General features: G+C 40.4%; 1 protein-coding gene and 2 non-coding genes across 5 annotated transcripts; 2 read left to right on the forward strand and 1 right to left on the reverse strand.

Moving 5' to 3' along the window:
* Positions 1-35,383: 35,383 nt before the first annotated feature.
* trnas-aga (transfer RNA serine (anticodon AGA)) lies at positions 35,384-35,465 on the reverse strand. Its single transcript has one exon. It is a non-coding gene; the product is annotated as a tRNA-Ser (tRNA).
* An 803-nt stretch (positions 35,466-36,268) lies between these two features.
* trnag-ucc (transfer RNA glycine (anticodon UCC)) lies at positions 36,269-36,340 on the forward strand. Its single transcript has one exon. It is a non-coding gene; the product is annotated as a tRNA-Gly (tRNA).
* A 3,124-nt stretch (positions 36,341-39,464) lies between these two features.
* Positions 39,465-53,302, forward strand: LOC127531966 (gastrula zinc finger protein XlCGF57.1-like). Of its 3 annotated transcripts, none has more exons than XM_051942680.1 (4): positions 39,465-40,339; positions 41,583-41,684; positions 48,835-50,538; positions 50,818-53,302. In XM_051942680.1, exons 2-4 carry the CDS (start codon positions 41,667-41,669, stop codon positions 51,061-51,063), a joined length of 1,968 nt encoding a protein of 655 aa, XP_051798640.1. In that variant the 5' UTR covers positions 39,465-40,339; positions 41,583-41,666; the 3' UTR covers positions 51,064-53,302. The 3 variants fall into 3 exon arrangements, with proteins under 3 accessions (XP_051798640.1, XP_051798639.1, XP_051798641.1); XM_051942679.1 differs by lacking the exon at positions 39,465-40,339 and adding an exon at positions 40,346-41,251; XM_051942681.1 differs by lacking the exon at positions 39,465-40,339 and adding an exon at positions 40,346-41,125.
* The last annotated feature ends 750 nt before the right edge of the window (positions 53,303-54,052 follow it).

A 54,052-nucleotide genomic window follows, 5' to 3' on the forward strand; every position in this document is an offset into this window, starting at 1 on the left:
GTCTTTCTCGTCCAGTGAGCCTGTGATTTTTCGGCGACTGGCAAAGGCAAGTTCATGTCTGCGATATTTACGCAGTGCCTGCAAATCCATGGGGCGATGGCTCTTCTCTTGCTTCCTCTCATGTCTGGGTGTCTGGAGGTGCAGCTACCTGGGTTGCTGCTCCGAGTTGTTCCAATGGCAGGTTTTGCCTTGAAACATTGTCTTTCTCGTCCAGTGAGCCTGTGATTTTTCGGCGGCTGGCAAGCAATTTCATATCTGCGATGTTTACGCAGTGCCAACAAATCCATGGATGCAATAGCTCTCCTGTGTGACCCATGTGCCGTACGTTTAACACCCTCATCAATCACTGGACTCTGAGATTCTGCGGTAGCGAGCCAACAGCTGGTATCTCTGTTGCGTGCGCAGGACCCACAAATCAGAAGAATTCCTCTTTGGTTCCTTGGCTGTGGTGGCATCTCTTGTGCCTTGGAAATAGAAAGATTTCCAAGGCACAGGTTGTTGTAGCGGTGCATTTTGGTGTAGTGCACACAAACTCCGGTTCTTCTCTGCTGAAGTCCGGTGAGTGTTAAAAATCGCAGCTAATCACGAGAAATCGTGGGTTGAACTGACTCTGTTACTGAGTTATTGAGTTACACTTGTGGACTTTCTGTCACTTGTGGACTTTCTGTCAGTTGTGATGACATCACAGAGATCAAAGACATTCAAAAAATGCACATTCAATGTGCATTTTTTGAATGTGCACATTGAATGTGTATCAATGCACATTCAATGTGCATTTTTTGATGATGATGAACACACACACACACACACACACACACACACACACACAGAGTTGATCTGACAGCAGAGGAAAACATAACCACATTCTCAATGTATTTTAAATGTTAATTATAAAATTGTTTCATTACTTGATGACTTTAACCTGTCTTTAGTGTGTTATTGTGTTTTCTGTGTGTTTTAAAGTGCTTATGGTGTGTGCTAATGTGTTTATAGTGTGTGTTAATGTGTTTTAATGTGTTTATTATTATATTTCATCATTTGTTTGAAGGAGAACGGATGAACAGCGGCCATCTTTGCTTTCTTCTTGTGCTTCTCTTGTTGCATCGGCTGTTGTTCTAGAAGAAGCTCTGCAGCTCCTCAGTTTACAGGAGAATCAGCTATATTTTTGCACAATTTTATTTTTATTTCATATGGAGAATGCTCACATTTATGTGTTAAAACAACAGTGGCTTCAACGTCTAACTAATAGAAATCCTAAGATTAAATGAACATTTAGTTGTTAGGATCAGAACTTTTCAATTCAATTCAGTTTTATTTACATCTCATAGCTTCACAAAGACAGAAAGGACAAAAAGTGAGAAAATATCACAAGTGGAGCGATAAAAGTACGGAAAAAGAAAGTAAAAGTAAAAGAAAGTAAAAGAAAAGAGAAAGTAAAACCCAAGGGAGCTTTGAATCCTTTGGCACGAGGATTGCGTCCATTCATTATGTCAAACAGCCTGTCAATCATCTATAAAGAAATATCGGCATCTAAATCACTATCATTACAGAGTTTCATTAGGTATCAGATAGTTGAAATCAACACTCATCCATTCAAAATATACAGAGAACAGAGTACTTATTTCTAAACTGTATGTACAATGAGTTAATATGCAAGTATTAGTATTTGCTTGACTTCCTTATTTCCATAGGTCTGCTTTGTACTACAGTAAATTTCAGAGCTTTACCACTCAAACATCTGTGAAGGTATGTGTAAGGTTATGTACAACCTTTTGTGTTTATGATGAACATGCAATATCATTGTCATGATTCCTCCCTCTCCTACTCGGCAATCAGCCTAATCACCAGCGGCTGTGACAGAGCGCGGCTGCTCTCCATCAGTAATCAGGGCAGCATAAAAGCCTGACTCACTTCACCACTCACCGCTGGATTATTGCACTCTGTACGCTGCACACTGGACTCTACAAACCGCATGTCGCCACATACACTTCGCTGTTTGGACTCTGTTTCATGCTTCTCACCATATGCTCGCCACTACCTGGACTCCACTTCACTCAGTTAAATTACCTTGCCGGCTCCGCTTTCTCCCCTCCGTCTGCGCTTGGACAATCTGCTCCTCAGCCATCGTTGCGCCCCTCATCTCCGGCTCCCTCTGGTCCGTTCCCCCTGTTTTCCGGATTCTCCAGTCAGTTCCCTTCCTTGGTTAGTTTAGATTTGTGTTTAGTTTTTACCTCGGCCTTCGGGTCCGCCCTTACTTCAATTCAGTTAGTTCTCCATTCTGTTATTTCCCCTTGCTTCCCAGATTAAGAGTTTTCTGTTATACATACATATATATGTATATATATATATATATATATATATATATATATATTGCTTTATTAAATCATCATTAATTCACCCGTCTGTCTGATTGCCTGCTGCATGGGTTCACAACCGCCTAGATCATAACAATCATGGTTTATGACAACATTTGGATGTTGAATTTAGAATCAGTCAGAATTGTCAACAAATTGTTCCTGATGCTCAAATCAAATTTTATTTTTTTGTTTTTTTAAAACATGTACTTGGTTCTATAATCATTAATAGTATTACCTCAATGAATTCTGCCGTTGCCTCACAGTCTTTAAACTGAGAGTACCCAAGATCCCTCATTGTGCGGAGAGCCACTGACACAGAGCGACTCAGTGTCTGCGCAGCCAGGGACAACCTCATCTTGTGTTTCTCAAAGTAGACATGTTTGTCTGTAATTTTATTGGCAGCGTGCAGTCCATCCTTTTTTTGCGCATCATTGAGATGATTAACCCTCAAGCGACCAAGCTATTTTAGCGACTAAAATGACCGACTGGCGTCATTTATGACCCCACTATATTTGACACAGGAAGATGTCTACTTTATTGCCTCTTTTTGTGCTTTCTTACCTATTCCACGCCACTGCATTTTAAGATGGATATTCTAAAATAACCTTCTTTTATTATTCATGGATTTTAATCATTTTTGACTCAGAGCTAAAGTAAAACCATATGAACAATATGATGCATTGTAAGAACGCAATAACATTTATTTAGACACGCTTTGTCTGCCGCCACTTCTTTTAAAACTTTATTCCTTTTGTTTCCTCAATAGTAAATCAAAAGTACATAAAAACAAAATCTACACAAACATCTTGTCTGTATGTGTGCAATGTAACATGCAGAGAGGTATTTAGATTAGGGGCGGCTACGGCTCAGGTGGCAGAGCCCTTCGTCCAATGCAAGACACTTTACCCACCTTACCTCCAGTGCTGCCACTTACACTGGTGTATGAATGTGTATGCTGTGTAATGTTGGTGGTGGTCAGAGGGGTTGTAGGAGTGGATTGGCAGCCAGTCAGTCTGGCCCAGGGCAGCTGTGGCTAAAAATGTAGGTCTACCAGCTATAGTGCACTGCAAAACACTGAAATATAGCGATTAGAGGTAAAAATAAATAAATAAAACTAAGGCCTACAATAGTGAAAAACCTATACACGAAACCATAGATTAATTTACGTGACAGTTTCACGAATCCTTGTGAGACCGGGTTGTATATGAATATTTTAGGTTGATGAAAAGCGGACCGACGTGGCGGATGTGGTAAAAAAAATCATTTCGAAGCCTTGTCTGGATTAAAAAAAGAAAAGTGGAAGATCAAATAAATAATAAAAACTGAGGTTTCACATCAGTATTTCACTTGTGCTGTTTTATTTGTATGGTTGTTTGAATATGTTAGAATATTAACATGACTTATCTTCTATAATTTCTGTTTTTTGGACAATACAAATATAAAGTGTTTTATTTTTGAAGTAGAAAAAAAATGAAAACATGTTAAAAAGAAGGGGTATTCAGACCATCTGTATTTTTTATTTTTCTGAAGATTTATTCTTGATTTTTATTCTTTGATATCTTAAAATCGAGAGGTTAATATTTCTAGAATTGCAACAGGTTGGGAGCTGAAGCCTTGTGGTGACACTATATATTGCTCCATGATAAAAAATGATTAGCTCATTCTTACAGCTATTTAAAAAAATACTGAAAACATTGTATTCGATTAAAATGTAATTAAAAAAATGTTAAATGTCATCAGGGTTTTCAGAATCGCTCTTTGTCTGGTCCCTCACCTAGAGCCAATTTACCAGTGGCTATTGCCCCGGAGAACATAGCTCCCAGGATCACAGGGACACTCAAACCCCTCCACCGCGATAAGGTGGCGATTCTTTAGAGGGGAACACAGAACACACAGGACGCAGGACATGACGCAGGACAGGACACAAGACAGGACACAAGAGAGAACACAAGACAGGACACAAGAGAGAACACAAGACAGGACACAAGACAGGAGAGGAAAGGAAAGGAAAGGAGGAATAGAAAGAATAAAAAGAATAAAAAGAAAGAGTAGTAGGGAAAGGAAAGGTTGTTCAAAGCCAACACCACAGCTTCATCAAAAGATGGATATTGTACATTCATGGCTGCCTCCAGCAGCTTTTCTGCAGAGCCAAACATATTTTGAAGGTCCTTGAACATGGCCTTCGACATTTTGTCCATCTTCTGGGTCATTTGAATTATTTGTTTCGGTGGTGGTGTTGACACTAAAAAAATTTACACAAATTAAAGGGTGATTTTGGAGAATGCCGACGCCAGTGTGCTCATTGCATCAGGAACCTTAGGACTTGATAGCTGGACATTTGTGGTCAGCTGGTGGCCAGTCTGGGGGCCACTACGACTACCTTGGTTGCTGCTGACTCTGGGGGCTCGGGCATGGAACATGCCAGAGCACCTATTGCTCTCCCGCCGGGTTTTGTTTCTTATTATTCCGCTTCTTCCGCCTAAAACTTTGGCTCGCTACTCCTCCCAGGGCTTTGAGAAATCACACACAAATTATATATCAGCTTGTGTGGTTTTATCGGGAATCGATGGCTATGGTTTTTCTAAGACATTCATTCATATTTGCTAGACTTATGAGCAAAAAACTGCATTAATTTTACACATAGACAATGAATGGGAGGACTGAATCACTCAGACGTAAGAGTCACCTGTTTTCACAACACCACTGCTTCGCCATACTTTCACCTACAAGCGTCATTTAACCATCAAAACGCAGTGATTTCTCTTGTCTACGAAGGGATGTATTTTATGTCATGCTGACATTTACAGTTTTTGCTCAGTGAGTCCTCAAAAAAGTGAAAATTCTCAAAATCTGCTCTCTTTAGAGTGGGTCATGTGACGAGGCAGAGTGAAGGACAAGTGAAAAATCCGCCTGAAACTTTCACGATTGAATCGCTCTCACGACCAAACGACAAGTATTAGGAGAATGAAATTTGGTCAGATTGTAGACAATCTACCTGGGATTCAAATGAATCCAAGTTTGAAGACCTAGCTCTTTCTGAAGTGAAATGACAGGTAGCGGTTTACAGCAAAGTCGCACCCTTCTCTCCATAGGCACCAATGTCAACTGAATCATCTGGCTCATGGAGGGACAGTGTGTTTTTAAATCGCTGGCGCTCGGTCATTTCTCACCATATCTGGAAAATAATCACATTTCTGGTTAGCCACAGCCTTCCTCTCGCTCACGGTCACTTTACTTTTCAGCTAGGATTAACGGTTAGCCCGTAAGGACCGGCAGAACGCGACGTTGCGCTCCCGTTCAGAAACACTGCTGTCAGGAGCATGTCTGCCCCTTAAGAAGGCGGCGTAATAGACAATGAATGGGATTACTGAATCACTCAGACGTATGAGTCACCTGTTTTCACAGCGCCACTGCTTCGCCATACTTTCACCTAGAAACTTCATTTGACCATCAAAACGCAGTGATTTCTCTTGTCTACGCAGGGATGTATTTTATGTCATGCTGACATTTACAGTTTTTGCTCAGTGACTCCTCAAAAAAGTGAAAATTCTCAGAATCTGCTCTCTTCATGTGACGAGGCAGAGTGGAGAGGTGAAAAATCCGCCTCAAACTTTCACGATAGAATCGCTCTCACGACCAAATGACAAGTATTAGGAGAATGACATTTGGTCAGATTGTAAACAATTTTCCTGGGGTTCAATTTAATCCAAGTTTGAAGACCTAGCTCTTTCTGAAGTGAAATGACAGGCAGCAGTTTACAGCAAAATTGCACCCTTCTCTCCATAGGCACCAATGTCAACTGAATCATCTGGCTCATGGAGGGACAGTGTGTTTTTAAATCGCTGGCGCTCGGTCATTTCTCACCATATCTGGAAAATAATCACATTTCTGGTTAGCCACAGCCTTCCTCTCGCTCACGGTCACTTTACTTTTAAGCTAGGATTAACGGTTAGCCCGTAAGGACCGGCAAAACTCGACGTTGTGCTTCCGTTCAGAAACACTGCTGTCAGCAGCATGTCTGCCACTCAAGAAGGCGCCACGAAGAGTTGTCAGCATGTGTCTGTGGTAGCTTGGCGCACTGAGCTCCCGCCTCTGGTGCGGGTGTCTTGGGTTCGAACCCAAGTTGTGATTTTTTCCTGCCGATCTTCCATGTTTTCTCTAAGTGATGTTTTATGACGTGCTTCGTCATAATTTCACCTCCAGACTTTTAGTCTTCAAAAAAAAAAAATCTCTTCTTTTCAGCCATGTATATATTGTGATGCTCGGATTTATGGTTTGCCATACAGAACCCTCCAAAAACCCCTGGCTTGATGGAAAAAAAACAAAAAAAACATCTCAGAACATCTGCTACAGTGCCACAGAGGCGTCACTCAGTTTTAAGGACAGGGGGGCTTAGCCCCCAGGACATGCATAGGATGTCAACAAAAATTTCATTTTACAGCTAACAAAAACCTCTCTCCTTCACACAACCTTTACAGTAACTCCAATCAAAATTTTCACCTGGTGACATCTTCCTGTCTCTGCCTGTCAAAATAAAAGCACAGCACCATTTCTAAATAAAAGCCTGCGACGGACCGGAAAACGCCGAAATACGCCTCTCCCGCGCCCGCTCCGGATGGAGGTCGCGCGAGGGCCCGAGCGCCGCCCGGCCCGAGCCCCTCCCACGATTTCCGTGTGCGGGAATTGTCTAGTTTCTGTTTTTTGGACAATACAAATATAAAGTGTTTTATTTTTGAAGTAGAAAAAAAATGAAAACATGTTAAAAAGAAGGGGTATTCAGACCATCTGTATTTTTTTTATTTTTCTGAAGATTTATTCTTGATTTTTATTCTTTGATATCTTAAAATCGAGAGGTTAATATTTCTAGAATTGCAACAGGTTGGGAGCTGAAGCCTTGTGGTGACACTATATATTGCTCCATGATAAAAAATGATTAGCTCATTCTTACAGCTATTTAAAAAAATACTGAAAACATTGTATTCGATTAAAATGTAATTTAAAAAAAATGTTAAATGTCATCAGGGTTTTCAGAATCGCTCTTTGTCTGGTCCCTCACCTAGAGCCAATTTACCAGTGGCTATTGCCCCGGAGAACATAGCTCCCAGGATCACAGGGACACTCAAACCCCTCCACCGCGATAAGGTGGCGATTCTTTAGAGGGGAACACAGAACACACAGGACGCAGGACATGACGCAGGACAGGACACAAGACAGGACACAAGAGAGAACACAAGACAGGACACAAGAGAGAACACAAGACAGGACACAAGACATGACACAAGACAGGAGAGGAAAGGAAAGGAAAGGAGGAATAGAAAGAATAAAAAGAATAAAAAGAAAGAGTAGTAGGGAAAGGAAAGGTTGTTCAAAGCCAACACCACAGCTTCATCAAAAGATGGATATTGTACATTCATGGCTGCCTCCAGCAGCTTTTCTGCAGAGCCAAACATATTTTGAAGGTCCTTGAACATGGCCTTCGACATTTTGTCCATCTTCTGGGTCATTTGAATTATTTGTTTCGGTGGTGGTGTTGACACTAAAAAAATTTACACAAATTAAAGGGTGATTTTGGAGAATGCCGACGCCAGTGTGCTCATTGCATCAGGAACCTTAGGACTTGATAGCTGGACATTTGTGGTCAGCTGGTGGCCAGTCTGGGGGCCACTACGACTACCTTGGTTGCTGCTGACTCTGTTGTCTCTTGGCTGGAGCAAATTTCCACTGGAACTTCAATGGTTCTGTGGGCGTCTCTGGTGTACATTGTTGAACTTGCCCCTGCGGTTCTGCTGTGGTCTGAACCGTTGCTGGTTGTCCCTTTTTACTTGGCATTTGCAGTGACAGAATTTGCCACTGTGCTGTCTCTGTGCAAAGCCTGCACGAGAAGCGTTTCTGTAAAAGGGTCTGCGATGATAATCAGCTTGGTACGCTGGTCTGTTGTACCAAGTGGGCCTTGGATTGGTCAGCCTTTGGTAGCTGGGATACCTCTGCCAAGCCCATGCACGACCAGTGTTCCACTGCCTGCGTGCAACTCGATTCCTAGTGTTGCGGCTGGCATGGGGTTGTTGTCTTGCAACGCTCACCCCTTGAGGCCCACATCGTTGCACAGCTGCAGGAGGGCGCTGCCTTCTTTGAAACTGGGCGCGCTGTTCATGTCTGTGATTTGCCTTCCTATCAGAGGAATTTCTGTTGGGTGCCGAGTCAGAGTTTCTACCATGGCTGAGATGTGACAGTTGGTCAGCCATTCTTCTGTTAAACGGAACGCGGTATGGTTTTTTACTTTTAGTCGAACCATTGTCGATGGCTCTTCTGTTGGTTCCGCTCATGTCTTGGTCTCCGGAGGTGCAGCTACCTGGGTTGCTGCTCCGAGTTGTTCCAATGGCAGGTTTTGCCTTGGAAACATTGTCTTTCTCGTCCGGTGAGCCTGTGATTTTTCGGCGGCTGGCAAGCAGTTCATGTCTGCGATATTTACGCAGTGCCTGCAAATCCATGGAGGCGATGGCTCTTCTCTTGCTTCCTCTCATGTCTGGGTGTCTGGAGGTGCAGCTACCTGGGTTGCTGCTCCGAGTTGTTCCAATGGCAGGTTTTGCCTTGGAAACATTGTCTTTCTCGTCCAGTGAGCCTGTGATTTTTCGGCGGCTGGCAAGCAATTCATATCTGCGATGTTTACGCAGTGCCTGCAAATCCATGGAGGCGATGGCTCTTCTCTTGCTTCCTCTCATGTCTGGGTGTCTGGAGGTGCAGCTACCTGGGTTGCTGCTCCGAGTTGTTCCAATGGCAGGTTTTGCCTTGGAAACATTGTCTTTCTCGTCCAGTGAGCCTGTGATTTTTCGGCGGCTGGCAAGCAGTTCATGTCTGCGATGTTTACGCAGTGCCTGCAAATCCATGGAGGCGATGGCTCTTCTCTTGCTTCCTCTCATGTCTGGGTGTCTGGAGGTGCAGCTACCTGGGTTGCTGCTCCGAGTTGTTCCAATGGCAGGTTTTGCCTTGGAAACATTGTCTTTCTCGTCCAGTGAGCCTGTGATTTTTCGGCGGCTGGCAAGCAGTTCATGTCTGCGATGTTTACGCAGTGCCTGCAAATCCATGGAGGCGATGGCTCTTCTCTTGCTTCCTCTCATGTCTGGGTGTCTGGAGGTGCAGCTACCTGGGTTGCTGCTCCGAGTTGTTCCAATGGCAGGTTTTGCCTTGGAAACATTGTCTTTCTCGTCCAGTGAGCCTGTGATTTTTCGGCGGCTGGCAAGCAATTCATATCTGCGATGTTTACGCAGTGCCAACAAATCCATGGATGCAATAGCTCTCCTGTGTGACCCATGTGCCGTACGTTTAACACCCTCATCAATCACTGACTCTGAGATTCTGCGGTAGCGAGCCAACAGCTGGTATCTCTGTTGCGTGCGCAGGACCCACAAATCAGAAGAATTCCTCTTTGGTTCCTTGGCTGTGGTGGCATCTCTTGGTGCCTTGGAAATAGAAAGATTTCCAAGGCACAGGTTGTTGTAGCGGTGCATTTTGTGTAGTGCACACAAACTCCGGTTCTTCTCTGCTAAAGTCCGGTGAGTGTTAAAAATCGCAGCTAATCACGAGAAATCGTGGGTTGAACTGACTCTGTTACTGAGTTATTGAGTTACACTTGTGGACTTTCTGTCACTTGTGGACTTTCTGTCAGTTGTGATGACATCACAGAGATCAAAGACATTCAAAAAATGCACATTCAATGTGCATTTTTTGAATGTGCACATTGAATGTGTATCAATGCACATTCAATGTGCATTTTTTGATGATGATGAACACACACACACACACACACACACACACACAGAGTTGATCTGACAGCAGAGGAAAACATAACCACATTCTCAATGTATTTTAAATGTTAATTATAAAATTGTTTCATTACTTGATGACTTTAACCTGTCTTTAGTGTGTTATTGTGTTTTCTGTGTGTTTTAAAGTGCTTATGGTGTGTGCTAATGTGTTTATAGTGTGTGTTAATGTGTTTTAATGTGTTTATTATTATATTTCATCATTTGTTTGAAGAAGAACGGATGAACAGCGGCCATCTTTGCTTTCTTCTTGTGCTTCTCTTGTTGCATCGGCTGTTGTTCTAGAAGAAGCTCTGCAGCTCCTCAGTTTACAGGAGAATCAGCTATATTTTTGCACAATTTTATTTTTATTTCATATGGAGAATGCTCACATTTATGTGTTAAAAACAACAGTGGCTTCAACGTCTAACTAATAGAAATCCTAAGATTAAATGAACATTTAGTTGTTAGGATCAGAACTTTTCAATTCAATTCAGTTTTATTTACATCTCATAGCTTCACAAAGACAGAAAGGACAAAAAGTGAGAAAATATCACAAGTGGAGCGATAAAAGTACGGAAAAAGAAAGTAAAAGTAAAAGAAAGTAAAAGAAAAGAGAAAGTAAAACCCAAGGGAGCTTTGAATCCTTTGGCACGAGGATTGCGTCCATTCATTATGTCAAACAGCCTGTCAATCATCTATAAAGAAATATCGGCATCTAAATCACTATCATTACAGAGTTTCATTAGGTATCAGATAGTTGAAATCAACACTCATCCATTCAAAATATACAGAGAACAGAGTACTTATTTCTAAACTGTATGTACAATGAGTTAATATGCAAGTATTAGTATTTGCTTGACTTCCTTATTTCCATAGGTCTGCTTTGTACTACAGTAAATTTCAGAGCTTTACCACTCAAACATCTGTGAAGGTATGTGTAAGGTTATGTACAACCTTTTGTGTTTATGATGAACATGCAATATCATTGTCATGATTCCTCCCTCTCCTACTCGGCAATCAGCCTAATCACCAGCGGCTGTGACAGAGCGCGGCTGCTCTCCATCAGTAATCAGGGCAGCATAAAAGCCTGACTCACTTCACCACTCACCGCTGGATTATTGCACTCTGTACGCTGCACACTGGACTCTACAAACCGCATGTCGCCACATACACTTCGCTGTTTGGACTCTGTTTCATGCTTCTCACCATATGCTCGCCACTACCTGGACTCCACTTCACTCAGTTAAATTACCTTGCCGGCTCCGCTTTCTCCCCTCCGTCTGCGCTTGGACAATCTGCTCCTCAGCCATCGTTGCGCCCCTCATCTCCGGCTCCCTCTGGTCCGTTCCCCCTGTTTTCCGGATTCTCCAGTCAGTTCCCTTCCTTGGTTAGTTTAGATTTGTGTTTAGTTTTTACCTCGGCCTTCGGGTCCGCCCTTACTTCAATTCAGTTAGTTCTCCATTCTGTTATTTCCCCTTGCTTCCCAGATTAAGAGTTTTCTGTTATACATACATATATATGTATGTGGCGCTGCTCTGTGGCGACTCGGGCTTTCACGCTGAGGTTTTAAATTTTTCTTAATCTTTTAATCTTTTAATTTTCTATACTACTTTTACTTCTTTTTTCCTTTTGATGTTCCCTGAATGATCTGTGTGATTGTGATAAGGACAATTGGTCGCTTCGTTGGCCCTTTTCGATTCGGATCATAACATCCGCCGCTCCAGGCAGCTATGTGGTTCGGATCAACCTCTCTCCTGTGGCAGTTGCTGCTGCTGTTTTGGGCCGTCAGTGAAGCCTTGTGCAAGGGGCTGCTTCACTCATCGCCTCTCCCAGCGGGTGATAGGTTGTGTATTGCCTACTCGAGGGAACTGCTGCTTTCGCTGCAGGGGAAAGGCGACGCGCTACCTAGCGGTTTGCCCCCCGAGTTAATATGGAGGACACCGGCTCCCTCTTCGGGCACCGCTGCCACGAGGAAGAGGCGAAGGAGAGGAAGACGTGGCGGGGTGCGACAGAGACTTCGGAGAAGAGGTAACAAACCACCGCTTCCCTCTATCATTTTGAGCAATGCCCGCTCACTACCTAGTAAAATTGATGAACTGCGCTCCAATTGCCGCTATTGTCATGAGCACAGGGAGTCGTGTCTCATGGTTTTTACTGAATCCTGGCTCCGGCAGGACATTCCGGACAGTTTAATTGGAATTGAGGGTTTTTCGTGTGTACGCGCCGACAGGACTATGGTCTCCGGGAAGACTAAAGGAGGGGGAATCTGTGTGTACATCAAGGAGGCGTGGTGCAAACAGTACACTGTCAGAGAACAATCATGTGACCCGGACCTCGAACTTTTGTGTCTGTCTATGCGCCCGTTCTATCTTCCCCGTGAGTTCGGGAATGTCATTATTATGGCCGCATATGTTCCCCCAAGTGGAAATGCGCACAGAGCTTCCAGCCATTTGATTAGATGTGTTCATGATCAACTGCATCGTACTCCGGGGGCAGCTGTGTTTATACTTGGGGACTTAAACCACTGCCGTTTGGAGGGGTCCCTTCCTGGGTTCTACCAGTACATAAAATGCAGCACTAGGAACGGGAACACGCTGGACAAATGCTTTGGGAACATAAAGGATGCATTTAAGGCCAGAGCACTCCCTTCCCTGGCCAACTCTGACCACGTCACGGTTCATCTTATGCCCACTTACAAGACTGCGCTGAAATCATCCAAACCGGTTCATAAAACTGTGTTACAGTGGTCTGACGATAGTGTAGAAATACTCAGAGGGTGCTTTGCTTGTACCGACTGGAGCATCTTTCACAATTTGGAAATCAACGAAGCCACAGAGACTATCACAGACTATATAAACTTTTGTGTGGACTCTATTGTCCCTAAAAAGAACATTGTTCACTTTCCTAATAATAAGGGGTACATCACTAGAGAGGTGAAGGCTAGTATCAATAAAAAACGACTAGCCTTTAAGGAAAAGGATAGAGTTGCTTCAGCCTTGGCTCAGAAAGAGCTGAATGTAGTCCTTAGCAAAGCAAGGAGAAGGGAGAAGGAGCGCTTGGAAGGAAGCTTTGATTCTAGGGATAATAAAAAACTTTGGGACTCTATGAAAAAGATTACCGGCATCCACACTAAGAAACAGCATATTACAACAACAAATGATGTGGAATGTGCTAATAATTTGAATAATTTTTTTCTAAGGTTCGAGCAGCAAAATAATCAAAAAGTAGTTTTAATCAAATAATATGTTCTGGGACGGACTGTGATTTTCCAGAAATCGACCAAAAAAGTGTTCAGTCCGTCTTTAGCAAAGTGTCTTTGAAAACAGCAGCTGGCCCGGATGGCCTATCAGCCTTTGTGTTAAGAAACTGTTCAGAGGAATTATCTGAGGCATGGTTTCCAATTTTTCAGAGCTCAGCCTTGTGTTGTGTTGTCCCACAGTTCTGGAAAATGTCTACTATTATTCCCATTGCAAAAACTGCTGTCCCGGCGTCTTACAAAGATTATAGACCGGTGGCTTTAACGAGCTTGGTCATGAAATGTTTTGAGAAAATAATGGTTGTTAGGCTTAAGGCAGAGGTGTTCACGTCCTTAGATCCATTACAGTTCGCTTACAGGCAGGGATTAAGTACAACTGATGCAATTGTTAGTTTAACACATCTTGTAAGTAAGCACTTGGAGAATACTCATGGCTATGCACGCGTCTTGTTTGCAGACTTCACCTCTGCTTTTGATACGGTCTGTCCATACTTACTTGTGCAAAAGTTGAAAGATCTAAACATAAGTCCATCCTTGATAAAGTGGTTCTTTTCTTTTCTAACTGAGAGGTCACAGCAAGTCAGATTCAACGGCTCCCGGTCTGCTGTTAGGTCCAGCAGCACAGGGGTGCCCCAAGGAGCTGTAAGCTCTCCCATTCTTTTTACACTATATACAAATGATTGCAGGAGTATCCACCCGAACAACAAGATTATGAAGTTCTCCGATGATACAATAATATTAAGCTTACTTACAGTGGACATGTGTCCATCTGCATATTTCAAGGAGGTGGCTTCTTTCCACTCCTGGTGTGAGGATAATCACCTCATTCTAAACTCAGTAAAAACAAAAGAGCTCATTTTTGACCCAAAACGCTTGCTAGATCATGACTCGGTTGTCATTGGTGACAGTGTGATTGAACAAGTGGAGTCTGTGAAGTATCTCGGGGTGCACATCGACCACCTCTTAAAATGGAATGTGCATGTAGTTGAACTTTGTAAAAAACTGTCTCAAAGACTTCACTTTCTTAGAAGGCTCCGGTTGTTTGGCGTGAGCCCTAAAATAATGTCTTGCTTCTACAATGCTGTACTGCAGAGCTTAGTCAGATACTGTATTGTTGCCTGGTTCGGCTCCCTTACTGTTCAGTGTAAAAACAAAATTGAGAGGCTTGTAAAAAGTGCAATGAAAACCATAGGCCTAAGGGATTATCCTTCCCTTCAATCTATCTTTGAATCTTCAGTTCTGGCACAGGCAAAAAGCATCATCAGTCAGCCTTTCCATTTGTTGCATAAAGAATATGAACTCTTGCCTTCAGGGAGGCGCTATCGAGCTGTTAGGCACAAAAGCAACAAATTTAAGTTTTCATTTATTCCAACTTCTGTCGCCTTGCTCAACAATAACAGGTGAGGAGCATTTTTTTGGTTGCTCGGGGGTGATGGGTGAGTCACCGTGTTAGAGCAGATATTTATTTGATTCATGTTCTTATGTGTGGCTTGCAATTATCTTGTTAACTACCCCTGCACATGCACTTTGAATGGGCAGCGCAACATAACCTATTATCCAATACTGGCACTTCGAAGGGACATATACAATATAAGTCTCAAACTCTTGTGCAAGCACTTTAATTTGGGAGGTGCAATAATCAGTCTGTCGGGCACTGTTCTGTATTTATAAACTGTTCTTAGAATCTGCACTTGTACTTTAGGGACGGTGCAATACTCTGGACATTTGTTTCTGTTGTAATAAGGTAGACGAGCTGCTGTTGTCCTTTGCGAATGTATGTGTTTTTCTCTTCTTTTCATCAGATGTGAGCCCAAGACAAATTTCCCCAAGGGGACAATAAAGTTGATCCTTATCCTTATCCTTATCCTTATATATATATATATATATATATATATATATATATATTGCTTTATTAAATCATCATTAATTCACCCGTCTGTCTGATTGCCTGCTGCATGGGTTCACAACCGCCTAGATCATAACAATCATGGTTTATGACAACATTTTGATGTTGAATTTAGAATCAGTCAGAATTGTCAACAAATTGTTCCTGATGCTCAAATCAAATTTTATTTATTTGTTTTTTTAAAACATGTACTTGGTTCTATAATCATTAATAGTATTACCTCAATGAATTCTGCCGTTGCCTCACAGTCTTTAAACTGAGAGTACCCAAGATCCCTCATTGTGCGGAGAGCCACTGACACAGAGCGACTCAGTGTCTGCGCAGCCAGGGACAACCTCATCTTGTGTTTCTCAAAGTAGACATGTTTGTCTGTAATTTTATTGGCAGCGTGCAGTCCATCCTTTTTTTGCGCATCATTGAGATGATTAACCCTCAAGCGACCAAGCTATTTTAGCGACTAAAATGACCGACTGGCGTCATTTATGACCCCACTATATTTGACACAGGAAGATGTCTACTTTATTGCCTCTTTTTGTGCTTTCTTACCTATTCCACGCCACTGCATTTTAAGATGGATATTCTAAAATAACCTTCTTTTATTATTCATGGATTTTAATCATTTTTGACTCAGAGCTAAAGTAAAACCATATGAACAATATGATGCATTGTAAGAACGCAATAACATTTATTTAGACGCGCTTTGTCTGCCGCCACTTCTTTTAAAACTTTATTCCTTTTGTTTCCTCAATAGTAAATCAAAAGTACATAAAAACAAAATCTACACAAACATCTTGTCTGTATGTGTGCAATGTAACATGCAGAGAGGTATTTAGATTAGGGGCGGCTACGGCTCAGGTGGCAGAGCCCTTCGTCCAATGCAAGACACTTTACCCACCTTACCTCCAGTGCTGCCACTTACACTGGTGTATGAATGTGTATGCTGTGTAATGTTGGTGGTGGTCAGAGGGGTTGTAGGAGTGGATTGGCAGCCAGTCAGTCTGGCCCAGGGCAGCTGTGGCTAAAAATGTAGGTCTACCAGCTATAGTGCACTGCAAAACACTGAAATATAGCGATTAGAGGTAAAAATAAATAAATAAAACTAAGGCCTACAATAGTGAAAAACCTATACACGAAACCATAGATTAATTTACGTGACAGTTTCACGAATCCTTGTGAGACCGGGTTGTATATGAATATTTTAGGTTGATGAAAAGCGGACCGACGTGGCGGATGTGGTAAAAAAAATCATTTCGAAGCCTTGTCTGGATTAAAAAAAGAAAAGTGGAAGATCAAATAAATAATAAAAACTGAGGTTTCACATCAGTATTTCACTTGTGCTGTTTTATTTGTATGGTTGTTTGAATATGTTAGAATATTAACATGACTTATCTTCTATAATTAGGGGCTCTGGCATGGAACATGCCAGAGCACCTATTGCTCTCCCGTCGGGTTTTGTTTCTTATTATTCCGCTTCTTCCGCCTAAAACTTTGGCTCGCTACTCCTCCCAGGGCTTTGAGAAATCACACACAAATTATATATCAGCTTGTGTGGTTTTATCGGGAATCGATGGCTATGGTTTTTCTAAGACATTCATTCATATTTGCTAGACTTATGAGCAAAAAACTGCATTAATTTTACACATAGACAATGAATGGGAGGACTGAATCACTCAGACGTAAGAGTCACCTGTTTTCACAACGCCACTGCTTCGCCATACTTTCACCTACAAGCGTCATTTAACCATCAAAACGCAGTGATTTCTCTTGTCTACGAAGGGATGTATTTTATGTCATGCTGACATTTACAGTTTTTGCTCAGTGAGTCCTCAAAAAAGTGAAAATTCTCAAAATCTGCTCTCTTTAGAGTGGGTCATGTGACGAGGCAGAGTGAAGGACAAGTGAAAAATCCGCCTGAAACTTTCACGATTGAATCGCTCTCACGACCAAACGACAAGTATTAGGAGAATGAAATTTGGTCAGATTGTAGACAATCTACCTGGGATTCAAATGAATCCAAGTTTGAAGACCTAGCTCTTTCTGAAGTGAAATGACAGGTAGCGGTTTACAGCAAAGTCGCACCCTTCTCTCCATAGGCACCAATGTCAACTGAATCATCTGGCTCATGGAGGGACAGTGTGTTTTTAAATCGCTGGCGCTCGGTCATTTCTCACCATATCTGGAAAATAATCACATTTCTGGTTAGCCACAGCCTTCCTCTCGCTCACGGTCACTTTACTTTTCAGCTAGGATTAACGGTTAGCCCGTAAGGACCGGCAGAACGCGACGTTGCGCTCCCGTTCAGAAACACTGCTGTCAGGAGCATGTCTGCCCCTTAAGAAGGCGGCGTAATAGACAATGAATGGGATTACTGAATCACTCAGACGTAAGAGTCACCTGTTTTCACAGCGCCACTGCTTCGCCATACTTTCACCTAGAAACTTCATTTGACCATCAAAACGCAGTGATTTCTCTTGTCTACGCAGGGATGTATTTTATGTCATGCTGACATTTACAGTTTTTGCTCAGTGACTCCTCAAAAAAGTGAAAATTCTCAGAATCTGCTCTCTTCATGTGACGAGGCAGAGTGGAGAGGTGAAAAATCCGCCTCAAACTTTCACGATAGAATCGCTCTCACGACCAAATGACAAGTATTAGGAGAATGACATTTGGTCAGATTGTAAACAATTTTCCTGGGGTTCAATTTAATCCAAGTTTGAAGACCTAGCTCTTTCTGAAGTGAAATGACAGGCAGCAGTTTACAGCAAAATTGCACCCTTCTCTCCATAGGCACCAATGTCAACTGAATCATCTGGCTCATGGAGGGACAGTGTGTTTTTAAATCGCTGGCGCTCGGTCATTTCTCACCATATCTGGAAAATAATCACATTTCTGGTTAGCCACAGCCTTCCTCTCGCTCACGGTCACTTTACTTTTAAGCTAGGATTAACGGTTAGCCCGTAAGGACCGGCAAAACTCGACGTTGTGCTTCCGTTCAGAAACACTGCTGTCAGCAGCATGTCTGGCACTCAAGAAGGCGCCACGAAGAGTTGTCAGTATGTGTCTGTGATAGCTTGGCGCACTGAGCTCCCGCCTCTGGTGCGGGCGTCTTGGGTTCGAACCCAAGTTGTGATTTTTTCCTGCCGATCTTCCATGTTTTCTCTAAGTGATGTTTTATGACGTGCTTCGTCATAATTTCACCTCCAGACTTTTAGTCTTCAAAAAAAAAAAAAATCTCTTCTTTTCAGCCATGTATATATTGTGATGCTCGGATTTATGGTTTGCCATACAGAACCCTCCAAAAACCCCTGGCTTGATGGAAAAAAAACAAAAAAAACATCTCAGAACATCTGCTACAGTGCCACAGAGGCGTCACTCAGTTTTAAGGACAGGGGGGCTTAGCCCCCAGGACATGCATAGGATGTCAACAAAAATTTCATTTTACAGCTAACAAAAACCTCTCTCCTTCACACAACCTTTACAGTAACTCCAATCAAAATTTTCACCAGGTGACATCTTCCTGTCTCTGCCTGTCAAAATAAAAGCACAGCACCATTTCTAAATAAAAGCCTGCGACGGACCGGAAAACGCCGAAATACGCCTCTCCCGCGCCCGCTCCGGATGGAGGTCGCGCGAGGGCCCGAGCGCCGCCCGGCCCGAGCCCCTCCCACGATTTCCGTGTGCGGGAATTGTCTAGTTTCTGTTTTTTGGACAATACAAATATAAAGTGTTTTATTTTTGAAGTAGAAAAAAAATGAAAACATGTTAAAAAGAAGGGGTATTCAGACCATCTGTATTTTTTTATTTTTCTGAAGATTTATTCTTGATTTTTATTCTTTGATATCTTAAAATCGAGAGGTTAATATTTCTAGAATTGCAACAGGTTGGGAGCTGAAGCCTTGTGGTGACACTATATATTGCTCCATGATAAAAAATGATTAGCTCATTCTTACAGCTATTTAAAAAAATACTGAAAACATTGTATTCGATTAAAATGTAATTTAAAAAAAATGTTAAATGTCATCAGGGTTTTCAGAATCGCTCTTTGTCTGGTCCCTCACCTAGAGCCAATTTACCAGTGGCTATTGCCCCGGAGAACATAGCTCCCAGGATCACAGGGACACTCAAACCCCTCCACCGCGATAAGGTGGCGATTCTTTAGAGGGGAACACAGAACACACAGGACGCAGGACATGACGCAGGACAGGACACAAGACAGGACACAAGAGAGAACACAAGACAGGACACAAGAGAACAAGACTGGACACAAGACATGACACAAGACAGGAGAGGAAAGGAAAGGAAAGGAGGAATAGAAAGAATAAAAAGAATAAAAAGAAAGAGTAGTAGGGAAAGGAAAGGTTGTTCAAAGCCAACACCACAGCTTCATCAAAAGATGGATATTGTACATTCATGGCTGCCTCCAGCAGCTTTTCTGCAGAGCCAAACATATTTTGAAGGTCCTTGAACATGGCCTTCGACATTTTGTCCATCTTCTGGGTCATTTGAATTATTTGTTTCGGTGGTGGTGTTGACACTAAAAAAATTTACACAAATTAAAGGGTGATTTTGGAGAATGCCGACGCCAGTGTGCTCATTGCATCAGGAACCTTAGGACTTGATAGCTGGACATTTGTGGTCAGCTGGTGGCCAGTCTGGGGGCCACTACGACTACCTTGGTTGCTGCTGACTCTGTTGTCTCTTGGCTGGAGCAAATTTCCACTGGAACTTCAATGGTTCTGTGGGCGTCTCTGGTGTACATTGTTGAACTTGCCCCTGCGGTTCTGCTGTGGTCTGAACCGTTGCTGGTTGTCCCTTTTACTTGGCATTTGCAGTGACAGAATTTGCCACTGTGCTGTCTCTGTGCAAAGCCTGCACGAGAAGCGTTTCTGTAAAAGGGTCTGCGATGATAATCAGCTTGGTACGCTGGTCTGTTGTACCAAGTGGGCCTTGGATTGGTCAGCCTTTGGTAGCTGGGATACCTCTGCCAAGCCCATGCACGACCAGTGTTCCACTGCCTGCGTGCAACTCGATTCCTAGTGTTGCGGCTGGCATGGGGTTGTTGTCTTGCAACGCTCACCCCTTGAGGCCCACATCGTTGCACAGCTGCAGGAGGGCGCTGCCTTCTTTGAAACTGGGCGCGCTGTTCATGTCTGTGATTTGCCTTCCTATCAGAGGAATTTCTGTTGGGTGCCGAGTCAGAGTTTCTACCATGGCTGAGATGTGACAGTTGGTCAGCCATTCTTCTGTTAAACGGAACGGCGCGGTATGGTTTTTTACTTTTAGTCGAACCATTGTCGATGGCTCTTCTGTTGGTTCCGCTCATGTCTTGGTCTCCGGAGGTGCAGCTACCTGGGTTGCTGCTCCGAGTTGTTCCAATGGCAGGTTTTGCCTTGGAAACATTGTCTTTCTCGTCCGGTGAGCCTGTGATTTTTCGGCGGCTGGCAAGCAGTTCATGTCTGCGATATTTACGCAGTGCCTGCAAATCCATGGAGGAGATGGCTCTTCTCTTGCTTCCTCTCATGTCTGGGTGTCTGGAGGTGCAGCTACCTGGGTTGCTGCTCCGAGTTGTTCCAATGGCAGGTTTTGCCTTGGAAACATTGTCTTTCTCGTCCAGTGAGCCTGTGATTTTTCGGCGGCTGGCAAGCAATTCATATCTGCGATGTTTACGCAGTGCCTGCAAATCCATGGAGGCGATGGCTCTTCTCTTGCTTCCTCTCATGTCTGGGTGTCTGGAGGTGCAGCTACCTGGGTTGCTGCTCCGAGTTGTTCCAATGGCAGGTTTTGCCTTGGAAACATTGTCTTTCTCGTCCAGTGAGCCTGTGATTTTTCGGCGGCTGGCAAGCAGTTCATGTCTGCGATGTTTACGCAGTGCCTGCAAATCCATGGAGGCGATGGCTCTTCTCTTGCTTCCTCTCATGTCTGGGTGTCTGGAGGTGCAGCTACCTGGGTTGCTGCTCCGAGTTGTTCCAATGGCAGGTTTTGCCTTGGAAACATTGTCTTTCTCGTCCAGTGAGCCTGTGATTTTTCGGCGGCTGGCAAGCAATTCATATCTGCGATGTTTACGCAGTGCCAACAAATCCATGGATGCAATAGCTCTCCTGTGTGACCCATGTGCCGTACGTTTAACACCCTCATCAATCACTGACTCTGAGATTCTGCGGTAGCGAGCCAACAGCTGGTATCTCTGTTGCGTGCGCAGGACCCACAAATCAGAAGAATTCCTCTTTGGTTCCTTGGCTGTGGTGGCATCTCTTGGTGCCTTGGAAATAGAAAGATTTCCAAGGCACAGGTTGTTGTAGCGGTGCATTTTGTGTAGTGCACACAAACTCCGGTTCTTCTCTGCTAAAGTCCGGTGAGTGTTAAAAATCGCAGCTAATCACGAGAAATCGTGGGTTGAACTGACTCTGTTACTGAGTTATTGAGTTACACTTGTGGACTTTCTGTCACTTGTGGACTTTCTGTCAGTTGTGATGACATCACAGAGATCAAAGACATTCAAAAAATGCACATTCAATGTGCATTTTTTGATGATGATGAACACACACACACACACACACACACACACACAGAGTTGATCTGACAGCAGAGGAAAACATAACCACATTCTCAATGTATTTTAAATGTTAATTATAAAATTGTTTCATTACTTGATGACTTTAACCTGTCTTTAGTGTGTTATTGTGTTTTCTGTGTGTTTTAAAGTGCTTATGGTGTGTGCTAATGTGTTTATAGTGTGTGTTAATGTGTTTTAATGTGTTTATTATTATATTTCATCATTTGTTTGAAGGAGAACGGATGAACAGCGGCCATCTTTGCTTTCTTCTTGTGCTTCTCTTGTTGCATCGGCTGTTGTTCTAGAAGAAGCTCTGCAGCTCCTCAGTTTACAGGAGAATCAGCTATATTTTTGCACAATGTTATTTTTATTTCATATGGAGAATGCTCACATTTATGTGTTAAAAACAACAGTGGCTTCAACGTCTAACTAATAGAAATCCTAAGATTAAATGAACATTTAGTTGTTAGGATCAGAACTTTTCAATTCAATTCAGTTTTATTTACATCTCATAGCTTCACAAAGACAGAAAGGACAAAAAGTGAGAAAATATCACAAGTGGAGCGATAAAAGTACGGAAAAAGAAAGTAAAAGTAAAAGAAAGTAAAAGAAAAGAGAAAGTAAAACCCAAGGGAGCTTTGAATCCTTTGGCACGAGGATTGCGTCCATTCATTATGTCAAACAGCCTGTCAATCATCTATAAAGAAATATCGGCATCTAAATCACTATCATTACAGAGTTTCATTAGGTATCAGATAGTTGAAATCAACACTCATCTATTCAAAATATACAGAGAACAGAGTACTTATTTCTAAACTGTATGTACAATGAGTTAATATGCAAGTATTAGTATTTGCTTGACTTCCTTATTTCCATAGGTCTGCTTTGTACTACAGTAAATTTCAGAGCTTTACCACTCAAACATCTGTGAAGGTATGTGTAAGGTTATGTACAACCTTTTGTGTTTATGATGAACATGCAATATCATTGTCATGATTCCTCCCTCTCCTACTCGGCAATCAGCCTAATCACCAGCGGCTGTGACAGAGCGCGGCTGCTCTCCATCAGTAATCAGGGCAGCATAAAAGCCTGACTCACTTCACCACTCACCGCTGGATTATTGCACTCTGTACGCTGCACACTGGACTCTACAAACCGCATGTCGCCACATACACTTCGCTGTTTGGACTCTGTTTCATGCTTCTCACCATATGCTCGCCACAACCTGGACTCCACTTCACTCAGTTAAATTACCTTGCCGGCTCCGCTTTCTCCCCTCCGTCTGCGCTTGGACAATCTGCTCCTCAGCCATCGTTGCGCCCCTCATCTCCGGCTCCCTCTGGTCCGTTCCCCCTGTTTTCCGGATTCTCCAGTCAGTTCCCTTCCTTGGTTAGTTTAGATTTGTGTTTAGTTTTTACCTCGGCCTTCGGGTCCGCCCTTACTTCAATTCAGTTAGTTCTCCATTCTGTTATTTCCCCTTGCTTCCCAGATTAAGAGTTTTCTGTTATACATACATACATATATATGTATATATATATATATATATATATATATATATATATATATATATTGCTTTATTAAATCATCATTAATTCACCCGTCTGTCTGATTGCCTGCTGCATGAGTTCACAACCGCCTAGATCATAACAATCATGGTTTATGACAACATTTTGATGTTGAATTTAGAATCAGTCAGAATTGTCAACAAATTGTTCCTGATGCTCAAATCAAATTTTATTTTTTTGTTTTTTTAAAACATGTACTTGGTTCTATAATCATTAATAGTATTACCTCAATGAATTCTGCCGTTGCCTCACAGTCTTTAAACTGAGAGTACCCAAGATCCCTCATTGTGCGGAGAGCCACTGACACAGAGCGACTCAGTGTCTGCGCAGCCAGGGACAACCTCATCTTGTGTTTCTCAAAGTAGACATGTTTGTCTGTAATTTTATTGGCAGCGTGCAGTCCATCCTTTTTTTGCGCATCATTGAGATGATTAACCCTCAAGCGACCAAGCTATTTTAGCGACTAAAATGACCGACTGGCGTCATTTATGACCCCACTATATTTGACACAGGAAGATGTCTACTTTATTGCCTCTTTTTGTGCTTTCTTACCTATTCCACGCCACTGCATTTTAAGATGGATATTCTAAAATAACCTTCTTTTATTATTCATGGATTTTAATCATTTTTGACTCAGAGCTAAAGTAAAACCATATGAACAATATGATGCATTGTAAGAACGCAATAACATTTATTTAGACACGCTTTGTCTGCCGCCACTTCTTTTAAAACTTTATTCCTTTTGTTTCCTCAATAGTAAATCAAAAGTACATAAAAACAAAATCTACACAAACATCTTGTCTGTATGTGTGCAATGTAACATGCAGAGAGGTATTTAGATTAGGGGCGGCTACGGCTCAGGTGGCAGAGCCCTTCGTCCAATGCAAGACACTTTACCCACCTTACCTCCAGTGCTGCCACTTACACTGGTGTATGAATGTGTATGCTGTGTAATGTTGGTGGTGGTCAGAGGGGTTGTAGGAGTGGATTGGCAGCCAGTCAGTCTGGCCCAGGGCAGCTGTGGCTAAAAATGTAGGTCTACCAGCTATAGTGCACTGCAAAACACTGAAATATAGCGATTAGAGGTAAAAATAAATAAATAAAACTAAGGCCTACAATAGTGAAAAACCTATACACGAAACCATAGATTAATTTACGTGACAGTTTCACGAATCCTTGTGAGACCGGGTTGTATATGAATATTTTAGGTTGATGAAAAGCGGACCGACGTGGCGGATGTGGTAAAAAAATCATTTCGAAGCCTTGTCTGGATTAAAAAAAGAAAAGTGGAAGATCAAATAAATAATAAAAACTGAGGTTTCACATCAGTATTTCACTTGTGCTGTTTTATTTGTATGGTTGTTTGAATATGTTAGAATATTAACATGACTTATCTTCTATAATTTCTGTTTTTTGGACAATACAAATATAAAGTGTTTTATTTTTGAAGTAGAAAAAAAATGAAAACATGTTAAAAAGAAGGGGTATTCAGACCATCTGTATTTTTTTATTTTTCTGAAGATTTATTCTTGATTTTTATTCTTTGATATCTTAAAATCGAGAGGTTAATATTTCTAGAATTGCAACAGGTTGGGAGCTGAAGCCTTGTGGTGACACTATATATTGCTCCATGATAAAAAATGATTAGCTCATTCTTACAGCTATTTAAAAAAATACTGAAAACATTGTATTCGATTAAAATGTAATTAAAAAAAATGTTAAATGTCATCAGGGTTTTCAGAATCGCTCTTTGTCTGGTCCCTCACCTAGAGCCAATTTACCAGTGGCTATTGCCCCGGAGAACATAGCTCCCAGGATCACAGGGACACTCAAACCCCTCCACCGCGATAAGGTGGCGATTCTTTAGAGGGGAACACAGAACACACAGGACGCAGGACATGACGCAGGACAGGACACAAGACAGGACACAAGAGAGAACACAAGACAGGACACAAGAGAGAACACAAGACAGGACACAAGACATGACACAAGACAGGAGAGGAAAGGAAAGGAAAGGAGGAATAGAAAGAATAAAAAGAATAAAAAGAAAGAGTAGTAGGGAAAGGAAAGGTTGTTCAAAGCCAACACCACAGCTTCATCAAAAGATGGATATTGTACATTCATGGCTGCCTCCAGCAGCTTTTCTGCAGAGCCAAACATATTTTGAAGGTCCTTGAACATGGCCTTCGACATTTTGTCCATCTTCTGGGTCATTTGAATTATTTGTTTCGGTGGTGGTGTTGACACTAAAAACATTTACACAAATTAAAGGGTGATTTTGGAGAATGCCGACGCCAGTGTGCTCATTGCATCAGGAACCTTAGGACTTGATAGCTGGACATTTGTGGTCAGCTGGTGGCCAGTCTGGGGGCCACTACGACTACCTTGGTTGCTGCTGACTCTGTTGTCTCTTGGCTGGAGCAAATTTCCACTGGAACTTCAATGGTTCTGTGGGCGTCTCTGGTGTACATTGTTGAACTTGCCCCTGCGGTTCTGCTGTGGTCTGAACCGTTGCACTGCCAGTGTCATGGTAATGACTGGATGCAGCTAATTTACAAAGAAATGATTCTGAACTACATGTCAGCTTTCAAAGATTGGACTTTTCATAGAACACTTCATGTTTTTATATTTACAGACTGACAGACAGGAATCCTAAGGCCAGTAATCTCCTCAATTAATTATGCTTAATCATCAGAGAATCATTAAACCAGCTCTGCATCTAACAGGTTCCTGCAGCCCAGAGGGATCTCAGGAACCATCAGAGTACAATCCTTTCCAGATCCAATAAATAAATAAAGGGCATTGTAAAAACCCACCATTACAAACAGGATGAATTCACTGGTCTTGGCTGGAATCCTCTAATTAGCAATTAGCCTGCAATCTTATTTTCAACTGAACAATTACAAAACACACGAAAATTATTGGTAAACAGATAAAGTTTACAGCAAGCCGCTCGTGGCTGATCTCTGTGGCTAATGCTAATGCTAACACATACTGCAGTGGCACACATCGGCAGCTTAAACAGTCTTTTAGAGTCTCCAGAATTCTGCTCTTACCGGCTGCAACCCGGATTTTGGAGATGAAGGCAATCCTGCACAGTTTGCCGCAGATCTTGATCCTTTCCCAACAGAAACTCACGGACACTTTGTTTGAACTCGGTCATTCATTCTCAGTTCCTCCTCAGTGCTGCGTGTGTCCCCTTTTTTGCCGCCGGTGGCAAACCTGCAGCCGCAGATTGTTTCCGCCCCAGCTGAGTGTAGGACCTGTGCGTAAATGCTTCTCCTTTGAGTTTTTTTTTATTTTTTATTTTTTATTTTATTTTATTAACAATACACAATAAACTTGTATAATTTAACAACCATGGCTTTGGAAGGAAAAACATGAAAAACTCTTAAAATGGGAACAAAGTCAAGAGGTAATAAAATAAAGTAGGTCAACAATAATTAGATAATTAGACAAAAAATAAACAATAGTGCAACAAATTGTGCAAGGGTATGAGTCCGGAACAATAAATTCAGTTTTTAGTTCAAAGGGAGTCATTTTGTTGTTGACTTGAGTCCAGTGGGGTATCACCTATATAAGAAAATAATTTCATGGCTTTAGGACCTTTCATACATTTCAACGATTTTAAATACAATTTAAGTTCATTTTTGAAAAAGGAAAAGCTGGGTGAGCATTTCTGACATTTGCTTTTGTGAATACAGAATTTAGTTATACATAAAATCACATTAATACAGAGTTCTTCGTTTTTGTTATTTAACAGGATACCAAATGTTATATCATCTCTTGAGAAACAGGATGGTGATGAAGGAAATATTTCTTTTATCCATTTCTGTAAATCTTCCCAAAACTTTTGTACTGTCACACAGTGAAAGAAAAGATGGTCTGTTGTTTCTATATCAACATTACAAAATGTACAACTGTTTTCTTGTATATTAAAACGAATTCTAAGTAACTCTTTAGAAGGATAGATGTTGTTCATAATTTTGAAGTGTGTTTCCTTGACCTTAGGAGCAACTGGAAAGGATAAATACATTGTTCTCAATATTGAAATGGTCTTTTTATCAAATTTGGAAAGAATATCATTTTTATTTTGTACCTCAGGAAATAATTCATCTGCAAAACATTTTCTAATAAGAGAGTTACTACATTTTTTATCTATAATAGATATTCCATGAATCATGGGAGAAGTGAGATTAACTTGTGTTTTTTGATGAGCAAGGTAATTTTTGGATAAAAAGATAAATTCTTTGGGAAGAGCACTACGTAAACGCATAAAATCTAAGAAAGGGGGGGTGAAGTTGTATTTTGCACAGAAATGTTCATAATCTAGTAAATTTCCTTCATCGTCCATAAGATGTAATATTGACCAAATATTCTTTTTATACCAGTCATCATAATAAAAGGATTTGTTACGATGAAGAACATATCGGTTGTTCCAAATTACTGTTAAATGTGGAGAGAAGTTATGAACATATAACATTTTCCAATACAGTAAGATTTGCTTGTGGAACTCTGATAAGGATATAGGAAGCTTACTAATTTCGAAGTCACAAACCAGCAAAAGATTTAGACCACCCAGTTTTTTAAAAATGTAGTTAGGGATACAGTACCATAGGGAGCTCTGATTTTTGAGCCAAGATTTAAGCCAATTTATCTTCAATGTACCATTAAGGCATTCTAAATCAATCATTTTTAGGCCACCTTCATTTGTATCTTTGACCATATGGCTTTTTTTCAGATAATGTGGTTTATTACGCCAGATGAAATTAAAATTAATTTGATTTATTGATTTAATTGAATTTGAAGAAACAACATTTGAGTAAAGAGGGTAAATGCACCTTGACAAGCTCTCCATCTTTGTTAGATATATACGACCTAATATTGATAAATCTCTTTGGAGCCACATGTTGAGTTTGGTTTTACATTCCTTGAGTTTTGTCTCAATGTTGATAGTTTGACATATTTTTTTGTCTTTACTGAGTTGGATACCAAGATATTTGATCTCTGATTTCACAGGTATGCCACATATTTCTTTTGTAGTGGTGTCATGAAGAGAAAAAATTTCACACTTCTTAATGTTTAAACGTAATCCTGAAGCTTTAGAGAATTTTCGAATTTTTTCAATTACTTTTGGGAACTGTTCCTTATTTTTTAAAAATAATGTTGTGTCATCCGCTAATTGGCTGATCACAATTTCTGTACCCAGTACATTAAGTTTTTGAATATCATCGCTTTGTTTAATATAAATGGATAAGATCTCAGTAACCAGAAGAAATAAGTAGGGAGAAATTGGGCAACCTTGCGGGATACCAACATCAACCTTAAAGCTTGGAGTAGAACCATTTGGAAGAAGAACACAGCTATTTATGTTTTCATACAGGCCACAAACCAAATTTCTAAATTTAAGACCAAAACCAAAACGCTCCAGTGCAGTAAGAATAAATGGATGTTCCACCAAATCGAAGGCTTTGTAAAAGTCCAAAAAGAAAATAAAGCCATCGTCTTGGATCAGATTACAATATTCAATTAAGTCCATAACCAACCTTATATTATTATGTATTGATCTTCCTTTCATAAAACCAGATTGTGTTTCAGAAATTACACTTGAAAGTCCTGATTGTAGCCTTGATGCAAAAATATAAGTTAGAAGTTTGTAATCAGAGTTCCTGAGCGTAATGGGTCTTCTATTATCTATAATTCTAGGGTCTTTATTGGGTTTTGGAATAGAAACTATAACACCATGTCTCATTGTAGTTGGGAGAGAGCAAGTTTCGAAAATTTCTAGAAAAACATTGAACAGCAATTCTCTAATTTCCATCCAGAAGTGTCTGTAAAAGTTTGCTGTGAGGCCGTCTGAACCAGGAGATTTGTTAAGTGCTAATCGGTTGATTACAGCATCAAGTTCAGCAATTGTGAGGGGTCCATCACAGGTGTCTCTGTATTTCTCATCAATTTTTGGAATATGCTGAGCAACATTCTGTAGAAACGTTTCACAATCAGATTTAGAGAATTTTGAACAATAGAGATTGCTGTAAAATTTGTAGGTTTCAATTGATATTAATTTATTATCACTAATTTCTTTGTTGTTGATTAACAAAGATTTCACATTGTTTTTTTCCTGCCTGTTTTTTTCTAATCCACAGAAATAAGCTGAATTCTTCTCACCTTCTTCTATCCACTTTGCACGAGATCTAATAAATGCTCCTTGAGCTTTGTGAGTGTAGATTTCATCTAAATTTGACTGTAATTTTAATATTGTTTGTTTATCATCTTCACTCAACATTTGTTTGCTGCAAAGACTGTTTAGTTGATTTATAATGTTTAATTCTTTTTGATCAAGTTCTTTTTTGTGTTTTTTGCTGAAAGAAATAGAAGCTTCACGAATTTTGAATTTGAGGAATTCCCACTTTTTAGCTGGAGTGGAAAGTTCTTCAGAAGATTCAATTTCACTTATAAGTGATTTTATCATTTGACAATATTCATCATTTTTGAGCAAACTTGAATTAAATTTCCAAAATTTGTTTGAAAAGATTTTAGTTTTTGATTCAACATGTAGAGAGATGACACTGTGATCAGTTAAAGGAGCTGCTGAAATAGTAGACTTGATGTTGTAACATAGTAAGGTATTAGAAATCAACCAGTTATCAATTCTCGATTTCGAGTTGTAGTTTGAACCAAACCAGGAAAATTGAGTTACTCCAGGATTAAGATACTTCCATGCATCGGTGAGACTTAAACCACTACAAAAATTATTAAATATGATATTAGGATGGCTAGAAGTATATCTAGACGGGAATCTATCTAAGAAATCATCATTAACTAAGTTAAGATCTCCTCCTATTATTACATTTTCAGTAGCGTGTGATACTTTAAGATCATCTAGATGGAATGTTAATTCATCAAGTAAACGCCTGTTCTCACTAATGTTATTAGAACCATATATATTTACCACAATTATTTTCACATTGTCAATAATTGCAATAAGAATCAGCCAACGACCATTTTCATCTGCCACATTATATATTATCTGACCAGGGAAGTTTTTGAGGAGAATAGCTACACCTGCTGATTTAGAAGTGCCGTGACTGAAAAAAGTTTTGTCACCCCATTGTTGAGTCCAAAATTTACTGTCTTCTTCTTTTGAGTGTGTTTCCTGCAACAAAAAGATTTGTGCTTTTTTCCCTTTGCAGAATAAAAACAGACTTTTACGTTTTGTCAAGTCTCTCAGACCCCTTGCATTCACAGATAAAAAAGAAAGCGAGCTTTTAAGTTCAACCATGAAAAAAACAACAGCTTTAAAACAAGCAAACAAAAAGGAGCTTAATTGTTCAGAAGTTCACAGATAAGTTACCAACAGTAACAAAGAGTGGCAAAACCCTGAGTGTAAACATTTTTTGTATGAACCTTCAGGACCAGGAAACATCATGGTGTGACTCTCTGACCATTGATGTATGCATACCGACCACGATACACAACCTTGTCTCCTCTTCTCTTGGCAGCATCAACTTTAGGCCACACCGCCGCTCTTGCTTCCAGCACATCTTTGGAAAAGTCTTGGGCAAATGAGAAGCCGCGCTCTTTGCAGATTTTGTTGTTGTACGTCACCTTCCACAGCTCGTCTCTGTAGATCCTCATAGTGAATTGCAAGATGATCTGCCTTGGGTGGGTGGTGTTGGGTCGTCCAAGATGATGTACAGTATCCAGGATGAATCCCATTTTTTCTTTCAGCATCAGACACTTTTTCTTCCAACACCGTTACCTTTTTTTCCAGCACATCATTTTTCTCTTTAAGGACATTCACTTCATTTTGCAGCTGTTTGTTTTTCTCTTTGCATTCTTGTATTTCAGCAGAATTAAATTCAAGAGATTTGTTGATGTTTGCTATGGCAATGGTGTTTTGTTGGAGGTCTGACTTCATGCCAATGATGAGAGCATGCAGAGCTTGGATCTCACTGGACTGAGAGTGGATAGCTTTTAAGACATCTGCAATGGAGGCAGAACCCAGGTTGGCATCAGAGGCATCGTTGTTAGTTTTTACCTTCTTTGGGGGCTGTGGAGTCTTTCCAGGCGAAGCAAGGGCGTTTCTCAATCGTTTGACATCCGAATCCATGGCGTCGAGAGCACAGTAGTCGTGGGAAATGAGCGCGTTAGCTACTTTAGCATTAGCATTAGCTACTTTAGCGTTAGCATTCATGAGTCTTTAAAGTCTATAAATGCTGCAGAATTCACCTGCTTTAAGGCACAACAAAGTTCGTCGCAGTCTTTTTAGTCGTCACAGAGTCTGTTTTTGGGTTGGCAGTTGGTCCTGTTTTATTTAATTCAGGGTTTCACCAGAGAAAAATTACCACACGACCGTCCCCGTCGCCATCTTGCCCGGGTCGTCCTTCTCCTTTGAGTTTTCAGCTCCTTCCAGTTTGACTTGACACATAGACTGCTTTGCACTCTGTGTCACCTGTACCTTTAGACCTCTGAATAAAAGAACAAAAGAGTTATTGCAAAGAACAAAAAGGTTTTGCCTCCACAGCAGCTTGTTATGAAAATGATTGTATTTGATGATTGAATGTTCTTATTCATTGTAATACTGTGTGATGTGTGCTAAAAGAGGAACAAGGACACGAGCTATCATCAATATTATTTCATCTTGCGTGTCTAATTTTTTTTAAAAATGACATCATATAAATATGCACTACTGTTCAAAAGTTTGAGGTAACTTAGAAATGTCCTTTTTCTTGAAATCAGTTTTTTCAATGAAGATAGCATTAAATAAATGATAAATCCAGTCTAGACCTTGTTAATGTGGTAAATGACTATTGTAGCTGGAAACGGCTGATTTTTAATGGAATATCTCCATAGGGGTACAGAGGAACATTTCCAGCAACCATCACTCCTGTGTTCTAATGCTACATTGTGTTAGCTAATGGTGTTGAAAGGCTCATTGATGATTAGAAAACCCTTGTGCAGTTATGTTAGCACATGAATGAAAGTGGGAGCTTTCATGGAGAACATGGAATTGTCTGGATGACCCCAAACTTTTGAACGGTAGTGTACAGAAGGATATGGAAATCATAATGCAGTGTTTGAGCGGTCGTAGGTGAGCTGGTGTGCTTGAGCTGCAGCGAGTACTGGAGAGGACTTTATAGATCTACATGCACCACCGTTCAAAAGTTGGGTTTTCATGTTTTACATTTCTAAGTGACCCCAAACTTTTGAACGTTCATGTTTGCGTCAGTAGACTGTTTTCTGCTCAAGTCTGCTAAAATTGGATCCAACCTGTTAACCTGCACACCAACTGACCTACAAGAGCTGCCGTGTTCATGTGCTGGGGATGCAAATTTTGGATAATTGGTGGCCTTAAAAAAGAACTGAATTATCATTTGCATGAAACGAAGCCAGGAGACATCATGATGTGACTGGTTCAGCAGGCTTTGAGTGACACTGAATTAAACTTCTGCTTCAGGAAAACATGAAAGCTCTAACCAGCAGCCATTAATCGTCACAGGAGACTTTTTCACTGATCTTGTGTTGTGTTTGGTGAATTTACCATGTTGTGTATTTGTACTTTCTCTGTGTACTTCACTGACAGTCATCTAACCACTGAGAGGTAGAACTGCTAAAAGTGTTTGAAGTTAAACACAGCAGTGTGTATCTGGTTCAGACAGAATTAATCCTAATGAAATGTGTGTGTTTCATGTAGTAACATAAGAAGGTTTTGTTTGAATGGTATGTTTTATTTTGCACAGGACCTGAGGTGTTGTTCATATTGTGTGTTTGGTTGTGTTAATTGTGTGTAGTGATCTGAAATTCTGAGCCCTGTTTTCAAAACCGTGCTTAAGCAATCTTTTAAAAAAAAATGTAATGCTAATGTTTCACAGATGAGACTGACAGCACATATCTACAGCCAGCAGCCAGTTAGCTTAGCATAAAGTCTGGAAACCACACAATGGGATAAATAAAGGTGCTAACAGGAGCTAAAATGGTTCCTAACAGTCATGCTACTGAGAAAACACTTAAATTCCACAGAAAATCTTCCATCTAGATTACATTTAATTCCAAAAAAGTTTAAGAGAAAATACCGCTGGTATTTACAACATAAAACAGATGAGAAGTGAATGAAAACCTCCACATTACTTGGCGATTGCTATTTGTTGTGGTCTGTATCCAAAGCTCTGGATGCTAGAAAGCAAATCTCGTTACGAAATCACGCGAGCTATCGTGCGATTTCTCGTGAAATCGCACGTTTTCTCGTGAAAATGCCCCACACTTTTCGCTAGCTGAGCTGCGAAGCTGCTTGCCTGGCTAAATACTGGAGCTGTGTCGAAAATTCATTTCTCCATCACTCACATGTATGAAATGACAAATGAAAACAGACCTCAGGTTGAAAAAAAAAAAAACGAAGTTCCCCTTTAAGTTCTGGTGTTCTTATAAACCGTCATCAGAGACCAAGTACTGATCCAGTTCAAAGCAGCATCTGATCAAGAACCAATGAAATACCTGGATGTGTTCTGGCTCCGCCCACATTATGGAGGATCATCAGACCAGACTAGTGAGGATTTGGAACCAAATAACCCGGAATGCATTTAGACCAGCAGCAAAGACCGAGGAGGAAACTTTCAGAGGAAACACAAGTATTTTGGGAATACTGCTGTTATTGTGACACAAAATGTAGTTTTCAGATGATTTGAGGTGAGAAAGTGGTTGTAAAAACGTCCAATGTGTGGTCAGTTTATCCAGATGAAGCTGATTAAAAATGAGCTCCAACGGTTTCAGAGATGTGAGGTCCAGGTTAGACAGCTATGATGGACGGTCAGCCTCACTGTAGAGCTCCTTATCTGGACCAGACTTTACAATCTGCTGCTCTGACGCTTCTATCGCGCTTCAACAGGATATTCGTAGTTTATGTTGATCTAACCGTCACACTTTGACCTCACACTTTATTTTTATTGTTCAGAGAAAAATCAGTTTGAAAGAAGTTCAAGTTATAACTTTATTTTGTTCATGTTTTACTCAGTCACTGACTGTGATAATAAGAACAGATATAAATTAAAACACAAAATATTATTTTGAAGTTTTGTTTCTGAGTCTTCACGACAAAAAAAATGTATTTTTTGTTCCAGTCTTTGTAGTTCTTTATATTTGCTTTCAGGGCATATTTTAATTGAATATAATTGAAAATGGCGAGAAAAAGATCAGAACAAAAATAAAAACATTAGTTTTACTGCTTTACAAAAGATCTTTTTTCTATTTTCATTTTAACAATTCATTTTTGCAATGGAAGAGGATAAACATTGTCCAAATAAAAAAGCTGTGATTATCCAACATGGAAAATTAAATCCCACTTTTCAACAAATAAGCAAACAAACATGAAGATCAAAGTGTGTTATCAGTCATTTATTAAATGAAAAAAGTTATAATAGTTGAAACCCACAGGTAGAGCAAATAAAACTGGAGAAAGACGTATTAAAAAATCATTGATCTTGTTCAGGAAAAATCAACCACTGCAATGAAAATAAAAACTCAGTTAGACATTGATTACAGCACAAGATCTGTTCAAAGAATTTAGACCATGGAAGGGTTAAAATACACCAAAATGTGAGGAAAACCTCCTTTAACGGCCCAACACAACATTTATAACATTGAACAGGCTGAAAAATGTTTATTTACAGAGTTAAATGTAATCTGGATAGTCCTGGTGGGTTTAAATTCTTGAAGAAGTACACTGATGGAGATGTCAGAGTCTGAAGCTGGGGCCTCATACATGCACTGTAGGAGGAAACATATGACAACTGAAAGCATCACTCACATCCTCTATATCAAAGGTGAGTGCCTGTGCAGAAATGACATGATATTCAAATCAGGACTTTCTCACGCGCTTATTATGAGATCATCAGTTAAACATCATCTCTTCTTATTTCATAGATTGTCACTGCAGAAAAGAGTCAAACGTTGTCAGCAGGATTTGAACCTGCGCAGGGAGACCCCAATGGATTTCTAGTCCATCGCCTTAACCACTCGGCCATGACAACTCCTGTGCTCCTGCTTTCTGTTCTGTGTGATGAAAGCGCAAAATTTGGCTTCACATACAATCATCTGTCGTGTTCCCACCCTTGCTTTACACATTGATCTAATCACTTAAATATTGGAGCTCCGTCTCTCCCTGTTGCTCCGTGCAGCTCTCCTGAGGTCAGCAGAGTCTCTGCTCACCTGTTGGTGGAGGTTAAAGTTGGTGGGTACTGGAGGACAGGCTTGGTGGTCAGAAAAATGCACACAACTTTTCATCCCCTATCATCTCCATTAAGTCCAGGGACACCAGGATCCAGAGCCCAGAGTGATGACCATTACACCATGGAACTTCCTCCACTGTCCTCCACCTCATCTTCTCATCTGACAGAGATCATCAAACACAATACTAAGTTATAACACAACAACAGAACAAAATAAAGTTAGTTTACCCTGTATAATTCCAGTGCACCAAAGGATAATCTGAAATCAATACCAGCAGTTCAAAATATAAAACAGGCTATAAACAACAAAATGACTCTAGCCAAAGTCTGAAAAGAAAGTTATAAAAAAAGACTGCAGACCATGGGAATGTGGAATCAATAGGCTCATCAATATCACTTTCCCATTATGTGGAAGTTGTTTCGAGAATGATTCAAGATTGAGTTTAATTTTCATCAGGTTGTTTTGCTGTAGAAAATACTAAGATGTAGTGTGTCGTGACAGAGATCAGGGCTTCTGGCTGATGCTCATTTCCTCCCTTTTCTCTGCACCTACTACTCTTATCCGTTTGAACTCCTGAGAGCACACAAAAACAGTCCATTTCATAGCGATGGTGGTATAGTGGTGAGCATAGCTGCCTTCCAAGCAGTTGACCTGGGTTCGATTCCCGGCTATTGCATGTGTGCTGGTCATGAAGTGTTGTGTGTTTAGTGTTTGTGATGGTTTAACTGACAACTAAACACTTTGTCACAGAATGTGAGTAATGTCAGTGGCTGCTGGAAGGTCCAACTCGGACATGTTGCAAGTTTGGTGGTGGGATGAGTGATTGCATGTGGCTTATCTGAGCTCACACACTCATACATGCAGTCACACACACCTACTTAGCATTTGTTCAGTGGATCATGGATCAGCAAGCACAACAGGTTCAAGAAGTTTGCAATGAGTGCTGAAAGTGAAAAATTTGTTTTGAGGGCTTGTTGTGTTGTTGTGCATCAGTCAAAATACAATAGCTTTATAAATCTATCTATAAAGTTGAAATAAAAGAAAGAAATCAATGGAAAACAGTACAACACATTTTAAGGACTTATTAAAAAGGATTCACTAGATAAATGGAATAGAAAAAATGACTTTAAATTAAGTGAATAAATGTAGACACAAGCTTCTTTAGAGTAAATCAGGCAGTTAGCAGTTCTAAAGCAGTAACAAGATTAAAAGCATGAACATTAATGTCCCAGAATGATATGTTAGTGGTGTAATATAATACATTGTGCACCAACACAAAGCTTTCACTAAATGTTCATTTTGTAAATGTTTATAGTGTAGTACCACATTGTATAGCTCTGTGTGGGAAAAAATTAGCATGTTAAAGATAAATGAAGTAGAAAAACATGAACGAAAATGAAGTGAAGTTTTTTTTCTCTACTGTAAAGTTTAATTGTTTCAAACTGGATCCTGAAGAAACATTCGCTCATCTTGTGTGCACTTCTGCTGTATTTACAGCTAAATGACAATAAAGCTTGATTTAATTTGATTTTGATTTGAATAAAAGTGCAAACATGTTTCATAAAGGTAAATAAGGTATAAAGGTATAAGGCAACTTAGGCCAGATTTTAATAGAAGTGATCCCTTAAAAACACACTACAAGTCCATCTTCTACAGGGGATCAATACCATTCAAACAAAACCTTATTATGTTACTACATGAAACACACACATTTCATGAGGATTAATTCTGTCTGAACCAGATACACACTGCTGTGTTTAACTTCAAACACTTTCAGCAGTTCTACCTCTCAGTGGTTAGATTACTGTCAGTGAAGGACACAGAGAAAGTACAAATACACAACATGGTAAATTCACCAAACACAACACGAGATCAGTGAAAAAGTCTCCTGTGATGATTAATGGCTGCTGGTTAGAGCTTTCATGTTTTCCTGAAGCAGAAGTTTAATTCAGTGTCACTCAAAGCCTGCTGAACCAGTCACATCATGATGTCTCCTGGCTTTGTTTCATGCAAATGATAATTCAGTTCTTTTTTAAGGCCACCAATTATCCAAAATGTGCATCCCCAGCACATGAACACGGCAGCTCTTGTAGGTCAGTTGGTGTGCAGGTTAACAGGTTGGATCCAATTTTAGCAGACTTGAGCAGAAAAGGGGGGTGCGCACAGGTGGGCTCGTCTGGTCCAAAAAGTCCCGGGCCGAATTTGACACCCAACCTGGCCCTGTGACTCATCCTTTTTTTGCATTAAATAAATGAAAGTAACGAAGTAACTTGTACTCAAATTACATTTTAAATGAAGTAATTTTGAACTTTTACTCAAGTACATTTTTAGATGGGTACTTTTACTTTTACTCTGAGTAGAATTTAAACAAAGTAAAGATACTTTTACTCAATTACATTTTTTCAGTACTTTTTCCACCTCTGAACATAACTGCACAAGGGTTTTCTAATCATCAATGAGCCTTTCAACAGCATTAGCTAACACTTGTAGCATTAGAACACAGGAGTGATGGTTGCTGGAAATGTTCCTCTGTACCCCTATGGAGATATTCCATTAAAAATCAGCCGTTTCCAGCTACAATAGTCATTTACCACATTAACAAGGTCTAGACTGGATTTATCATTTATTTAATGTTATCTTCATTGAAAAAACTGATTTCAAGAAAAAGAAAAAAACATTTCTAAATGACCACAAACTTTTGAACAGTAGTGCATATTTATATAATGTCATATTTTTAATAAGACATGTAAAATGAAATGATATTTATGATGGCTCGTGTCCTTGTTCCTCTTTTAGCACACATCACACAGTATTACAATAATTAAGAACGTTCAATCATCAAATACAATCATTTTCATAACAAGCTGCTGTGGAGGCAAAACCTTTTTGTTCTTTGCAATAAATCTTTTGTTCTTTTATTCAGAAGTCTGAAGGTACAGGTGACACAGAGTGCAAAGCAGTCTATGTGTCAAGTCAAACTGGAAGGAGCTGAAAACTCAAAGGAGAAGCATTTACACACCGGTCCTACACCAGATCAGTGATAGATTATGGCTGTGTAGTTTACAGTTCAGCTGCCAAGACCAACCTGAAAAAGTTGGAAGTTGTTCAGAGTCTTGAATTGAGGTTATGCTGTGGAGCAATGAAAACAACCCCAGTAGATGCCATTCAAGTGGAGATGGGAGCGATGCCATTAGATTTTAGAAGGATGCAATTCGCCCTGACTTACTGGGCTAACTTACAGAGACATAGACAAAGTCATCCGGTGTTGAATGTTTTGCAGCCATGTCAGGAAAAAGAGAAGGTGCAGATTAATAACTTTGGATGGGTAATAGAAAGCATGACACAAGAGTCCGGAATAGATCAACTTGAAATAAGTCCAACGGTTTCAATTTCTCTTACTCCTCCATGGTTACTGACAGAAATAAAGGTGGATCTAAGCTTATTGGAAAAGAAGTGTAATAGTGGTTCTGTTAATGGGTATATTTCTTATGTTTATTCAAATGATTTGGTAATTTATACTGATGCGTCAAGGTCACTTACAGGTCAGGTTGGAGTGTCTTTTGTTATTCCTGAATTAGGCATTGCTATTAATAAAAGAACAAGCGACAAGTTATCAGTGTACACCGGGGAATTGGCAGCAATATTGCTGGCATTAAACTGGACAGAGGATAATGGAAAAGAAAGAACTGTGATTGCAACTGACTCCAGCAGTGCAGCAATAAGTGTTAAAAATTTGAAATCTGAGGCAAGACAAGATATTATATGTGAAATTGGTCAAATTAGTTATAGGCGAGGGAGACAAGGCAAGCAAGTTATTATTTTGTGGGTTCCGGCACACACAGAAGTGGATGGAAATGAGTTAGCAGACAAGTATGCAAAAAGAGGGGCTGCTAAAAATGTAATTGACTTTCCCATGAAGTATAGTAGATCTGAAGTTAAAACAATAGTTAAAGAACGAATGAAGAAGAAATGGCAAAGACAATGGGATACCTGCTTGAAAGGTCGCTTTTATTACTCCATTCAAAGACGTGTAGAGGGGAATTTAGGAGAACACAGCTGTTTAGGCCGGAAAGAGGAGGATGTCTTGTCACGATTAAGACTCGGGCACACAGGGCTGAATAGCACTCTGAGAATTATTGGAAAACATAATACAGGGGAATGTGAATGCTGTAGAGTGGAGGAGAATGTTGAGCATGTATTGATTTATTGCCCCAAGTTTCAGCAGCAGAGAAGAGTATTCATGAGGAAAATCTGTGATAGTAAAATTAAATTCGAGGTCAGGGAAATTTTGAGTAATTTATCTTTGAAACATGTTGCTAGAGCATTGCTTTTATTTATGGAAAGAACAGGTTTAAGAGAGAGGGTTTAAGGGCTGCTGGGGCCTTCCTGCCCCACACTCCGTTCCAGAAGGTGGCGGTAATGCACCTAAAGTTGCGTGCCAACTGCCATTAAACAAAAAGAAGAAGAAGAAGAAGAAGAAGCTGGGGCGGAAACAATTTGCGGCTGCAGGTTTGCCACCAGCGGCATACATGGGGACACACGCAACACTGAGGAGGAACTGAGAATGAATGACCGAGTTCAAACAAAGTGTCCGTGAGTTTCTGTTGGGAAAGCATCAAGATCTGCGGCAAACTGTGCAGGATTGCCTTCATCTCCAAAATCCTGGTTGCAGCCGGTAAGAGCAGAATTCTGGAGACTCTAAAAGACTGTTTAAGCTGCCGATGTGTGCCACTGCAGTATGTGTTAGCATTAGCATTAGCCACGGAGATCAGCCACGAGCGGCTTGCTGTAAACTTTGTCTGTTTACCAATAATTGCCGTGTGTTTTTTAAATTGTTCAGTTGAAAATAAGATTGCAGGCTAATATGTGCTAATTAGAGGGTTCCAGCTAAGACCAGTGAATTCATCCTGTTTGTAATGGTGGGTTTTTACGATGCCCTTTATTTATTTATTGGATCTGGAAAGGATTGCACTTTAAAAGCACTTTATGCACTTTAAATAATTTTAAAACCATGAAGTAAAAAGTATAAAATGGTTAAAACATTTTTGATAAAAATGCTCAGAGTAATTTGTTAAACTGTGATTCAAAATCAACTCTTTAGAATACAGATAAATTCATGTGTGGTATAGTATTGGGTTGAATATTGCTCATGCCATGATTTGTCGCTTCAGTTTATGTGGTGTTGAGGTTGACAAACATAAATTGAGTGGAGTAGCATTTGCCAATGTGGTGAAAATGTTCATGAGGAATGGTTGTTACTATTTGCTGAATGCAGTAATGCCAACATTGTCCTTTTGTGTTCTGTTTAAAGGTTTTTCACCTCAATCTATCAACTAAACTTATGGACTTATGGAAGTTGCCACCTCTGTATCTCATGAATTTGCGACCACTGCAAAATAAAAGAGGGAAAAGAAAGAAAGCAACTGTCTGATTGATGAGTGGAGTCCTGCTCAAACCCTGGGTAGATGAAACATCCTTTTTCAAGTGGGGAAACTGCAGAAACTGTGAGAAAAATCATCAATGAGAATCGCCTGTCATTGAAAGTGGGAGGACACTTGACACTATGGAAGAGTGCAAAGAACAGAGAGTGAGAGCTGCCTTTAAACAGAACACTGAGCAGTAAAATACATTCACTAACTTACAGCATGAACAGTTTTCTACCAGCATTCCTGTCTTGAATCACCTGCAGTAGCATCTTTATGTTCTCTTTATTCTCTTTTTCCGTGTCTGTTTTCTGTCTGTGTTCCTTATTTTTAACAGTTTAAGTTCATTTGTATCAGTTTTAGGTGAAACTGAAAAGAGCTAAAAGTGAACTATTGAGTTGAAATGTGTCCTCTGTGTTGGCTGATGAACATATGGGACACTCTGACACTTGTGTATAGAGTGGTATCCTAATGAAGATGTGTTTGATGTGACAGGTGATTGGCAGGAGGAGGAGAGTCTGACGGAGGAGCAGAGGAATGTTGGCAGCCATTTAGTCTGAGCTCAACAACGGAGGAAACATGGATTCTTCACAAAAGGTGAGAAACATACCACTGTAACATTATGATCATTCATTTGTTCTTTAAAATGTGTAAAGTTGCTCCAGTTGGTTAGATGGGCCGACCAAAGCCAGGTGACGTTGGCTGGAGAGATGTAGCTCTGCAGAAGCAGCTGTACTGAGGATATGATGGTGGACTGCTAGGAAGCTGCTTGTTCTTTGTTTGAGGCTGAACTAGCTGCTGATCATACTTTATGAAAATGTCTTACATGATGATGAAGATAAGTAACGGAAGAAAAGTCTTGTTTTTCAAGCAAGTTGTTGAGGAAGGTAAAGAGCAGCATTTTCTTTGGTAGAGAATAATACTTTTGAGCATTGTGAGTTTACCAGCCTTTTCCTTTTCAAGAAATTCAGACAGTTGAACCCAGAAGTTTACTTACACTGTATAAACGACACATAACCCTTTTTTAATTTACACGATCTGACATTAAATCTGGCAATGCTTCTCCTGTTTTATGTCTGTTAAGATGACCAAAATTATCTTTAAATGCCAGAATAACGAAAGACAATTTTTTTAATAGAATTTTTATTACTTTCTTCACAATCTTGGACTTGACTATGGACTTCGACCATACTATGTTCCAAGGGTCACATCATAACAATACTTGTATACATTCCACCCAAAGCAACTTACTTGTTTCCATATGATGTGTTGCATGATACTGTAGCTAGGATACAGACTCAACATCCTGAGGCACTTGTAATAATATCAGGAGATTTCAATCATGTCAGCCTCTCCTCTCATCTGACTGGATTTACACAGTTTAACTGCCCTACCAGAGAGAATAAAACCCTAGACCTGCTGTATGCCAATGTCAAAGAAGCTTACAGAGCTACTGCCTTCCCACCACTGGGCAGGTCAGATCATAACTTGGTTTATCTGCAGACCTGTTACAAACCTTGTGTGCTGAGACAGTCTGCAACTAAAGTCCAAATCAGAAGATGGACTCCTCAAACTAGTGAAGCTCTAAGGGACTGCATTGAATCAACAGACTGGAATGTGCTTCTGGAAACGGATGAGGACAGTATGAACATTGACAGACAGGTTGATTGTTTTACTGAATACATCAGCTTCTGTAGAAACACAGTCCTACCTGCAAAGACTGCCTGCTCTATGGATGACATCCTGTATTGTATCGGTACCAAAAATCAAATGTCCGGCTGAACTAAATGACTACAGACCTATTGCTCTGACCTCACACATCATGAAAACTCTGGCGCAGCTGGTTTTACGTCTACTGAGGCTTGAGGTCAAAGACAAACTCGATTCCTTGCAGTTGGCTTACAAAAAACACATTGGAGTGGATGATGCCATCCTCTTCATGCTTCACCATGCCCTGTCTCATCTGGAGGAACCTGGAGTTTATGTGAGAATCATGTTCTTTGATTTTTCAACTCCATCCAACCCACCATCCTCAAGCACAAGCTCACAGAGATGGGAGTGGCTCCTTTCTGTGTTTCATGGATCACAGATTACCTGACAGGAAGGCCAGTTTGTCAGGCTGGGGAACTGTGTTTCTGGGACATTAATGAGCAGTACTGGGGCTCCACAAGGAACAGTCCTGGCTCCATTCCTGTTCACACTGTATACATCTGACTTCAAATACAGCATTGAGTCCTGCCACATTCAGAAATACGCTGACACTGCTATCGTGGCATGTATCAGAAATGGACAGGAAGCTGAATACAGAGATCTGATAAGTGCCTTCAGTGACTGGAGTCACAAAAACTGCCTGCTACTCAACGCCTCAAAGACAAAGGAAATGATCATAAATTTCCGCAGATCCAAAACCCCTCTTCATCTATTGAACACTTGTGGTGTTGACATGGAGGTGGTGACATCATATAAATATTTAGGTGTCCACCTTGACAATAAATTAGACTGGTCTAAAAATGCAGACTTGATCTACAAAAAGGGCCAGAGCCGACTTTTTTTACCTGAGAGCACTTCGATCAATAGACATCTTCAGTAAGATGCTGCAGATGTTTTATCAGTCTGTGGTAGCAAGTGTCCTGTTTTATGTTGCAGTCTGCTGGGGAGGCAGCATAAAGAACAAGGATGCAAGGCATCTGAACAAACTGATTAAAAAAGCTGCTCTGTAGTTGGAATCGGATTGAACACATTGGAGGATGAGGTGGAGAGACGGACACTTAGAAAGATGGAGGCCATTCTGACAAACATGGATCATCCACTTCACATTTGCCTCAGTGAACAACAAAACATCGGTGGACGGCTCCTATCCCTGTGCTGCAGGACTGAAAGATTCAGGAAATGTTTCTTGCCATCAGCAATCGGACTGTTTAATTCAAATGCATAAAGATAAGACCAAACAATTGAATTTCCCTTCGGGGATCAATATAGCAGTCCCTCCAGGAATTTGCGATGTTGTGATCACGCGAAATCAACCAATCTCTGCAAATTTTGCGTGGCCTTGCAATTTTGTCCAATCACCGCAACTTTCCCGCAATTTTGGCCCGCCTCCCGTGAGTTCCACCAATCATAGCAGCCCCCAGCGCAAACCTAATGCACATACGTCACCAAATTCACTTCCTTGTTTATGGTTTGAAGATGCAGACATGTGCGGTACTAATGTCTCTCATTTACCAACAAAAATGACTGCTGAAGACATTGATAAACAACTAATTCACTGATGTTTTTCACCAAAGCGAAGCTAAACTGTTTTACAACCGTGCAATATTGTGGTGGAATTCAAAAAAAGAAGAAAAAAAAAATCAGCTATTAATACACTTTAAAAAAACATGAAACATATTAGAACGGCTGAAATGAGCGGAAAACAGACCACATTAATCACCATGATGGAAACCGTTGCATCCAGATCCATTAGAGTACTGAAAGAATGAGGTAAATTAGTTTAATTATTCCACCAAAGAACACGGCAGTGTTATGTGACAATCGGCGTGTGTGAATCCTTCCTCTGTTACCAACATCACTCAAAAACAGACTCAGGGATTTGAATGAAATTTTCAGGGTCGGTCAGAAATGACACAAGGACCAAATGATTAGACTTCAGCAGTGATGCGACTTAAAGTTTGGATCCACGTATTTGTTAAGGATTCATAGCGGCACTGCGTCTGATAGCGGCACGGTAACCATGGCAACAGATGAATGCTACCTCAGCGGCCTGCTGACTATCACATGATTGTGATCCTACAACAAATCTACCACTGTGGACGTATCGGAAATGACACAAGGAACAACTGATTAAATTGTGGGGGTGTTTCTGAGTCCCATCAATTCCAGTTACCAGCTACATATTTAGGTCACGCGATTCGGTATGTACACATGCAGAACACACCCCTGTCTTGGTGCAGGACTGCGCTCTCTGTGCTGTTCTTGTTAGTTGACGTGACAAGCCGTGAGCGTGTGCTTGTGAACACGTGTGTGCCAGGATGTGAAATTAACTTTTTAAGCCACTGACAGATATGTCCAAATATGATTCATTCAATAGTAAATTAGCATTTTGTGCCGCAAATCTACCAACCACATCATGTTAAACCAGTATCTGGCTGCTGCTAATTTCCCACTGTGGTGTGCCAGCTTTTGTGGAAATGGGTTGGAACGTTATATAATTAATTTCGGAATAAATATTGTCAATTACAGCGTTGAAACATGTTCTACAATCTGGAAAAAATGCAGCTTTTTAGTAGTTGTCACTGTCTCCCGCAATTTCATCACAACAAATAAGCTTAAAACATTGCAACTTTTAACGCAATTTTTTTAGAAAATCTGCCGCGAATTCAGGCATTTTCGGCCGCAACAATCACGAAAAACGCCCGCGAAATCTTGGAGGGACTGAATAAAGTCATTCTATTCTATAATCAGAAGTTTGCATACACTAAGATTGCTATGCCTTCAAGATGATGATGTCCTGACTTTGAAAGCTTTTGATAGATTAAGATGTATTTTCAGGCACACCTCAAACCCACTGCTTCCTTGTGTGATGACATTAGAAAACCTAAAGAAATCAGCCAAGACATCAGGAAGACATTTGTGGGCCTCCACAGGTGTGGTTCATCCTTGAGTGCAATTTCCAGATTGCTGTGGTTTGACGTTTATCTGTCCAAATAATTACATGCACAGATCAACACCATGGGAATGTCAAGCCATCCTACTGCTCAAGATGGAGATTGGTTAAGGTTAGAATTGTTTTGGAGGGAAATGTGCTCATCAAGCCCAGAACAAAAGCAAACGACCTTGTGAAGATGCTGGCTGAGGATGGCCTGAGTACACCATCCCAACTGTGAAGCATGGGGGTGGCAGCACCATGTTGTGAGAGTGTTTTTGCTGCAGGAGGGACTGGTGCACTTCACAAAATAGATGGCATCAAGAAGATAGAACATTATGTGGAAATATGGAAGCAACATCAGCCAGCAAATGAAAGCTTGGGCACAAGTGGGTCTTCCAAATGACAAGGACAGTGCTGGTGCAAATCTGACACTGTCCTGGAGAAACTGTGCACTACTGACTTAGAACTGCTTTCTGCTTCATTGTGCCCTTCATATCTGCCTCAGAAGTTTCCCCAAATATTTGTGAAACTTGTCTATATCCGTCCAAAGGCCAGTGAAATAAATACCTGTGGGCACAAAGGTGCTTCTGCTCTGGGTTCCTCTGACCACAACTGCATCCTCCTTATCCCTGTCTACCACTGTACTGAAGCAAGGCAAAGTGCAGAACATCAGAGTGAGAGTTTGTCACACTCTGCAGGGATGTCTGGAGGTTACTGACTGGGACGTGTTTAAGGAGTCCTCAGCTGATATTGATGAACCGACTGATGTTGTGAGCAGCTGGGTCACAGACTGTGAAACCAGTGTTATTCCTGGAAAAACTGTTAAACTATATCCAAACACTAAGCCATGGGTTTCTAAGAAGCTTAAAGACCTACTGTTCAGAAAGAAAACAGTCTTCAGAGAAGGAAATACACTAAATCTGTATAACTGACAGAAGGAAATAAAGTAGGAGATCAGGACCCACAAAAGACAATACAAAGACAACCTTGAGTCTCAGCTCAAAATGAACAACCTCAGTTCAGTCTGGGACGGCATGAATCTGATCACTGGAACCAATTAATGTGTCAATGAGAGAGTTCAGCTCAGTGGTTATAATATTGATTTAGAGCTGGCTCAAAGTCTGAACAGTTTTTATGTCAGGTTTGACTGCCATGATTTCAGGGCTAAACACGCTGAGACTAAAAACTGTCTCATGTCAGCGTCTCCACAGAATCCCTTTCTTTTATCCGGGTTGGAAATAAATCTATGTTAAAAATGTAATCTGGTGTCTCAAACAGTGCAGACCAAAGAAAAGTCCTCTACATGATTACATCGGTGGCTGTTTATTGAAAACTTTTACGACGTCTGACCAAATGACCAAGATTGCTGCCGATGTCCCTGTCTATCTTATGTTTTGTTTGATTTTTCTTTAAATGGCTTTTATTTTGCTTTTAATTGTTTTACTGTGTTTTTTTTACATTTTAAAAACATTTCCTTTAATCGTTGTTATTCCTTTAACTGTTTTCAGGGATGACAATTGTCTGCGGATCCGCGGATTTCCGCCAATTTAATGTCAAATTTGAACATTTCTGTGAATCCTCTAAATCTGTTGAGAAAATTTTAGGGGGGGGTTAGGTACTTTATTGTCGCTGATGTTAACGTTGTTAACATCTCGCGGGAGTGAGGCGTGAGTTTCGTTAAACGAAACTCGCGCCTCACTACGAAACTCACGCCTCACTCCTGCGAGATTTTCACTGAAGCTATCGTTCGATTGTAAATGGCCCAGCAGTTGGACAGCTTCAAGCTTGGACCAATCAAATTGCTCGTAGCATTCTTTGTTACAAATTCATGGTGGCGTGTTCGACTCGGATGTTTGGAGATTTGGTATCGTGTTGAGTGGAATGATGAGATTTTTAACGAAGGATCAGGAGTCACCAGTCACAGAAATTGACAAAAGTGTCAAAAATAAGTTCCGATGGGAATGGCTGGAGAGAAAAGTCACTGTGAAGGTGAAAATTGGCTCAATGATCGACGAGGTAACGGAAACACTTGGACAATTTCTGAAGAAACCAGACGTGGCCGGAAAAGCTTTTTGTGTGTATTGTAACGATTTGATTAATTACGGATCGCGTGGATGCGTAGCACTGTCAGACAGTTACACCAGCAGCATCAACAGCTACTTCAAGTGCCAAGGCAAAAGATACATTGAAAGAGAAGGAAATGACTGCAAGAAAAGCCCACCAGCAGGAGTTGAAAAGGAAGGCTGTCCAGAGACTTACACAGCTTGCTGCAAAGAGAAGAAAATTGACAAAATAGGAGTGTTGCAGTGAACTGACTTGTATATATTGTACATAGTAGAATAGAACTCATAGATTTGTGAAATATTTTGGACTGAAGATAGTGAGAAAAGATTGAAGAACATGTAAGTTAACTTTTCATTAAATTTGCTGACTGAAACAAGTCTAGTGTTATGTTTTTGACCATTTTTATCAGTCTAAATGACTTCTATAAATCTCTCAGCTTCATCCCCCCCGCCCCGCCACGTCAATTTTCAGCTGAAATCCGAATTTCCTGTTGACATCCCTGTGTTTTACTGTTTTGTTGCTTTTGTTGTTTGATGGTGAACGCTTGTGTAACTGCTGCACAACAAATTTCCCAGGTCGTTCGGGCCAAATCCAGAATTCAGTGGCAGAATTACAGATCTTTTCTGGACTGGTATCAACATCTGATCCCCGAGGAGAAATTTCAAATTGTACATTTCTCCAGTAATGTAACTTAACGGAAAGTCTGGGGATCAAGAGATCCTGGTGGTACAATCCCATCAGTCACGAGCTCTGCTTTGTTTTTCACGCTGATCGACAGATTTTACTACCCAATATTCTAAAACTACCGTGTAGAAAGCTGAAAACTATCGGCCTGTGAAAATAGTTTTGTTGACATTGTGAGTGTGCTGTTGACACATTTCTAGGTTTCTAATGACAAAGCTGCTGGCATGTCTGCAGATTCTTGATTTTGTTTCAGCCTCATGTCTAACTACATGGAATTGAGACTTTTAGGTTCAATTTTTTTCATGATTGCTCTTCCATCACTGCCTCTGTTTTTATCTTTGTCTTTTGCTACAGAAATGTAAACACAGCAATGGAGTGAGATGTCGGACCTCTGAGGAGGATAAGGATGGTTCGGCAACAACGGCAAAAAGAGATGAATCACTGAGTTGTGAGCAATGTGACAAGACTTTTATTACAGCAACAAAGCTAAGAATTCACAAACATATTCACACTGTGGACAAACCATTCAGCTGTGATCAATGTGGAAAGGCTTTTACTCAGAAGAGTGACTTAAAAAGACATCAACTCATTCACAGTGGAGTTAAACCATTCAGCTGTGATCAGTGTGGAAAGGCTTTTACTCACAAGAGTCAGTTAAAAAGCCATCAACTCATTCACAGTGGAGTTAAACCATTCAGCTGTGATCAGTGTGGGAAGGCTTTTACTCAGAAGAGTGACTTAAAAAGACATCAACTCATTCACAGTGGAGTTAAACCATTCAGCTGTGATCAGTGTGGAAAGGCTTTTTCTCACAATAGTCACTTAAAAAGCCATCAACTCATGCACAGTGGAGTTAAACCATTCAGCTGTGATCAGTGTGGAAAGGCTTTTACTCACAATAGTCACTTAAAAAGCCATCAACTCATGCACAGTGGAGTTAAACCATTCAACTGTGATCAGTGTGGTAAGGCTTTTACTCGGAAGACTCATTTAAAAAGCCATCAACTCATGCACAGTGGAGTTAAACCATTCAGCTGTGATCAGTGTGGAAAGGCTTTTACTAAGAAGAGTGACTTAAAAAGACATCAACTCATTCACAGTGGAGTTAAACCATTCAGCTGTGATCAGTGTGGAAAGGCTTTTACTCACAATAGTCACTTAAAAAGCCATCAACTCATTCACAGTGCAGTGAAACCATTCAGCTGTGCTCAGTGTGGAAAGGCTTTTACTCAGAAGAGTCAGTTAAAAAGCCATCAACTCATTCACAGTGGAGTGAAATTGTTTGGCTGTGATCAATGTGGAAAGGCTTTTACTCTCAAGAGTACATTAAGAAGTCATCAACTAATGCACAGTGGAGTTAAACCATTCAGCTGTGATCAGTGTGGAAAGGCTTTTACTCACAAGAGTCAGTTAAAAAGCCATCAACTCATTCACAGTGGAGTTAAACCATTCAGCTGTGCTCAGTGTGGAAAGGCTTTTAATCAGAAGAGTATGTTAAAAAGACATCAGCTCATTCACAGTGGAGTGAAATTGTTCAGCTGTAATCAGTGTGGTAAGGCTTTTACTCGGAAGACTCATTTAAAAAGCCATCAACTCATTTACAGTGGAGTGAAACCATTCAACTGTGATCAGTGTGTGAAAACCTTTACTCAGCATGAACAGTTGTTGATCCATCAATGCCCCCATTCTGGTACAAAGCGGTACCACTGTGACTCCTGTGAAAAAACTTTCAGCTCCCAACAGACCTTAAAATATCACCAACGCATCCACACTGGACATGATGTGTACCGATGTGATCACTGTGGTGAACCATTTGCATTGTACTCACAGTTAAAAGCTCATGAAGTGACCCACACTGGGGTTAAACCATACCTTTGTGATCAGTGTGGGAAACGCTACAGCTACATTGCAAACCTCAAAGTTCACCAACGTGTCCACACTGGGGAGAGACCATACAGATGTGATGAGTGTAAGAAGACTTTTACAACTTTGGGTTCCCTGAAACAACACCAGCAGATCCGCACCAGAAAGAAAGCATTCAATCAGTGTCACAGTGAGGTATGTAAAGACTGGTCTCAGTCACAGTGTACACACAATTGTGTATTGGATAATTTTGGATATTGCTGCAAAATTGTTTCAAAACCGTTTTGAACAACTGTGGTCAGTTGAATTCTGTTAACACATTATCAGCTATCATTCAGTCTAACCTGTATTGGTTTTGTCACAGAAATCTGGTCCAGGTTAATCTGGGGATGTAGGTTAGATTAGGAATTCTGACATAATCAGACAACTGAATGTTAAATTCCAACAGTGACGTTCTCTTTGTTTTCCAAGCAGAACGGAACAGATGGACAAAAGTCTCAGACTTGTCAGCACTCTGCCAATGGTGAACAGTGCTGCTTTGACCAGTCTGGACCAACGTCCAACCAACAAGGAACCCTACAACGACACCAGCGTATGCACACTGGACACAGACTGAACCCCTGCCAAGAAGATTTCTCCATGCAGGGTTCAGTAAAGGTTTATGAAGTCCTCCACAAACTTAAAGTCCTTGAGATCCGGCTTCATAGAATTCAGGTCTAATTTCTTGTTTAGTGTCTTCGTTGCTTCGTTGCAAAATCCATTAAGAGGAAAGCTGTCGTTAACAGATGTGACTGGTAAATTAATCAAACCGTTCAAAGTGGTTACTCAGTTAAATGAATTATCAGTGGTAGAGGGATAGACGTCTGGATGGAGGCAGTGAGCAGCAGGGCGAATTTCCTCAATTACCACCTTAATGGTTCCTGAGATCCCTCTGGGCTGCAGGAACCCGTTAGATGCAGAGCTGGTTCAGTGATTCTCTGATGATTAAGCATAATTAATTGAGGAGATTACTGGCCTTAGGGTTCCTGTCTGTCCGTCTGTAAATTTAAAAACATGAAGTGTTCTATGAAAAGTCCAATCTTTGAAAGCTGACATGTAGTTCCGAATCATTTCTTTGTAAATTAGCTGCATCCAGTCATTACCATGACACTGGCAGTGATTCTCTGATGATTAATCATAATTAATTTAGGAGATTACTGGCCTTAGGATATCTATCTATCTATCTATCTATCTATCTATCTATCTATCTATCTGTCTTTCTGTCTATCTGTCTGTCTGTCTGTCTGTCTGTCTGTCTGTCTGTCTGTCTGTCTGTCTGTCTGTCTGAACTTTCTCAGCTACAGCATCTGCACCTCTGCTTCTGTGTGAAGTAGTCATTACAGGAGAGAAAGTGTAGAAAATCTGACAAATTTTGTCAAGTGGTCCAGAAAAATCTGACTACCCCTACAACTTCTCTCCTGTAATGATAGTAATAAGTAATACATAGTTGATACTTCACACAGCAGTAGCAGAGGTGCAGATGTTGTAGCTGAGAAAGTTTGGAGGTTGCCACTTCTTGCATTCCAAGAATAGTAGGGGAGTCAGATTTTGTCAAGTGGCCCAGAAAAATCTGACTCCAGATTTTATTTCATATCATACAATCTGCACTTTTAACTCAACCTGCATATTTCTGTTCAAGATCTAGTTTTGAAATGGTCTCTCTGTTCTTAATCTGCCATACTGTGATCATTTAGCCCCTTATTTCAATATTCTGTTCTTGCAGACTGTAATTTACGAGTTTTTTTTTTAAACTTGTTGTGATTTGGTGTTTTAGCTGTTGTAGCTAATAATTTCCCAGGTGTGGGATCAATAAAGAATTTCAATTCTATTATATTGTGAACTGGCCCTATAAAAATAACAACAATAAGAAATTACTTTATACTTAAGAACGATACTTATATTAAAGACTTTATACATAAATACCAGACATATTTTGATGCCATATCTTGCATTCTTAGGGGAGTCTGATTTTAAGTAAGGAGATATAAAGTTTTCTCAGTGAACAATTATTTTAATGACACGTGTAGAACACTGATGGAATGTGAACAATATTTGGCGACTACACCCTGTCCTGTCCTGATGTCCTCATAGGAGTGAAGCTGAGAGTAGCGTAGGATCTCCCCAATGCCATTTAGGGTGGGCACATACGGATGAGAAGAGGAGGAGAAACATGTCACCTAATCATATTTAACAGGAAAACATGTCTGCAGTTCGGTACTTAGTCACATTTAACCCATAAACAACAGCAAAAGCAGTAAACGTACGACAGAAAACCCCGTCAAGTGGCCACAGAGTGAAAAGTAAGTCACACGCGTTCACGCGAAGGGGAAGTCAGATTTTTCCGGGGAGTGTGAAAATTGCACAACACCTGGATTAGTCCGAATCCTTTTTTCTGATTGGCTGAGACGAGACACGTGACAGTGTGCATCTATTAATGATCGGAAGCATTCAGGTCGTTCCGGTTATACTCGGTAGCGCTCTTCAGTAAAGGAGACGCAGTTTGTTATTTTCTTTGATTATCGCTCGGCAAATTACAAAAAAGTTGCAAGTTAACCCTTTTTCCACATTTATTAGGCAAAATTAGCTTTGCCACCGTGGCTAAACATGCTAAAAATGGCTTTGCCATCCTGAGGAAGGCTTCGCCTATGGCGAAGTGGAGAATGGCTAGCGCAAGCACAGAGACACCCTGAAAATTTGACACAATCTTAAATATTATGAAATATTTGTTGAAAAGTCTTTTTCGTGTGTTTCTAAGGGTGTGGCTGCATCAGAAAGACACAAATACAAATGATGTTTTTTTGGTTTGTTGTTTACAAGAAATATTTTATGGAACCAGTCAATTTTCAGTTTTAATGTCTTTTATTAGGATGTGTTTAGTTTTATGATTGTACTAAAATAAATGACTCTTGAAGACCTCAAAGTGATTCTTAATGCAGTATTTCACAAATGTATGGGATGTCCAATCCACTGCTGTATTTAACAGCAATCTGATCTGCTGACGTTAGCAAGACAAACAAGTGAAGGTTTCAGGCTTTTATCTAGAATTGTTCTTGAGATATTCATCTTCAAACAGCCTCAAATTTCAATGTGAGAAAATCAAAATGAGTGAAACTGGGTCTGCAGTCCACTGAAAAACCTCTAAGAAAGTGTCTGACATACTGAGCTAATATTTCATAGATAGCATTGTAAATCTCCACAGTTTATGATTTTAAAAAAAGTTTTTTTGGGAGATGGTCAATGATTTGAAACAGAGTTTGTCCCCTAGAGGACAAATGGCACAATCACAGAATGAGGGTATGTTTTGAAAAAATATCATTCAAAAATAGTCCAGAGTCGTGACTGTAATTTGAATTTTAATACACTTAACCAAGTGCTATAGGTGGAAAAAAACATGTTTATGCAGCATGATGTTGCTTTGTGATGTTGCAACTGACATGCTGATTTCAAAATGGAAGCATTTTAATTTCTAATGCTCTCATAGAAGATGACTGGTCAATAAAATTGACTCCTGTGACTCTGATGTCATGCAGAGTCTTTATGCTATGATGTGGAAAGGGTGAAAGAAGACAGACTGGACATTTCTGAGTGAAACTGAACATGGCATGTACTGATTCATAAAAACAAGTGTAGTATTATCTTTAATCAAGCCTTACATAGTATTTACTAGCTG

Source organism: Acanthochromis polyacanthus, chromosome 22 (assembly GCF_021347895.1).
Source record: "Acanthochromis polyacanthus isolate Apoly-LR-REF ecotype Palm Island chromosome 22, KAUST_Apoly_ChrSc, whole genome shotgun sequence".
Taxonomy (NCBI): Eukaryota; Metazoa; Chordata; class Actinopteri; family Pomacentridae; genus Acanthochromis; species Acanthochromis polyacanthus.

What these genes read in the sequence shown, in the direction of transcription:
- LOC127531966 (XM_051942680.1), top strand. An exon ending in TCAATCAGTGTCACAGTGAG is followed by an intron (nt 50,539 to 50,817) that starts GTATGTAAAGAC and finishes TTTTCCAAGCAG; the next exon opens with AACGGAACAGATGGACAAAA.